Source organism: Molossus molossus, unplaced genomic scaffold (assembly GCF_014108415.1).
Source record: "Molossus molossus isolate mMolMol1 unplaced genomic scaffold, mMolMol1.p scaffold_m16_p_11, whole genome shotgun sequence".
Lineage (NCBI taxonomy): Eukaryota > Metazoa > Chordata > Mammalia > Chiroptera > Molossidae > Molossus > Molossus molossus.
In genome coordinates this window covers 692,711-753,658 of record NW_023425346.1, presented here as the reverse complement: position 1 = coordinate 753,658, position 60,948 = coordinate 692,711, and the positions used below count along the sequence as shown (strand labels likewise).

At 56.7% G+C, this 60,948-nt stretch overlaps 1 protein-coding gene across 1 annotated transcript; it reads right to left on the bottom strand.

Moving 5' to 3' along the window:
* Positions 1–22,285: 22,285 nt before the first annotated feature.
* Positions 22,286–55,483, bottom strand: HS6ST1 (heparan sulfate 6-O-sulfotransferase 1). Its single transcript, XM_036254514.1, has 2 exons — positions 54,957–55,483; positions 22,286–25,330 (listed from the first exon to the last, which is right to left on the bottom strand). Exons 1-2 carry the CDS (start codon positions 55,481–55,483, stop codon positions 24,622–24,624), a joined length of 1,236 nt encoding a protein of 411 aa, XP_036110407.1. The 3' UTR covers positions 22,286–24,621.
* Between the last annotated feature and the right edge of the window lie 5,465 nt (positions 55,484–60,948).

The window sequence follows — 60,948 nt, the reverse complement described above, 5'->3', positions numbered from 1 at the left end:
GGCTATTAGTAGAGGTCACCTGAAGACCCTTGGTTTTTGAGTTGCCTGAAAAAGTCCCTCAGGTGCTCAGTGTAAGAGTATTTCCTGAGGGTGGGGAAGCTGCTGGTTGTTAATGGGCCTCAATTAGCATTTCAATGGCCACCAGGTGGGGTTGAATCCCTGAGGGAGAGGCCAGAGCCTCTCCCCAGGGCCCTGGGAAGGATTACAATGACCACAGTCCTGCGTGGCTGCACTCAGTAAATGCTCTGAGCACCCTCCAAAACCCGAGTGTCTCCACACAGTTCCAGTCCAGTCTGCCTTCCCTCTGCCACTGCCCAAAGTGAGTGGCTGCTGCCAATTTAGCCTCTGTCTAGACTCTGCGTCGTGGAGCCACCTGGGACTTTTAACCTGAGGGCACTGCTTCCAGCCAAGTACGGCTACGGCTGTGGCACCAGCCGATGGTGTTGCACTCAGCAGAAGCCCCAGGACTAAGCCGTGGTAGCGGGACACTGCCGTGGTGGCAGCACCTTCCAGCAGAGTCCCCTGGTCCCAGCGAGTTTGTGCGGCACCAGCCAGTGGCTTAGCATGCAGAGTTCGCAGGACTCAGCTGGGGTTGCAGCCAAGGCAGCAGCAGCCAAGGCAGCAGCAGCGTCCCGCCAAGTCCCCTGGTCGTAGCCAGTCCATGCCAGTCCGTGTGGCACCAGCCGAGGGCTTAGCAGGCAGCAGAGTTCGCAGGACTCATGCGTGGTCACAGCCGAGGCGGTAGCAGCAACTTCCCGCTGCGTCCCCTGGTCCCTGCCCAGGCCTCTGTGGACCATGGGCTTCCGGCGCCCTCTCGTGTCCTCGCAAGCCTACCAGGATTGAGTCGGTGTCCCTGGTTATGTGGTCCTCCAAGGTGTCTTTTGGTTGCCCCTTCCTGATGATTTGCCTTTATTTTCGTTGTAAATCCAGTTTGGTCCTGGGAGATGGTCTGTGTAGCTCCATTCACTCCGCCACCATTTTTCCTCCAGGTCTTTGCTTGTCATTACTTTGAATACTTCATGCCATTCCCTTCTGTCCTGTAGTGTTTCTGTTGATAAATAATCTTACAGTCTAATGGGAGCTCCCTTTTACATAACTGTCTCTCTCTTGCTGCTTTTAAGATTCTTTCTTTGTCTTTAACTTTTGCCATTTTAATTATGATGTGTCTTGGTGTGGGTCCCTTTGGATTCATCTTGTTGGGGACTCTCTGTGCTCCCTGAACTTGTGTGATATTTTCCTTCATCAGGTTAGGGAAATTTTTTTCATTATTTCTTCAAACAGCTTGTCTGTCCCTTGCTCACTTTCTTCTCCCTCTGGTACCCTTATGATGTGGATGTTGTTACATTTCATATTGTACCAAAGTTTTATTCACTGTCCTTATACTTTATAATTATCTTTTTTTTTTTTGCTGCTTTGATTGAGTAATTTTTTTCTACCTTGTCTTCTAACTCACTGATTTGATTTTTTGCTTCATCTAACCTACTGTTTATTTCTTCCAGTGTATTCTTTATTTTAGATATGATAATCTTCACTTCGGACTAATTCTTATTCATTGTTTTTATGTTATTTTCATGCTTTTGAGCATTCTTAAAACTATCACTTTGAAATCTATTTCTAATAGATTGCTTGTCTCTATTTCATTTAGCTCTTTTCCTGGAGATTCCTCCTGTTTTTTCATCTGGGGTTTGTTTCTTTGGATTCTCTCTCTCTCTCTCTTTTTTTTTTTTTGCATGTGTTTGTTTCTATGTACTGGATATAACTGCTATGATTCCAGTCTTGGTGGAGTGGCCTAGTACAGTGGGTGTCCTGTGGGACCCAGTTGTGCAGTGTTCTTGATCTCCTGATCTGGGTGCTCTAAGAGTGTCCCCTGTGTGGGTTATGTGGGTCCTCCTGTTGTAATTGAGTCTTGATTGCTGTTGTCCTGCTCATGGGTGGGCTAGACCCTTGGGCTGCCTGGCTGTGAGGCTCAACCCCAACCATATCTTTCAAACTGTTGTACATGTTTGGATATGCCGACATTATAAAACAAGACAAAATAATACCAAAATGAAACCAACATAAAAAAAACACCCACCACCAACAAAAGAAAAAAACAATAGAAAGTTAGAAAAGAAAAAAATAAATAAACACAAAAATAGAAAAAAAGAAGAATAAAAGATGAGGAAAAGAGAATCAGAGAAGAACAAAGAAACAAAAAGAGAGAATATGAAAGAAAACAAGGAATAAAAAAGATAAAAAATAAATAAAAAAAGAAAAAGAAAATAATTTTTAAAGGTAGTAATAATAAAATAAAATGTAGACTAGCCCTAGCCTATGTGGTTCAGTGGTTAGAGCATCAGCCTGTGCACAGAAAGGTAGAGGGTTTGACTCCTGGTCAAGGTCACATACTTGGGTTATAGGTTCAATCCCTGGACCCAGTTGGGGGTCTTGTGGGAGGCGAACCACTGATTTGTCTCTCTTACATTGATATTTCTCTTTCCCTCCCTTTCTTCCCCCTTCCACTCTCTTCAAATCTATGGAAAAAATATCCTCATGTGAGGATTTAAAAAATAAATAAATAGAATATAAAATATAGAATAGAAAGAGAAACTTGGATAAAAAGAATAAAAAGAAAAGAAAAAATAGAATTAGAAAAGGAATGGGGAAAAAGGAGGTACAAAAGAGAAGAGAGAAAAAATGAAAGAGAAAGGAAAAAATAAAGAAAAAATTTTAGCCTTGGCCGGTTTGGCTCAACAGTTAGAGCATCGGCCCACGGTCCAGAGAGACCCCGGTTAGGTTCCCGCTGGGGGCGTGTACCTTGGTTGCGGTTTGTCCCTGGCCTTGGTGGTTGTGCGGGTGGCAGCCACGTGATGTGTTCCTTTTACGTCAATGTTTTTTTTGTTTCTCTCTCTCCCTCCCACTCTATCTGAACCAAAAATGGAAAAATGTCCTCAGGTGAGGATAAAAAAAAAAAATTTAAAAAGAGGTCCGTCCGCCTAGGTAGATTTTGTTGCCTACCGCAAATACCCTTTGGATATTCTGTTTTTGGAGATTGCTGTCTGGAGCTGGCCACTCTGTGTGCTGGTCCCAGCACTCCCGAGAGGTTCTGTGGTGCATGCCAATGTCAGCTGCTGCCCTACCTGGTCCTCAGCAGCCTGTCTGGAACTCAGCAGGCTGGAACCCCAAGTAGTCTGGCTTGCAAGGCCTCCAAAACCCAGAGGCTGGGTCTGCCTTTGTCTTGCACCTTGAATGTCCCCTCTCTGAGCTGTTCCACTTTTCCCCATGGAACTGTGTTCGCTGTGGGTACCTGGGACCTAGCTGCATTGATTTAAACAGATTTCAGTTGCAGGTGGTGCTCATAACCTGTAGGGTGGGGGCAGGCACTTTCTCTCCTTCCCAGGGCTGTGCATGCTGAACTCATTGGGGAGCCCAGATTTCTCCCCCATAATGCAGCCACAGCGCCAAACACAGACTCATGTGTCGGGGAGACACAGTCGTAATAACTCAGCTCCCTGGCACCCCCAGGCTGCTAAACCATGTAGGTGGGGATAAAAAAAAAATCAGCCGGGCTTGGCACTCCATCTCTCTGAGTGGGCCAGCCCCACATAGTGGGGTCTCTGCAGAGGCTCTGACCCTGCCAAATGACCACCTCCCCCCACGCCATCAACCTGAGCAGTACAGATGCAATTTTCCAGCCCAGAGCCGTCCCCCTCTGCCTCAGGACACAGCAGGACCAGGCAGAATCAACAGTTCAGCAGGTGCGGGAAGGGGTGGGTCAGATCATTCTTCTTTACCAAGCCACCAGCTCTCTGCCTAAAGCCCTTCCAGAGAATAGAGGGCCCCTTCACATCACTGCTGGGTGCACTAAGCAGACCTCTCCACTGGCCCTGAGAACGGCCAGGTGGTCCCTTCAGCGTCCCAGACTGGAATGAACTTCCCGGGCTGGTGCTTAATGAGATATTGCTCTTTGCCTAGGATGGTGGAGTCGGAGCCTCCCAGGAGGACTGAGTCCCCTCGGATTCCCACTGCCCAATGCTATGTGAGCTCCGGTTCCCTTCTCTATTGCTCTGGACTGGGGATACCTGCGTGGGGTTGAGGCCACACCTCCCCAGGGGGCGAGGGCTCCACTGCCGCAGTGTCCTTCCTACTTCCCAGCGGCTCACCTGTGCGAGGGGCTCACCTTTTCTGTGCCTCCTGTCTCTGCTCCACATGTCCTGTTGTCAGCATTTCGGATCAGTTACAGTACAGCTGGTTTTCCAGTCGATTGCCCTGCAGTTTAGCTGCAAGTCTGGTCTGGGGTTGGGAGCAAGCAGTCAAGCTTCCAGACACTCTGCAGCCACCTTGGACTCTCCTATTGATAATTGATTGACCACATCCATACGGGTCTGTGTCTGCGCTCTCTATCTTGTTCCATTTATCTGTGTGTCTACCTTCACACCATATCATACTGTGCTGAGTTCTGTGGCTTTCTGATGTCTCAACATCAATTAGATTTGGGGTATCTTAGGTCCTTTGCATGTCCATATACTTTTTAGCATCAATTTGTCAATGTCTACAGAAAAGATTGCTGTCATTTAATTAGGATTGCATTAATTTTTTTTTAATCCTCACCTGAGGACATTTTTTTATATTTCTGTTCAGATAGAGTGGGAGGGGGAGAGAGAGAGAGAAACATCGACGTGAAAGGGACATATCAAGTGGCTGCCACCCACACGACCCAACCAGGGCCTGGGACAAACTGCAACCAAGGCACGTTCCCTTAGCGGGAACCAAAGCCAGGTCTCTCCAGACTGCAGGCCAATGCTCCAACCACTGAGCCAAATTGGCCAGGGTAGGATTGCATTAATTTTTGATCAATGTGGAGAGAACTGACATCTTAATACTATCGAGACTTCCAATGCATGAATGCACGCTCTCTCTCCAATTATTTAGATCTTCTTTAATTTATCTCAGCGATGTTTTGTAGTTTATAGTGTATGAATCTCGCACATTTTTTGTCATATTGGTGGGTCTGGAGGCAAAGAAGAGCCAGGGCCAGAAAGCCAGGTGTGCCTCTCTAGTGTAACAGTTCAACCGCACAGCCAGGTGGCTGAAAGAATGACAGAATGAACAAATGAGAGTATTCCTGGGGCCAAAGGATACAGGTTTGCTCCTGACGATCCCTTTGGTTCAGACTGAGAATAACCCTGAGCCAGACTGCAGCCTGGACCCTCAGGTAGGTCTCAGTGTATCTGCATGGTGATTGCCAGTTAGGAGAGGGTTGTGAGCCTCACCTGCTGAGCTTGGTCAGATCACAGATCTTCCTCTGGCCTGATTCCCAGGCCTGGGGTCTGTGAACACAGCAGGGATGTCATCTTCCTAGGGCTCCAGACCAGCTCAGTGTGGCAGACATTGGTCTAAGCACCTTACAGATGTCAATTCATTTACTCTTCATGGCAAACCTCTTAGGAAGACACTATTTTTCTGCCCAATTTTGACAGAAGGGGAAACTGAGACATTAAAGAGCTTGTTCACAATTACTCAACTGGTAGGTGGCAGCTATTTTTTTTTTTAATCCTCACCCGAGGACATTTTTCTTTTTTTTTTTTTTTGGATATTTTGTTCAGATGGAGTGGGAGGGAGAGAGAGACAAAGAGAGAGAGAAACATTGATGTGAAAGGGACACATCGAGTGGTTGCCACCCACACAACCCAACCAGGGCCGGGGACAAACTGCAACCGAGGTACATGCCCTTAGAGGGAACCAGGGTCTCTCCAGACCATAGGCCAACGCTTTAACTACTGAGCCAAACCAGCCAGGGCAGTGGTGGCTATTTGACAGATGTTTGTCACACCTGGATATGAATGAAAACACGGACCAACACACCGAAAACGTGCCACGGTACACATCTGTGTGGTGTTTTACACGACATTCTTTTAGAAATTTAAAATATGCCTTATACAAAGAGGAGTGTATGAAATGCACCCGTTCAGTTTAAAGATTTATAATAAAACAACATAGCCTGCTGAGGTTGAGAAGGAGAATATTACAGGTGCGTTGGAAGTAACTGCCCTTCTGCTGCTCCCCTCTGGTCACAGACCCCTCTCTCCCAACTGAAGGTTATTGCATTTCTAAACTTTGTATTAATCTTACTCTCTTATTTTACAGTTTTCTTTCCTCCATATGTCATTTAAAGCGATATTTCCATGTGAAATTGTATATGGGCGATTTCATATGGTTTAACCTGTGCATTTTCTAGTGGTGGCTACATTGTCTCAAGGTGTGAGAATTGGTTCTTGGTTGAGGTGGGTAGGCAAAAAGCATGCACACAAAATACAAAACACACACACACACACACAACCCAACACCTGCCCTGGCCGGTTTGGCTCAGCAGTTAGAGCGTTGGCCCATGGACGAGAGAGTCCCAGGTTCAGTTCTCGCTAAGGGCATGTACCTCGGTTGCAGTTTGTCCCCGGCCCCGGTTGGGGTTGTGTGGGTGACAGCCACTCGATGTGTCTCTGTCACATCCATATTTCTCTCTCTTGCCCTCCTGCTCTACCTGAAGATAAATGCAAAAATGTCCTTGAGTGAGGATAAAAATAAAAAAACCCCAACACCTTAGACATCATAGTGGTTTATGGTGCCCCATTGAGCCACAAAATATGGACAGATATATGGTATACCTGTGAAATTAACATTTCATGGGAAGTTGGTATTTTAAGGGAAATAAAATATCTGAAAGTCTCCTTTGGGAGATGATAATGTTGAGATACTGGTTTATCCAAACGTTATTTAGTTTCACCTGTTTTTTGAACATTATATAAGTGGACTCCTATGCATGTGTCAGGTACATGGACATTATGTTTTGGGGTTCATGGCAGGTGTGCGCAGTCTTTTTCTTTTCCCTACTGTCTACTCACCACCATGGAAACATACCAGTCTGCTCACCCACTTTGTCTTCAGTGACGAATAGTTTGCTATTACAAACAACACTACTAAAAACATCTTTCCTGGTGCACATGTGCTTGCATTTCCACTTGTTTCATACCTGAAGGAGTGGAACCCAGACTGCGGGAGGCAGGCTTGCGAGACATCCACCTTCATTAGATGCCAAACGATGCCCCAAAGCGACGGTTCCACTTTATACCCCCGCTTCTAAGTCTTTTCTAACACTCCATGACGGAAATGTTGATTCTTGCTAATCTAGTATGAAATTGCATATCACTGTTTAATTTGTATTTTCTTGAAAACAAACAAAATTGGTGCCTTTCCAGACATTTACTGGCCCCAGGAAGCAGGAAGTTCTAGGTTGAGTAGTGTTTTTTCTCTTCTTGGTTCATAAACTTTTTTTTTCAATATGTTTTTATTGACTTTCTAGAGAGAGGGGAAGGGAGAGATAGAAACATCAATGTGAGAGAGAGACATTGATTGGCTGCCTCCTGCACACGCCCCTACTGGGGATCCAGCCCACATCCCAGGCATGTGCCCTGACCGGGAATTGAACTGGGACCTCTCGGTCCATGAGAGGACACTCAATCCACTGAATCACACTGCTGGCCCTTAGACTTAAAAAAAAAAAAAAAAAAAAATCCTCACCCAAGGACATTTTTCCATTGATTTTTAGATAGAGTGGAGGTGGCAAGGGTGGGGGGTGGGGAACATCATTGTGAGAGAGACACATGATTGGTTGCCTTCTGCTACCTGATAGGGACTGGGGTTTCCAACCTGCAACCAAGGTATGTGCCCTTGACCAGGGAATCGAACTCGAGACTTTTGATTCCCTGGTGGAGGCTCTTACCATTGAGCCCAACCTGTCAGGGCCATAGACTTGTTTTTATCTTTAAAACAAATGCCTTCTCCGTATGAATCAGTTTCCAAGTATATGTATTGTGAAGACAGTTTTCTAATTTGTTGCTCTCTTTTCATTTTCTTCATGGCTCTTTTAAAGACCAAATCTTGATTGATGTGAGAGTGACACATGGACTAATTGCCTTCTGTACAACCCCAATCAGGGCCGGGGACAAACCACAACCCAGGCACATGCCCTGTACCGGAATTGAACCCACAACTCATTGGTCCACAGGTCGACGCTCTAACTGCTGAGCCAAACTGGCCAGAGCAGGACTTAATAACCTTTTAGTATCACAAATTCACTCTTCTCTCTTTTTGCCAGATTTTTTTTTTTTTTTTTTTTTTTTTTTTAGAGAGAAAGAGAAGGGAGAGAGAGAAAGGGACAGAGGGAGGGACAAACCAACTTGCTGTTTTGCCCATTCATGCACTCATTGATTGCTTCTTATCTGTGCCCTCACAGGAGATCAAACCTGCAACCTTGACGTATGGGGATGGCGCTCTAGTGAACTGAGCTACCCAGCCAGGGCCAGAAATGTTTTTTGACCACCTACTACATACCTGATACTGTTCTAAATGATGCAAATATACTGACAAGAGCCTGTGTTTTCAAGAAATTCATAGCTGCGAGGAAAATTTTAAAACAGATAATTACGGTGTAGTGTTATAAATGTTTCGAAAGGGGGGAGAACATTTTATGGGAGCACACAATAAGGACCCAGCCTTGGAGGGTGAAATCAAGACTGATAGAAAAAAAAAAAGACCCAAACTAAATTTTAAGGCTATTTATTTATTTATTTGATTTTAGGGAGAGAGAGATAGAAACACGGATCAGAGAGAACATCAATTGGCCGCCTCCTGCATGCCCCCACTGGGGATGTGAGCCCGTATTTGCGCGCTTGTGCGTGCCGGGCAGGGGCAGGCGGCAGTCGGCAGGGGGCGCCCGCGTGTGTGTGAGCCCGTATGTGTGCGCATGTGCATGCCGGGCAGGGGCAGGAGGCAGGCGGCAGGGGGCGCCCGCGTGTGTGTGTGTGTGTGTGTGTGTGTGTGCCCGTATGTGTGCGCATGTGCGTGCGGGGCAGGCGGCAGTCGGCAGGGGGCGCCCGCGTGTGTGTGTGTGTGTGTGTGTGTGTGTGTGCGTGCCCGTATGTGTGCGCATGTGCGTGCCGGGCAGGGGCAGGCGGCAGTCGGCAGGGGGCGCCCGCGCGCGCGCGCGTGTGTGTGTGTGTGCGTGTGTGCGCGCCCGTATGTGTGCGCATGTGCATGCCGGGCAGGGGCAGGCGGCAGTCGGCAGGGGGCGCCCGCGCCCCGCGCTCCTGCGCACCGCCTCTCCCCTCCCCCAGCCCCTGCAGCTGCTTTGCGCCGCGTCATTTTGAACTCTGCCTCCGTGCTTAGGGTTTTCGTGACGGTCTCGGATTATCGAGTGGAAGCGAGAACAGGGAGGAGGGGCTGTTTGCTCCGAGCTGAGGTTCCGGTGGACACCCCGCCCGGCGCCGGCTCGGCTCGCACTCAGCGGAGGCGCAGGCACCGGGAGGCCTTTGCTGTGGTCTCCTTTCCAGACTGGGCCCTTTCAGATGGAGAGCAGTCGGGGCTTCGGGGTCAACCACTGCTCCAAGAAGTCAATGCTGCTGATTACCTAAACAGTCTACCATCTGAACGGTGCAGAAACACACGAAAAATCGCCTCTATTTTCACTTAAAGATAAATACTGGGTATAGTGTGTGTGTGATTCATCTTGCCGCCTTTCTGTGTAGTGGGTTCTTTTAAACGAGGGCACCTACTGTGTCCCCAGCCGCAGGCCAGTTGGGGCCCAGGCCTGGAGGGCTCCCTGGGGAGGCGGGGCCACGGCAGACCCGATGGGGCCCTGATGCGTGGGAACCGCAAAAAGAGCTTCGTCTGGTCTGGGTTTCTGCGTCAGATGGCTCAGGACAGGCTGCCCGCTGTCCCTGGTCTGTCAGGGGTGACAGCCGTGCCGGCGTCAGGGGACACTGCCATACACTGGGGTCCCGGGGCATGGGGCCCTACCACAGTAGGGGCGACCTGGGCCTGGCTGCAGTTGACACCCAGCCCAGGACTCTTCTGCTCGCGGATTCTTGGGGACCGGGTAGGTGGCGGGCGGAGGCGCTCCCAGGAGATACAGAGCCCTCTGTTGGACCCAGTGGTCGGGTTGGTCTGCACGCTAGAAGACAAGAGCCCTTTGGGGACCCTACCTTCTAAAGGTGGGTTTTAGTGCCCCGTGGACATCTCCTCGGGGCAGGTGAGTCCAGTCTGCAGTCTGAGGCATGTGCTGCTGGAGAACCCACATATCCAGTTAGGAATAATGGCAGTTAGTTAGGGATGAAATAAAATATGCCCCCTCAATTTATAGATATATGGCTTTCAAACAGCTACTAAGGATTAAATTCTTATTAAGTATTTTGGATCTAACTGCCCAATAAATGGACCCCTTAGGTATTTCTGAGATACCAAGGGCTCTATAGTCTGGGAGAATTTGGAAACCTCTGGTTTAGATGGTTCCACCTCTGAAATTAACATCTGCCCTCAGGAGGAGTGGACACAGGCCTGAGTGGATTGGCAGCTCCTTTTGGACAAGCAGGACACAGGCACGTGGCATGGGGGGTAGGGAGGCAGGAGTGGAAGCCCAAGCTGCCCTGGACCCTGTACCACCGACTGACAGTGTTTCTTCTCCGAAAGCAAAATTCTCCAAGGGAACCCTGGGTGTGATTTTCATTTACGTCTGCGGTGCCGACCAGCTGATGAAGTTTAGCCGAAAATAGTGGGAAGTGGACCAGTCTGAGGCTCATACAGAGCTGTTCTGAGCATGTGGAGGGCTGGAACATGCCGGTCTCCGGGCAGCTGGTGGCAGCCCTGCACCCTGTGTCCACAGTAAGAAAAATCTAAGGTCTTCCCAGGTTGGCTATGAGGCTGCCTGGAAAGCAGTTAGCAGCATCTGTTAAAACTAAAAATACATTTGCTTCCCAGCCCAGCAGTCACGCTGGGCCGTCGTTATAGAAACCAAGGATGGTGGTTGAAGCCGTGTGCACAGGCAAGGCACCGCTGCCCCGAAGTGGGAGCACAGAGACTGCTCACCTTCACGGAGGGCTGAGCAGGTCACAGCCATCCCCACCTGGAGCACTGGGCAGCCACAAAACACCCAGTGAACGTTTCAGCAGAAATTTCACAGGGAAGTCCACAAGATACCATTGAGTGAGAAAATCAAGATGCAGGAAAGTGCGAAATAGGGTCCTGCTGTGAAAAGCAAAGAATGTGAAACAAGATGTAGATGGGAGAGGAGTGGAAGGGGAGCAGAGCAAAGAAGGAAAAGAAAAAGAATTAAGACAAATTAAACCCGTTCTTACGGCATTGCTACACATGCATACGACATTTACACACACATGCATACAGACTTTTTATGTAACTTAAGGTGTGTTTGCTAGATGAACAAGGCAGAGTGGAATTACAAGCAATTCTGCTGCAAGTGTAGTGACAGAAAACGATCATATTATGCTCACATAAAAGTGTGGGTCGGGCACTTTCAGAAAAGCTCAATTGGGCACTTTCGTGTCTGATTCCAGTTGGGACCTCATCTGCAGGCTCAGGGCTGGAGACCCCCATTCCAAGGTAGGGCCCCCCTGCCTAGTACAGTGCTGGCTGTTGGCTGGGGCCTTCATGGCTTTCTAAGGGGGCCTCTCCCCGGCGCTACTTGAATATCTTCATGGCAACATCTCGGGTGGCCATGTACGAACCATTGTAGCAGGACAGCAGCCACAGATAGTTGTGTACAAACATGTGTTGTGTTCCAATAAACCACATTTACAAAAGCAGTCTGTGGGCTGCATATGCCCCGTGGGCCGTACTGTGGTGACCCTGGACATGCAGCTTTGTGGTCCATGCTTAATGCTTTGACTTTCCCCTGAGAGACATAAAGAGTCATTGGAGGATCCTGAGAAGAGAAACAATGGCTCCATTTGACACAGCCTCTCTGGCTGCTTATAGTCCAGAAAGAGGCCAGGCCCAGGGAGGAGGCTCTCGTCGTGATCGAGGACACCAGGGTGCTGGCAAGGAGGGTGAGAAGGCATTACCTGTGCTCTGAGGCTACACACAGTTTGGTTGATTGATCAGTTCCCTTAGGGAAAAAATACAAATCCAGACACCTCATTAGTACTCAGCCCTGTGTGGCTGTCCTGAACTCGGGCTGATGGCCAAAGCTCGGGGGGTAGTGTGTTGGCTACTCTTGACTGTGACACGGCAGCTGCTGCTGGAGATGGAGAGCACTTCCCCAAAGAGTGAAGGCCAGTCCACCCAAGGGGGAGCCGAGGGGTGTGAGGAGGGCCCTGGGCTGGCCTCCCAGGGAGCTGCTTTCAGCTGCGTGTGTGGGACTCTGTCAGGCTAGGAGGCAGGGTAGTTCCTCCTGCTGGGCTGGGCCGTAAAGCTCAAATGGGCTACGCTGGACAGATCCCTGACCCTTGGGCACTGCTCCATAAAAAGAAATATCAAAATATGTAAATAGAAATAAAACGGTGGGTTTTCCTGCAATTGTCTGTGTTATAGTTAAATAAAAACTGCAGATCTAGCATTTTTTGGCTCTTCTGGAATTTTTCTAATTTGCATAAAAGTTGAAAAATGAGATATACTAACACCCACAACTGAGATTCAACACATAGCTTTTGCTCTAATCAGGGCACACCTGAAGCTTCCTCTCATCCACTCTGGGGCATCCTCACTCCTCTGGCTGCCTTCGAGTCTCCAGAAGGTGTACATGATGTCTTTGCTCCATTGTAATACTCGCCTCCTTTGTCAAATATCAATTGAGCATAATGACGTGAGTTGATTTCTGGGTTCTCTACTCTGTTCTATTGATCTATATGCCTGTTCTTATGCCAGCACCAGGCTGTTTTGATTACAGTGGTTTTGTAGTATAACCTGATATCCGGTATTGTGATCCCTCCAACTTTGTTCTTTTTCAAGATTGCAGTGGCTATTCGGGTTTTCTTCTTCTTCTTTTTGGTTCCATATAAAACTTTGGAGTATTTTTTTCTGGGTCTATGAATTATGCCATTGGTATTTTAATAGAGATGGCATTGAATCTATAGATTGCTTTGGGTAGTATGGACATTTTAATGATATTAATTCTTCCAACCCATGAACATAGTATATGCTTCCACTTGTTTATATCTTCTATCTCTAGAGAGAGAGGGAGGGAGAGAGAGATCCCTTACTGGGAACTGAGCCTGCAGCCCAGACATGTGCTCCAACCAGGAATTGAACTGGGACCTCTCAGTCCATGAGACGACACTCAGTCCACAGAGCACACTGGCCGGGTGGCATTCCCACTTTTAGAAGCTCACTGGTGACTGTGATGGACAATGAGAACTAAGACCTGCTGACTTAGAGAAATTCTGAAAGTGAAGTGAAAACAGAAAGGTAATCAGGGATTTTCTAACTGATTTTTCTTTATCGATCAGTTATGGTTGGGTTCAGCTGTGAGGAACAGAGCACTAAAACGTAGAGGCTTAAACAAGATGGAAGTTGATTTCTGCCTCATAGAAAAGCAGTCTGGGAGTAGACCGTTTTAGGACCAGATGATGTCCTTGTGATGTTTCAGGTTCTTTCTATCTGTGGCTACCATTTCCAAGATCACCTCATTGTCTGAGATGGCTGCTGTTGTGCCAACCATTACATCTGTGTCCCAGGCAGCAGGGTAGAAAAATGAAGTGAAGTACGTGCCCTATCCTTTTGAGGAGGCTTCCTGGAAGTCTTCTAGAACATTTGTGCATTCATTGATGGATCTGAAAATACATTAAAAACACCACAGAACAAACAAAAATGAATAATTTAACCTGTATTAAAATTGAGAACTTTTCTTCATCAAAAGAGTTCTTTAAGAGTGTCAAGCCAAGGACCAGGAGAAGGTATTCAGAGGATACGCACTCGACAAAGGGCTCCTCTTAAGACTGTATAAAGAATTCCTACAAACTAATAAGAAAAAGACAAACAATCCAATTTTTAAAAAATTGACCAAAATACACATTTCACAACAGAAGATATCCAAACATAAGTATACCAAAGGTACTTAATCATGATTACTTACCTGAGTAATAAAAATAAAAAACCATAGGAGATCTAGGAAGACCTTGATGTCAATAGATTCTTGAAAACTGTGACTTTAAGCTAAACAATGTCTAATAAGACAAATTTCACCCAGGCTAATTGATATAAGTTAAGATCCTACGGTATGTTTTCGGTCACAAAAACCAAGCTTCTGAATAAAGACCCAAAACACTACTTATATTAAACAGCAAAATAAATGTATGCTAGACTGGCCAGTATGGCTCAGTGGTTGAATGTCGACCCATGCACCAAGAGGTCACCAGTTCAATTCCCAGTCAGGGCACATGCCCAGGTTATGGGCCAAATCCCCAGTGGGGGCATGCAGGAGGCAGCCAATCAATGTTCTCTCTCATTGATGTTTCTATCTTTCTCTTCCTCTTCCTTTTTCTCTCTTTTAAAAAAAATATAGCCCTGGCCGGTTTGGCTCAGTGGTTAGAGCATTGGCCTGCGGTCCAGAGAGAACCAGGTTCAGTTCCTGCTAAGGGCATGTACCTCGGTTGCAGTTTGTCCCCGGCCCTGGTTGGGTCATGCGGGTGGCAGCCACTCGATGTGTCCCTTTCACATCGATGTTTCTCTCTCTCTCTCTCTCTCTCTCTCTCTCTCTCTCTCTCTCTCTTTCTCTCTCTCTCTCCCACTCTGTCTGAACAAAAAATGGAAATATATCCTCGGGTGAGGATAAAAAATATATGTGTGTATGTGTGTGTGTGTGTGTGTGTATATGCTATACATACATTTATGTAAAAGGAATAAAGACAAGTAGGATAATGAAGTAGGATAATGATTTTTCAGTTTGGGGCTGAAGGTGGCAGGAACCTCTCCTGGTAGCTCAGGACACAAAGCAGGAGCCCAGCCTGTACTGGACACCTTCCCCTCCCAGGGCCACTCGCACACTCAGGCTCACTCGCCAGGACAGTGGAGGTGCATGAGTACACATCACACGCACATCCCTGGAGACACTGGGAGAATGTGCAAACTCCACACAGACAATGACCCTGGCCAAGAATCACTTTTTTCCCTCATCAATATTATAACGAATGAAGTGACATTACTTGGCGACCTGTGGTGCACCACCCACTCGGGATGGCTGAGACGGAGAGACTGGCCTCAGCTTGGGTAAGCAGGGATGGCAGCGATGGAAACACCAGCCGCTTCCGGGGGCAGTATTCAAATATTTTGAAAAACTGGAAGTTTGTTATAAAGTTAAAATGTACTTTTGTATGGCCCAGAAATTCTGCTCTTTGGTATTTACCAAAGAAAAATAAAAATAGATGTCCAGCCCTAGCCAGTTGGCTCAGCAGTTAGAGCATCAGCCTGTGGACTAATGAACAGCAGGTTTCACCTCAGTTGTGGTTTGTCCCAGGCCCTGGTGGGGTCAGGCACGAGGCAACCAGTCGATGTGGCTCTATCACATAGATGTTTCTCTCTGTCTCTCTCTCCCTCCCTCCCACTCTATCTGATGATAAGTGGAAAAATATTTTTAGGTGAGGAATTAAAAAAAAAGATGTCCACATAAATAATAGCAGCTATCGTCATAAATAGCTAAAGATTTGAAACAACCACAGGCGATGGACAAAGAAGTTATAACTCGTCAATATCACACAGGGTCGCTCACGCAGGCCGTGTGCTCTCCAGGCCAGCCAGGAGCGTGGGGTGGGGTCTTGGAGCTGCAGCTGCAGTGGGGAGTTGGGAGCTCAGACTGGAGAAGACAGCCTGCCGCAGCCACAGCACCTCCTCCTGGGAGACTGGACTCAGCCAACCAGTGTGTGTGAGGAGCTGCAGATACACACATGGTGTTTAACACGTATGGAATGGAACACATACATGTAGCACCGTGTAAAATAGGCACAGCATGTAATATATATAGCATGAACACACACGCAACATGCAATACACATAGTGTATAACATGCTACACACATGTATGACGTGTGATATACAGTGTGTAGTACACAGTGAATAATATTTTTTTTAATTAAAAAAAATTTTTTCCTTTATTGATTTGAGCAAAAGAGGAAGGGAGAGGGAGAGAGAGAAACATCAATGAGAGAAAACATCGATTGGCTACCTTCTGCATGTCCCCCACTGGGGATCAGACCCACAACCTGGGCATGTGCCACACCACAGTGAATAACATTACAGTATAATACCTACCCCATAATATGCATAGCCTATAACATATGTAGCATGCCATGCATAACATAATACACATAGCATTTACCACGTAGTAAAGTACATGCTCAGGTACACACAGCGTACAACATGCATAGCCTATAACATACACGTCAGTCATACACGTATGGGGTATAACATACAGAATCTAATATGTACATCTAATAGGTATAGCACATAGTATGCATGGTACATGCATGGTATATAACATGTATATATATAAAGCGTGAAGCGAGGAGCATGTAACACGTATAGTATGTGCACATACCCAGGATGCAATGCATGTGACATGTACCCATGGCTGTTGCTTGCCCTTCCACAAGGTGAGCCTTCCCTGGCTGGGCTGGCCTAAGGTGGAAACAGCGATTTCTAGGGTACGACTAGGTTTGTTTTACCCCCCCCTTCAGCCTCTGCCTTCATTTTCCTCACGGGGCCTGGTCTGTGTGAGCCCGGGTGAGGAAGGGGGATTTGGCAGCATGGCCACGAGCAGAGAGCAGTCCGAGGCTGTCTTCTGCAGTGGCCCCCTGGCTGAGTGTGGTTTCGTCCCTCAGTCCTGCTGTGAGAAGCTGCATGGGCCAGGACTTTCACCCCACAGCTTGGCACGAGCCCCAGACACAAGTCAGTAACAAGGAGCCCCTACTGCTGGTGATGAGAGGCAAATGTGAGACCTGGACTTCCACCCATACTTGGGGCTCTGGGGAAAAGGACCCACGAACATGTGGGGGAGGCTGGACCCACAATGGGAAATGGCAGGATTCTCTAGGGTTCAGCAAAATGATATGAACCCGATGCTCAAAGCCAAGCCCCTCAGCCCCACACCTCAGCCCTGGAGTTCTTGGTCTGGCTGTCTGGCTGGACCCCTCTGTTTCAGGAGCTGGAGGCCTGGGTTGCAGCTCGAGCTTCTACGGCCTCAAGAGCAGGCATTTTTAGTAATCACGTTATTTTGAGAAGCAGAACCATACACGACAAACCCCATGGACCCACAACCCAGAAGTGTCCACTGTTGTTCTTTTTTCTTTAATCCTTACCTGAGGGTATTTTTCCATTTATTTTCAGACCGGGGCGGGGGGGGGGGGGAGAAACATTAATGTGAGAGAGACACATTGATTGTCGCCTCCCGCACGACCCTGACCAGGGCCGGGGACCAAACTGCAACCGAGGTACGTGCCCTTGACCAGAATTGAACCTGAGACTCTTTGGTCTGCAGGCCGGTGCTCCAAGCAACGAGCCAAACCGGCCAGGGCCATTGATACTCTTTCATTTGCTTATTTTCTAACTAACTATAACACATAAAATGTTACCGACAAAGTTGAAATGTCCTTATTCCTCCAGCCTGAGTCCCACCCTCTCCCTGTTCTTCAAATCTTGAGAAAAACCAGTCATGAATTAGGCATTTATCTCCCACTTTGCTTTGTGTTTATGTTCAGCTATGTTTTGAATAGGTGATGTATTCACATGTTTCAAAACTCAAAAGGTAGCACAGGGCACACAGAGAGAAGCGCCCTTCCGCTTGGCAAGGTGACACACCCGGGGCACGAAGCCAGGAGCAGCAGGTGAGAGGTCTTGAAGCAGAGCCTCCCCAGCAGGGGCCCCTTCGCAGGAATTCCATTTTCAGTGGCTGTGCTGTGTGGCCCATCATGGTTTGGTTTAGCTTTAGGGGGAACTGACAGAAACCCCAACCAGCAGCTAAGTAACTAAGGTGCATGTTTACGTCTCTCTTACATGAATAAGGCTGGAGGGAGGCAGCCCAGAGCCGCAGGGTGGTTCCATAATCATCAGTGACCTATCCCTTTGCTCTGCCTTCAACACAAGGCTTCTTCCTCATGGTCCAACATAGCTGCGGATCTCCAGCCATCACATCCTCATTCCAGCTGTTAGGAAGGAGGATGAGAGGCAGAAGGGCCCACTGCTTCTTCAGGATTGCTTCCCAAAGCTGCAGGTGTGATCTCCTCTAGCCTCCTCTTGGCCAGAGCTTAGTGGTGAAGCCACATTTCACCGTGAGGGGCTGGGAAGTGTATGTCGTCTTAATGGACTGTCTGGCTGTGTTCCCACGGATATATGGAGGAAGGAGGGGGAGATAAGTATCAAGGGACAAGGAGCAGACTCTGCTGTGATGCCCGGGTTTTAAATCCCTTGAAGTGAAAACACTGCTTCCGGAATGGAGGGCGGCAGAGAAGGAGCAGCCTGGCCACACCCCACGCAGCGCCTGTCTGTTCTCCGGGCGCGCAAAGCCCAGCGGTGCTTCAAGCTGTTTCCTACAGAACAGTGTGAGTCATTCAGCTGGAAGCCTAATCCCCCTGGAAGCCCTTGCCGGAGCCCAGGCCCTTAGAGCCAGCACCCCGAGGGAGAGGCCTGCCCCTCTGTGCCAGCGCCAAGCTCCCGGGCTCAGTCCTGGAAACGACTGTTTGGAACCCCAGGGCCTGATCCAGCGCCCGGGCTCCTGGGGGAAGGCAGCCCGTCCAGAACAAAGCCTGCCCTTCCGGGAGAAGTTAGGCTCCCGTGAACCTCGCAGAGGCCTCCTCTCCAATGCCTGGCCTTTGTTTGAGAAACAAAAGTGTTTCCCACAGTCCCTGGGCTTCCTTTTACAGAGACCCCAGGGTTCCAATGAGCCGATGAGCCACAGATGGGGGCAGGAGGACGGGCAGTGAGGAGGGGCCGGGGGAGGGAGGAGGCTCTGTGGGGGCACTGGGGTGGGGGAGCCCTCGGGCAGATGGAAAGGCGGAGCCCTGGGACTCAGCACTGCACACCCATAGCTTTTGCCAGAGCCAGGCCTTGGAAACAGCATGGACCCAGAGAGGGACAACGTCCAGCCAGCTAGCTACAGGGGCAGGGAACCGGTCGGCTGGCAAATTACACAGAGAGCAGGCCTCCAGGGGCTGGTGGGTGCATGGTGGGTGGGGGACTTGTGGGGGAGGTTAGGGACCCCATGCAACGGGGTGGGGCAGAGGGGCCTGTGGAAGGGGGAGGGGCTGGAAGCCCAAGAGAGCTGAGGTGGGGACAGACCGGCCCCCTCAGAGGGATCTCTGGGTCTTACCCACGCCTTGGCGACAGAGTCCCAACTGCCCTGAGCCCTCCGCAGCGGAGTCGCTGAGACAAAGGCTGGCGGCCTATCCACAAGGTAGCGGGACGGCGGGGGCCACGTGTGAGCACCCTGCCAGCCACCGCTGGAGCACAGCAGTGTCCCTTGGGCTCCAATACCCCCTAGAGTACAGGGGGACTCCTAATACACTAGTTCTAACCAGGAGAGACTATTAAGTTGAACAAACAAATCAAGAAAAATCAGCTCCATTTCAGAGAAAATGGGAACAAAGTCCGGGTGTGAATAGTTTCTTTAAAAGGGCACATTTTCGGGGGGAGTCTGGGAAGTGCTGTATAACTTTAGACCCCTCTGCTGGGCCTGCCCGGGGACGGCCCTGAGCCTGAGGCCTGGTGGGAAGACCCCAGGCCCGTGTAGATTGGAGTGGGAGGCCCCGCGGGCATGAGACCAGAGGGTCCTCAGTCCTGTTTGACGGGGAAAATGCAGCGGGTATCATCTACCCTCACAGGATGGTACTGACCAATGGGGACGGAGGGGGCTGGTGGGCTGGGGACTTCGAAGGCTATCTCGGTTCTTTGAGGGGAACAAGAAAACAGTCCTTAGGTGTGCCCGCAGGAGGGCTGGACCCGCAGGAGGGCTGGGCCCGCAGGAGGGCTGGGGCCGCCGGAGGGGCGGGGCCGCAGGAGGGCTGGACCCACAGGAGGGCTGGGGCCCGCAGGAGGGGCGGGGCCCCGCAGGAGGCTGGACCCACAGGAGGGCTGGGGCCCGCAGGAGGGGCGGGGCCCCGCAGGAGGGCTGGACCCACAGGAGGGGCGGGGCCGCAGGAGGGCTGGACCCACAGGAGGGCTGGGGCCCGCAGGAGGGCTGGGCCCGCAGGAGGGGCGGGGGCCGCCGGAGGGGCGGGGCCCCGCAGGAGGGCTGGACCCCGCAGGAGGGCTGGACCCCGCAGGAGGGCTGGGGCCCGCAGGAGGGGCGGGGGCCGCCGGAGGGGTGAGGCCCAGGTCTTCGCTCTGCTGGTGGAAGAGGAGTGGGTGTGACTGGCTGGTCGTGGTCAGGACTCCACTCTAACGAGCCCCCTTCTGGCAGGCGTCTGGGTTCAGGGGTGGAGATGCAGTGCAAGGCGGCTCGAGGTACATCAGTGCCCAGGCCTGGATCTATTTCCAGAGCCGATGGGCCCACAGCAACCTTCCCATGTCACAGGGCAGGGCCAACAGGTCAGCGGTACTGCCGGACCCCAAACCCTGATTTGATAACAAAGCTGTACCCTGACATGTTCTCTGTGCTGAGGGACAGAGGGGGGCTGCGAGTTGGCTCCCAACAGCAATGGGTCTCCATGGACGTGTGAGAAGACCTCCAAGCCAGGCCCAGTCAAAGTGCCTACCCTGGTCCATGGGGGCAGGAGCTTGTGAGGAGGGCATCCCGTCAGCTAGAAAGGGTGCTGGGCAAAGGGTCCCCACATGGCTGCATCCAGTGCCCGCTTGGAGGTCCCCCAGACCAGGGGTGTGTCCTGGAGGGAACAGCAGGCTTCTCTCCGTCAAGGTTGGCCCAAGTCCCCAGGAAGCCCGAGTACTCCGGGCTGGGAGCATGGGGCACACTGTAAGCGGACCCCACACCCAAAGTCCCACTTCCAGTCCCCGGAGCTCCCTCACCTGGGAGAGACAGGGAGGCAGCTGAGGTCAGGACCACTTCCCTTGGGAGGAGCGAAGAGAGGGTGAATGCTCCCGGGGCCTTCGGAGACAAGGATCGGGGAAAGAATGTCGGCAGCAGGCCCCAACCCCAGGAAGCAGCAGCTGCTGATCACCCGAGGTGAAGAGTGGGCAGTTTGGAAAGCAGGGGTGGGGTCCATGGGGCTGGGTGGCGGCTGGCCACAGGGGAGGGAGAATCGTCCAAACCCAGAGGCCCAGGAGCCAGCAGGCTTGCCCAGCAGTGCCGGGGAGCAGAGGGACGTGGGGCGTGGGTGGGACCAACAGGCTGGGCCGGCAAAGGGGAGCTTGTGGAGGGCAGGGATGGTGAAAGGTCCGATGGGAACGGCAGCCTCCTGGGCCTCAGGCAGAAGCAGTCTCCCATCTAGCACAGGTAGGATGAACAACCCACCTCGGGTGTAGGTATTTTCTGGCTGATTTCACCTGTCTGATCACACTCTGGCCCAGTACAGCCGAAGGGAGCCCCCCAAGTGAAGGGCACTTCCATCATGTGTTCTTGAGGAAGGAGCAGGTGGGGCCCCAGATGAACTGTCCCCAGAGGGGTCTCTCCACACTGTGCTCTGACCTTGCAAGACTCTGCTGAGATCAAACAGGGACCAGGGAGTTCAGACCCCTCAAGAACAGGGTCTAAGGGGCAATCATTCCTGCCTCCATCTCCCCCCCCCCCCCCCGGCGAGAACGCTCTGGTGCCTGGAAACAGGACTTTGTGGGTGCTGGCTATCAGTCCTGGGCTTCAGTCCCCCTCCACCCATACATGGGCCCGCCCTTCCCCTCCAGGAGCAGCGGACACTCAGCCACCTGGCCCCTCCCCCAATTGTTTCCCACGTGTGGAAGGTCCAGATCTCAGATACAGATTCTGGGAAGCGGGAGGAGGAGACCCCTCAGGACTTGAGGTCTGAGCCACATACAGCCCAGGGAGAGGGGTCACCCAGGAGGCAAGCACATGGTGTCCACCTCATCCTGCCTTTCAGTTGGGCTGGTCCTTCACGTACTGTCATTAATGACGAATCAGTTACTCTGTGGTGACGATAATCCCATCTTTTATTTCCGCAGAGCATTAGGTAGTGAAACTGTGTGTTTAATAACTGGGCCCTGTCCAGCCGGTGTGGCTCAGTGGCTGAGCGGTGACCCCTGAACCAAGAGGTTGCAGGTTCGATTCCCAGTCAGGGCATAGGCCCAGGTTGTGGGTCCAATCCCCAGTGGCGGGCATGCAGGAGGTGGCCAATCAATGTTCTCTCTCCTCTCTCCCTTACTCTCTCTCTCCCTTACTCTCTCTCTCAAATCAATTTAAAAACAAAAACAAACAAACAAAAAAACCGGGGCCCTGCACCTGGGGAGAGAGAGGGGGTCCCTCTGCTCCGGCACCAAGGCCTGTGTCCTGGATGCTCGTCTTGGGAATCCGGCCAGAGGCCCTGCTCGCACACTGGCAGATGGCTGCCCACAGACCACGCACGCCCGAGGCTCTTTCCAGGGTTTATTTCATCGGCTAACATTCACTCCTGCCCTAAACACAACAATTAGGTGATTATGACTTGTTTTCCATCAACTTGTGTTCTGTAGGAATAACCAAAGATTTCTTCTCAACACTTTTTTTTAAAACAAGAAGTTATAAATAAATAAAGCTTTAAATGCTCCTGGGTTCAAGTTAACACGTCCAGTTCCTGAAAACGTTCTGAGTTGGACAGCTGTCATCCCGGGTGCACTCCCAGGAGAGGGCTGCAGGCTGTGTGTCTGCATGTGTCCGTCTGTCCTGCTGAGGACGAGCTCCCAGGTGGGGCCGCCCTGTGCCCTGGGCCCGGAGACACTGTAGACACCAGGAACCTCCCCCCAGCAGGCAGCCCCCATGTGAAGTGCCAGTCTGGGGACCGGAGGGGCTGAGGGAACTGCCAACTGGAACCACCTCTGGGCACCTCAGCCTGGACACTGGCCTGAGACGGGCCTGCTTTCCGGATGCAGTGAGTGTTTCCAGGTGGACTGGACAACAGGCTGAGGTTAACACACCCCGACACACAGAACGGATCCTAGGCCGGCTCGTACCCCAGCACCACTTCAAGGACAGCCATCTGGAGCCAGGCCTGGGGCAGAACACCCTGGAGTCACCCTCTCCCCCGCCCCCATGAACATGTCCACCTTCCCGCAGGGAGCATGCCGGACCCCAATGCTGAGCATCAGAGCAGACACTGCCCCCTTCCTTCCACGAGCCATTCATTACACTACCTGGGGGCATGCTCCTGAGCAAGACTGCCCTCCTGGGGATGGCCCTGGGCTGGGCTGGTGCAGGGCCCACCCCAACCCCCAGCCGCTCTGCCTCTGGACACAGAAGAGGTGGCCCGTGCAGGGGGCCAAAAGACTGACTGTTTCCTCTGGGCAGTCACCTCATCTGACACCCACTCAGCTGCTCCTGTGCTGTGAGGGCTCCCTGCTCCCCACTCCTTGCTCCCTGGCACGGCAGTTGGGGTGCCAGAGGGAACCTGGGACAGAGAGCACTGCTTGTGAGGCTGCTGCCCGTGCTGGCCCCTCGCCAGGTGGCCACGGCCCTCACTGCCCCCTCGAGGCGGGCCTGAGCTTCCTTTCCTGGAGAGAGGGGCACCCACCCATCTCCATGCGGGGCTCACACTCAACCCTAGAGCCCAAGTCCGGGGCCTTATTTCGGGAGGGCGAGCTCAGGGAAGACACTGGTTTGGCCTCAGAACATGGCTTTTCCGATCTGCAGGGCTGTGGGAACAGGCCTGACCAGCTTTTGGGGGTGGGGAAGCAGGAAAATGCAGGGAGAGTCTGGGGTGGGGACGGCCGTGAATGTGGGTATCGGGGAGCCACCTCGGGCCACTTCTCACCCCAGCGGAGACCCTGAAAGCCCGAGTTCCCTCCCCCGGCCATCCAGGACGCCATGGTCCTGAGGCACGGCCCTGGCGTGCTCCCCAATGGGGGTGGAGCTGGCCGTCCACACGTGGGGGCCGGCCAGCCCGCTGGCCAGTGCCAGGGGCCAGAAAGATCAGGGCAGAGCCTATGGTTACCATCCCCTCACGTCTGAGCTGGGCTGACTGGTGGTCACTTCAAAGGCCAGCTGGGACGCAGCCCCCACTCCTGGACCCGTCTCCACAGCCTCCTCTGTCCCACGACTTCGACTTCGGAAAAGGGGTAGGGAGCCAGGAGGTGTGCCCTGATCTCCTGACCCAAAACAGGAAGCAGAGCAGGGAGGGGCTCCCAGGGGCTGGGCTCCAGTCTTCCTGGCTTCAGCAGGGTGGCCCTGACAACACCCCAATGGGTGGCCCGTGTTCCTGAGGGGGGCTTCATGCAGGCCTGGGGCAGCAAGGCCACTGGGACGGCGGGAGCCCGGGGAACCCCTGCTGGCCGGTGAGAGGAGCCTGGGTGTGTGCAGTGGGCATGGACATGCCCTGGGCAGGCAGGCCACCCCCCACGCTCGGCTGCGGTCCTTCTCCTGTCTGCAAAGTTTAGCTGCTGTGAAGTGAGTGGGGCCTGGAGAGTGGGGACCACCGGCCCTGGTCTGTGCAGGCCTGACTGGGGCACCCTTCACGCACGCTCTCCTCTGAGCCAGGAGTGCACAGGCTGGTTTCCCAGACCCCGGGCCCGGGAGACACTAGAACCAGCCCCGTGGGCCAGCGTGGCCTGTCCCTGGTCTCTGTTCAGGACGCACCTCCCCTCGGGGGAGCGGCTGGGCCGCTCCCCACATCCGGGGCTGGACGGCGCCCCTGAGCCGCCCACTCCTCTGTCTGTCTGTCTGATGTCCCTGCCCTCCCTGCCCGCCCGAGGGCCTCCCCCGGGGCCGGGGCCGCCACTACCACTTCTCCACGATGTGGCTCATGTAGTCCTCGGTGGGCTCGCGGCCCGGCTCTTCGGCCGCCTCCCGCGGCAGCGCCTCTTTGGCTCGATGCAGCAGCCGCTCCTCGCGGCTCCGCAGGCGCTGCTCCCTGCGCTCCAGCTGCCGCTTGTACTGGTAGCGCTGCTGGAACAGGTCCTTGGCGTAGTCGTAGAGCTGCATGTCCAGGTCATTGAGCTCCTCGATCCGCTGCACGGTGTCCTCGTCCACCTCCACGCCGCCCGCCCGGGTGCTGTTGTACTGCATGAAGGGCCGGATGAACTTGAGGCTGAACGTCCGCTCGAACAGGTACTGCGTCTTGCGCTGGAACTCCGTCAGGCCAAAGAAGGCCATGCCCCGCAGGTTCTTCTTGGCGCTGTCCAGCAGCAGCTGCGCCCGCTTGCCCTCGGGGATGAAGGACAGGTTGTAGCAGCCCACCAGGCTCAGGTCGGCCAGCATGCGCACCTGCCGGTTGCTGGCCAGGTTGTAGGGGCAGTCCATGAACTCCTGCAGCGTGCAGCCGGACCAGTCCGTGCCCTCGTAGCAGGGCGGCAGCTCCTCGGGGGTGGGCGTGCGCCCGTCGCACATGTGCAGGGACGTCTTCCACGTGGCCCCGCGCTGCACGTGCCGCCACTCGCTCAGGTAGCGAGACACAGGGTCCCGGAGGAGGGTGATGTAGTAGAACTTCCTGCAGGGAGACAGGGGGTGAGGGCAGGGACCCGGGCTGGGACCCCACCCTGGGTCTCCAGAACTCTCCTTGGCCACAGACCACAACACTGAGGCCTCAGCACAGTCCCACGTGAGAAACCCGCCACCGGCAGGCGCAGCGGGACCGTCACACTGTCCTGCAGGCCCGGCCTGGGCGCCCTGCCAAAGGCCTAGGCTCTCTGGGCTTCCCCCCGGAGCAGGTGACCCGGAGCCCATGCCGCTCAGAACCAGTGGTTTAAAGAGCTGTTTACAGCGGCAGGCTTAGGGCCATCCAGCAGGAATCACCCATAGTTGGCTGCATGGGCAGGCCTGGGTCAGGGCCTCTCACCCAAACCCAGGCTCCCCAGAGGCCCCGCGGGGTGGCGGCACAGCAGACCCCAGCCCAGGTGCCTGGGGTGAGCGATCCTTCGGAACTCACGTGGTCCCCCGAGAACTGCTGCCATGCACGAAGCTGCCGTTCCTCAGGAAGCCACCTCCCGCTGTCCACAAGGAGTGTCCGCAGGACGACAGCAATGGCTCAAGGGAGGCTCTGCCCCCACCCTTCCCCCGTGACAGGTGTCAATCATGACTCACATCCCTCAGAATGTGCTGTGATTGGCCCCATGGCACCAAGACACCGTGAGCTGTGGGGCGGTCGCCAATGTCCCCGTGACGGCCCCGTGTGCGGGGCTTCACCAGCTGTGCCTGGAGGCCCTTCCTCCAGGGCTGGCAGGGCTGGCAGGGCTGGCAGACTGACGGCAAAGAGAACCAGGGCCCGGATGTGCACCCACACGCCTCCCTCCGCAGCAAGGCTCAACTCATCCAGTGCCCCTCATGCTGCTCAGGGAGCCTTGGGGCACAAGGCACCTTGCAGGGTCTGTGGGCACTGCCCTGAACTGACTGGGGGAAGGGCCCTGGGGGATGGGCATGGTAACCAAAAAGGACAAAGGTCACAGTGAGGTACCAATAGAGATAACCTCTTCTTGGCCCTCTCCCTGGCTCCTGGACACACCCCAGGGCCTTAGCATGGGCCGTTCTCTTCCCTCTCTACTTCATCTGCTGACCCTGGCCTCGTCTTCAGCCAGTGCCTCCTCCCAGGGCAGCCTAGTTCTGCAGACACGGCTCCCTCTGGGGCCTCTAACACAGCCGGGGCGTCACGGGCCCTGTGCTCATCCTGGGGCGGGGAGCGGACGCACAGGAGCTGGCTCCTGTGTGCACCAAGCAGGTGTATGCCTCTGCGGGGTGAGACAGGAGGGTGCCTGGGCCTCAGATGGACGGTGTCTCAGGGCAGTGGGCTCACACAGCACCGTCAGCCCCGAGCAGAGAACACCAAGCCCTGGGAGCTGAAGCAGCTGCCTAGACGTTCCCAGGGGTCATCACAGGTGGGGCGTGTGGCCAGTGAGAAAGTCCTCAGATGTGGCTGGGACCAGGGAGGTCAATTCACCCAAGGGCCAACCTCCTTAGAGACCAAGTGTGAGATCCTCACAAATCCCGACCAAGACAAGACAGGCAGGTGGGCAGAGAGCAGCAGGCAGGGCGCACAGAAACAGGCGTCCGCAAAACCCGCATGCAGGCTGCCGGTATACACCCTGTCCACCGCCAGACCTGCTCGGGCCCCAGGAGGCCGGGCTGCACAGAGCCCCACTGCACCCTGGACACAGAATACCACACGTTAGCTGACAGAGACCTTTGTCCCCAGCCAAGGCCACCCAGGCTCAACCTGGCTTAAGGATGACCTCTGAGGGCAAGGACATGGCATGCACAGAGGGGACCCCTGTGTGTGTCCCCCTGTGGTTCCTTCAGCCTGAGGTCCGGAGTCAGCACCGCCACTGCCCCAACATGAGGGGCGGGTGTGGAGGGCCAGCTGCCCCAGACCCTCACGGACCCCGTCGGAGGAGGACTGTTGACCAGCATGGTGCCTGAGCCCAGGGGCGGCCAGCTGGACCTCCCAGAGGCCCTGGTTCTGAGTCATTCCAGCCATCCAGATGTCAGCTCAGAGACAAAGGCCCCCGTGACCTCAGCTAGGACTAGAGAACCAGGAGAGGGGAGCCCTCCCCGCCTGAGGGGGCAGGCCACCTGTCTTCTAGGTTCCTCTCTCCGCAGCCCAGAGACGGCACGGGACTTGCCAGGGTCACACACCGAGTCGTGAGGAGGGTGGGAGGCCATGCCGGCTGGTGTAAAGCCCCATAGCAAAAGGCGCCCTGTGCCCGCTAGACAACCGAACGGATTCTGTCGGGGGTCTGGGTGTTGGAGGGCTTGGGCTCCATGGACGGAGTCGCTGGAGGGCCCCTGAAGGTGCCATCTGCTCGGTGGGTCTGGCAGGCTGCAGGAGAGGTGTGTGGGCTCTCTGGTGGAGACAGAGGTGGTGACTGAGTCCCTGGAGCCTCCCACTGACCCCACGGCTCCCCATGGACCACCTTGGTCCCTGCTGCACCCCTGGGTGCTGGCCTGGCTGGACGGAGTCGGGGCTGGCCCATGGCTGAGTGACTGGGGGGGATGTGCCGCCCCTTCTCTGCTCAGACATTGCCATGCTCTTGCCTGTGGGGGTGGATAAGGACCAGGTGGACTCTGGGACCTGCCTGTGGGGCTGCAGCCCTGGTCACTGCCTACTTCTCCTCCTGGCATGCGCGTGGGTGGTTGGGAGCCCATGTCGGGCAGGCAGCCTTGGACTCTGACGGCCTCCTCAGGAGCTCACACACCGGCCCCACCTCCACCTGCCTGTCCACCCCGCTGCCAAGACTGGCAGACAGCTCCGGCCACATCCTCTGCCCAAACCTGTTCCTGTCTCCCTTGCCCGGCTTTCTTGTCCATTAGATGCATTGCAGACACAACGGTTCCTGTCTGTCAAACGGGAAGGAAGGCATTGGCCAGCAGTGAGTGGTGGCGTGTTGTGATGTGGGAAAGAGACTCCCCTGGGCGGTTGACTCCCAGCATCCAGGCAGCTCCCTGCCCAGGATGAGACCCGATGTGCCTTCTCAGACGGGGCAGGGGCAGGGGCAGGGGCAGAGGGACCGTCTGCACATTCAAAGGTGTCCCAGCTGCAGCCACCAGGCTGACCTGACCCCACACTCAGGAAACCGCAGGGCCTCTACCGCAGGGCGAATTTCCTCCTACGGGACATCTGGGGTCCCCTGCTACAGAGGGGCTTTCCGCCTGACCCCCTCCACCAGGGTGTGTCCATCCAGGTAGTCCAATCATGTTCCAGGAGAGAGGGCTCAGCAGTGCCCACACAGGGGTGTGGCCAGAACCAGGGCTCAGAGGACCCGCAGCCTTGGGTGGGAAGGACAGACACAGAGGGCTGGGTGTCAGAGCGCGACCCGCCTTCTGGACAGTAGCCCCACATGCTGCGTGCCGAGGGGAGGACACAGCGTCCAGACCCTGCCAAGCTACTGACCACATGTGATGTCAGAGTCGGGGCACTTCCAGACACATCAGAAGGCTCAGGGAATGTTTCCCGTGAACCCTGCTTTGGGAGGACGCCGGAGGCAGTGTCTCATTTAGGGAACAACAAGAGGAGCGGGTGGGAGCCCAGGGCTGCCCCGCTGGGCCAGGGTGACGCGGGCGGGACAGACAGCCGCACACAGCAGTGTTCCTGGAAAGGAACGTGAGCTCAGGCTAATCCTTGGAATCACTTGAAAAAAATGAAGTATGAAGACAGAGAACAAAGCAAGTAAAACTAACAGGGTGGTCATGAATTCCAGGAAAAATAAACATTATACTAAAAAACTGAAGTACACTGGAGGCTTAGAAGTAAACACTGGTTCCAGAGACATTATAATGCAAAGTGATTATTGGCTGAGCAAACATTTGAGCTTTGCCCAGCCGGTGAGGCTCAGAGGCTGAGCATGTCCCATGGCCAGAGAGGTTCTGGTCGATTCCTGGTCAGGGCACGTGCCCGGGTGTGGGCCAGATCCCCAGTGGGGGGCGTGCAGGAGGCCAGTGTTTCTCTCTCTCATTGATGTTTCTACCTCTGTCTCCCTTTCTTTCTAAAACAGTAAATAAAAACATATTTGAAACAAACAAAAACCTTGAGCTCTAGCCCTGGCCGGTTTTGCTCAGCGGTTAGAGTGTCGGCCTGCAGACCAGAGTCCCGAGTTCGATTTCGGCCAAGGGCACGTACCTTGGCTGCAGTTTGTTCTTGGCACCAGCTTGGGTCATGCGGGTGGCAACCAATCCATGTGTTTCTCACATCGATGTTTCTCTCTCTCTCCCTGTCTGAAGATAGATGTTAAAAAAATCCTCAGGTGAGGATTAAAAAAAAAAAGTAATGTAGAAAAAAATTAAAAACAAAAACAAACCACAAACAAACCTTGAGCTTTACCTCTACTTGGCACGGAAACGGGGTGTGGAGAGGTGGCGTGAGGGCACTGGGAACGACCTTCAGACTTTAGCAGCTGACACCTCCGAGCAGGCGTGAGCCAGGGGCCGGGCTGGGGGCAGCCAGCGGCCCTCTGGGTGGGGCGGCCGCACAGGGATGCGTTTCCGGTACGCCTGCTGGAGCTGCTTCTTTGTCTTTAAGTAGTGTGTACATTATTTTAACTGAGGAAATTAAAAGTAAAGGAAAACAACAAGAAAACTGGCTAAAAGCATAGGGAGAGCTGCTCCGATTCCTCAGTCCCCGAGGATGCCGGTCCCCGGCGACGACCCTGCCCCTGGGGTGTCCCTCCGGACGCCGCCCCGAGAAGTGACGCCGCGTCCGGGCCGTCTGTGTGCTGGGTCCTGCCCAGACGGTCTGCACCCCGGTGGAGCACCGCTCCCAGATGTAGACAGAGCTTTGTGCTGGGTCCTCGGGAGGGTGGGGAGCAGCGGGTGAGAGCTGAGAGGGGGCTGAGCCGGGGGCTGGGCAGGTGCAGAGAGGGTGAGCCAGTGACCTCATCTCTCTGCCTCCGGCTCAGCGCCCTGTCCTGGGGGGCATGGTCTCCTGAGGCTGACTTCCTCCTTCCTGCTTCCCAGGCCGCTGGCTGTGCACAGGAAAGGGACAGACCCGCCCTCCTGCAGCTCTGGCCAGGAAACAGCCAGGTCAGTAAGTGCCAGGAGAAAAAGGTCATGACTAGGGGTCAGGGTCAGGCAGAGCCTCTGAGGGGTGACATGAGCTGAGACCTGAAGGAGAGGGGGAGCATTCCTGACACCCCAGGATGGAGAGGGGGAGGCACCAGACTGCACCTCATCCAAGTGAGAAGAAGATCGACATTCTAAGTTATGGCCCAGCACTGTGGCTCATGCACAGAGGTTGCTGGTCCGATTCCCGGTCAGGGCACATGCCCGAGCTGCAGGCCCATCTCCAGCAAGGGGCAGGACGCAGCCAACTGATGACTTTCGCTCACTCATCGAAGTTACTCTCCCCCTCTCTCTAAAAGTCAATTAAAAAATCTTTAAAAAAATGCCAACTTTTGAAAAAATATGAAGAAAAAGACGTTTTATCAGTTTAGGCTTAGGAACTAGCTCAACAATCCTTGTTCGTCTCCCCTGACAGTGTCTGTGGATCTGCGGCCAACACGACTCTTCCCTTGGTCTACAGACGAGTCTGCCAAGACTGGGAAACAGAGCGGCCAGTCGTCCCGCCCCGCCGCCCGGCTCCCTTACACAGACTCGGGCACCGCTTGGGCACAGCAGAGGCTCCCCAAGGCAGGGCCCCACTTTCCTCCCAGGGCAAGTGACCAGGAAGTGGGTCCCATGCCTGTGAGAAGTCCAAGGATTTTCCCCGAGTCCCCAGACCTTCATAGGACCCCACAGAGCCCCCAGGTGACCCCCGGGACAGGGGTGGTTGAACCATTAGGTCAACGTGCACTGTGGGTGCTACACAAGCCACAGCCCCGAAGACGCAGATGGGGGCAGAGCCCAGACCCTGGCTGGGTGCCTCCTGCCAGGCCCACCCTACCGGCTCCAGGCCCCGTGACAGTCACTCCCCACCCTGACCAGCGACGACCCTTTCCTGCATGGGTGCCTCAGTGGACACGCCCAGGACCGGTGTCCGGGATGCTCTGCCTGGGATGGCACAGGTGAGCTACCTTCCCCAGAGCTGCCCCCGCTGCTGCACCACAGGCGTCCTCTGCAGCTGTCCAGCCAGCAAAGCGCTGACGGCTTTCTAGGAACGTGCCTGCTGTCCTCAGACGTGGGGTCAGCGAAGGCCCTGGACTCCTGATCGACCCAGCATCAGGAGGGTGCTCTGCCCAGGACTCCAGAGCGGTTGAGAGAGAAGTACCTCCTCACAGGCCCTCCGCCCCCGATCCTGCCAAGCTCCTGCCAGTGGCTCTGGCACAGCCTAGGACACGGCCACGGTCCAGGACACAGCCACGGTCCAGGACACAGCCACGGCCTAGGATACGGCCACGGTCCAGGACACAGACACGGCCTAGGACACGGCCACGGTCCAGGACACAGACACGGCCTAGGACACGGACACAGCCCAGGACACAGACACAGCCCAGGACATGGTCCAGGACACAGACATGGCCCAGGACACGGTCCAGGACACACATGGCCTAGGACACGGACATGGCCTAGGACACAGACACGGCCTAGGACACGGACACGGTCCAGGACATGGACACAATAGGTCTTGGCCGCATGGCGCTACTCACCTGTGCACAATGGCTGCTAATTTATTCTTCACACCTGCCTGCCTGGCCCACTCTGGCCCGACACCTGGTAGGAGAGACTTCACTTCCATGTGAGCACACACTCCCACCTCAGGTAAGAGAAAGGGCTGTGCCCTGCGGCTGCCCTGGGCGGGGCCGTGTGCTTGTCCACTTGGTAAAGACCTACTTCCAGGGCCTTGGTGTCCTTGTGTCCTCGGCTTGAATCCTGGGCCCAGAGTGCTCAGGCTCACTCCTGCTTCCTGGCCAGGCCTTCACAGCCTGGAACTGCAGAGCCGCCATGGCCACCAGGGCCCAGGGAGGGCGGGGGGAGCCATGGCTGGACCTGCTCCTGTCGTCCCCTCACAAGCCAGCCTCTGGGTCTCTGCACTGGACGCAGCCCACAGCTGCAGGACTGAGAGCACGGAAGGGTCCGCAGCACAGCACAGCCTGGGGGACACCATCCCAGCCAGGTTACCAACAGCTTGGGGGTGAACGGAGCTCAGGGGCACATGACTTAAGACCTCGGCCCAGCCAGGACACAAGCCCTCTGCAGAGCTGTGCAAAGGCCCCGGAGCACACTGACGTGCGACAAGGAGCACAGCCCCACACGCAGCCGGTTCCGGAAGCGCGGGGCAGAACCAGAACACGAGCGATGCCTTCAGAGGGCTGGTCCCTGGGCCTGGAGCCCTGAGCCCCATTTTAATCTTTTTGTATTTTTCCGATTTTATACAACCAAGCATGTACCACGAAACACACGGACAAGGGCCTGATCTGATCTGGTTTTCTCAGAGGAGGTGCGGGGTCAAAGCCTGGGGGACCCCCTCAGAGACGGCTCAAATGTCTCCAAAGTCACAGGACCACCTGTTATTTGCTTTTCCAGGGTGTGAAGAGGGTCTGGCCTGAGGACCCCGGGGGCGTCCCTGGTACCCCCCACAGCTGGTAGCTGCCTCCACACCCCCAACACCCCTCTTCCCAGGGTCCCCCTGGCTCTCTCCCACACGACCCCATGAGCTGGCAGAGGAGGGACCGGCGCCCGCCCCTTCCCAGGCACAGGCAGCAGCTGGCACAGCAGAGGGGAGCGACGTGCCCTTTGCACAGAAACCTCTTCTGCGGACAGAGAAGCAGACGAACAGCCCACGTCACACAGAAGCCACTCGAGGCCCAAATGAACGGCGATGTCCTCCCACCTTCTGCCCTGTGGACCTGGCTGACCAAGCTCAGCTCTCCCAGGGGACCGATGAGCTAGGCCCGCTGGCCCCTCGGCACTGACCCCTGGTCCTGGGGGCTGGAAAAAGCAGACCATTCCAGAACCAGGGACCCCCAGGCCGTGCTGGGGGGTCCCTCCATCAAGCGCTTTTGTGGTCAGTGGGTGAGAGAAGGGCTCAGCCTTGACGGGGGCTGGGCCCTGCAGACACTCACTGGTTCTCCCTGACACCCCTGAGGGGCACCACCACTGTTAGCCTCTGCCGACTAGCAAACCAGGGCACAGAAGATCCCTCCTGGGCCGAAAGGTCCCGTCATTGGGGCATTCGGGCCAGTGTTCACCCGCCAGACACAGGTCTCCGGGAGGGGACTCAGCCTCTGCTGCTGGCACCGGGGCAAGGCCCCAAGCTGCCTGGCTCTGTCCCTGCGCAAACACGTGGCCCTGTCGGGCCGAGGACGGCTCTCGCTTGTTTCCTCCTGGAGCCCCCGACACAGCACCCACACAGGCATCCAGGGCCCACCAGCAATGGGGGGGGAGGAAGGCCACCCGAGAGAAGCAACAGCCACAGACTCACCTTGGGTAGGGGAGCCAGGAGAACATTCACGCGCAGAGAGAGACAGACAGACAGACAGACAGGGAGGGGAGGGAGGGCAGGAGGGAGAGAGAGAAGCCATCAAACAGGAAAATATCAGTGGCCCTCTAACATTAGAAAGAAGCCACAGGAAGTGGTTAATCATCTTCCCACAAGTGTGCAGTGCTGTGCAAGTGTGCAGCCGGCTCCAGCTGCCACGGCGGGCAAGGCTTCAGGACACGCACGTGCCAGACGGACAGGTCCGCGGAGCGCGAGCCGGCCCTGGGCACCGGCTCCGACGTGCACAGCTCAGCACTCAGCGCGTCTAGGCGGCAGGTGTGAGGTTTAAAAAAAACCTGTTGGGGTGACAGTGGTTCACAGGATCATGCAGGTTTCAAGTGCACATCTGTATGATATGCAATCTGTCTGTGGCCACCACCCAAACTCATACTTCTGTCACCTAAGGTCTTACTATTCCAACTGCTTTGTGTGTTTGACATTTAAAGAAGTGTGTGTGGCCCGGCTGGTGTGGCTCAGCGGTTGAGGGTGGACCCTGCACCAAGAGGTCACCGGTTTGATTCCCAGTCAGGGCACATGCCCAGGTTGTGGGCCTGACCCCCAGTGGGGGGCAGGCAGGAGGCAGCCAATCAATGTTCTCTCTCATCGATGTTTTTCTCTCTCTCTCCCTCTCCCTTCCTCTCTCTCTAAAAAAGATCAATAAAAAATATAATTAGCCCTGGCCAGTTTGGCTCAGCGGTTGGAGCGTTGGCCTGCGGTCCGGAGAGATCCGGGTTTGGTTCCTGCTAAGGGCACGTACCTCGGTTGCAGTTTGTCTTCAGTCCTGGTTGGTCGTGTGGGTGGCAGCCACTCGATGTGTCCCTTTCAGGTCGATGTTTCTCTCTCCCACTCTATCTGAACAAAATATAAAAAAATGTCCTCAAGTGAGGACTAAAAAAATATATATATATAAAAGAAAGTGTGTGTGTGTGTGTGTGTATTTCTACAAAGAAAATGCCAGGCTATTTCTACCAAATTTTAAAAGAACAAATTATCCAAGTTTTTGCAAACTCTTCTAGACAAGAGTAAAGAGATACCCTTCCCCCAACTCGTTCCATGAGGCCAGCGTCAGCCCAGCACAGATGAGACGGGCACATGAGGGAGGTCAGGTTACCCAGGTGAGAAAACGTAGCTGGTGATTCTCCACATCTCGATAAAGGTTTCCCAAGTGACCCAGAACCCACACCGCCCACACACGGGAGAGTGGGCGCATCTGCTCTGCGTAGGAGCCAGGCTTGTCCGGGACCGAGAGTTGGGTGGGGTGCTGGCTGGCATTGTGAGGGGAATGGATGGGCAGGAAGGGCAGTGGCAGGTGGCAGCCCCCCGCCCCGCACACTGTCACAGGGCCCCGCGGGGGGTGGGGTGGGATGTGGAGTCAGAGCCTGGCAGGACGCCAGCTCGGGCAGGACCTTGAGATGGCAGTTGGGTCGAAGGCTCTTGCCCATCTCTCCGCCACTCACCCAGGCACCCAGGCCGCGTGCAGAGGAGGAAGCGGTGGCCCAGCCCCATGTCAGAGGACAAGGAACAGCGGTGCTCAAGCCTTGTACCAGAGGGAAAGTGTGCTCTGTCCCAGGGGTTCAGGGACCTCGCCTCTCAGGAGAAGCAGGACGTGTCCTTCAGCAGGGCTTGCCAGGCAGAGGGGTGTTGCAGGGCAGGTGGTGTAGGATCTGGGTCCACCCCCTGCTCTGGGGGCACTGAGTGTCCTGGGGAACTGCGGCAGCACAGTGGGCCAGAGCTCTCTGGGCTGGGGGCACCCAGCAGGGGATGGGGCTGGCACTTGGGTGGGGACAGCGGTGCCCGGAGCTGAGGGAACACCGCCTGGGGATGCAGCAGGGCCCGGCCAGGGTGCGAGTGCTGCAGGCCAGGGCCTGAGTAGGAGAGAGAGGCAGTGACTCAGAACACACCGGGGGAGGGCAGCTTGGGGGGAGGATAGGGTGCCATCAGCTGACAGGCTTCAGATGGAAAAGAGGGCTTGACTCACAGAGGAGGGTGCTGAGACGCAGGAGGCTCGGAAAGGCAGTAGAGGCAACGGGGCTGTGGCCAGGTCTCTGCCTGCCCACGCCCATGCCCTGGTCACCAGGCTCCTTCTCTGCCCGAGGACACACCGCAGCAGGACCGGCTGCCCTCTCTCTGGCGCGGAGGTGGGCTGTGCGAAGCCTCAGGGAGGAGGTTGGGAGCCTGGGCCCAGAGAGCAGGGCGCATGGTCCTGGCTGTGCACCTCAGGATGCCCAGGGTGGCCCTCTGCAGAGGATGCCCCCGTTATCCCCTCCCCATCACCCAGTCGTGTCCAGATTCCCACCCAGACAGGTCTGCATGCCCAAGCTCCAGGTGGCAACGCCCATGGCCAAGGCCAGCCTTGTCTCCTGCGGCTCCGGCCGCTGCTGGGAGCTCAGGGCGGGTCCCTATTTTGGTGACCCCTCCCCCTGGCAGAGCTGGAACCGGGGCAGCCCCAGCCCAGTCCCCCAACACTTCTGAGAGGCTCGGAGGGGAAGTCTTGCTAGTTATCTGAAGATACAAGACCCTTTCAAGACCACAGGCAGCCACAGCCCCCCTCATGCCTCAGGAACAAGGCTGACCGATGGAGCAAACCTGCACCCTGCCATGGGCGCAGCATGGTGCCGCCGCATGCCAGGTCCCAGGGAGGGGGCGCTCCGCACAGCTCGAGTCCAGGCTGGCCCTGGGCTGTCCACCCCTCCCAGCTCGTCCCCACTCCTCATGCCCACGGGCCCTGGAGACACCCTGGTGCCTGCAGGCCCTTCGACTGCGCACAGCCTGTGGGTTTCTGTCCCTGTGGATCCTGGGGGTGGTCTGGGCACTGCTGTCCCCTCCCCCCCCTTCCCTGCTGACAGGCAGCCCAGTGCCCACCCACACGCTTGGCCTGCTGTCCAGGCTGCCTGCTCCCCGGCCCTGTTTCAGGTGATCTCCCTGTCCTTCCTCTTGGGCCAGCCTCCCACTCGGCTCATCCCGAGCCCCCGCCACCGTGGCGCAGGCTGAGCAAGGGCTGAGCGCAGCTAAGGCTTCGAGGCTGCGGTGGGCTGACCAAGGAGCAGCGTTCGCTCCATGGAGCGAGCAGCCAGGGGGGGACCCCAGGGACCATCACCACCGACTGGGGACTCCCTCTCAGAGCCAGGGAGGGCTCCAAGCCCCTGCGAGGGCCTCTCCAGGCTGTAGGAGTGGCGGCAGCAGCCCACAGGCCCCGAGGGATCTGGGGAAGGACCCTCCCTGCTCACCAAGCCCATAGGTTTCAACAAACAGTACAGACTGGGGACCGTCTAGAGTAATGAGATGGCCTGGCTGCCCTCGCCGGCTCCACTGACCTCAAACTTGTGACATGAGGGTGGACAGGGCAGACGGTGGAAGTGCTCTTCCCGCCAGGACCCTGCCCTGGGCACCAGGCGCTCCAGCAGGACAACTTCCCACCCCAGGTGAGTGGAGAGACCCATACCAGCCCCGTTTGACAGAGGAGGAAACTGAGGCACAAAGGTCAGCTCTGCCCAAGGTCACACGGCTGAGGAGCACAGTGGGTCCTGAGCTGGACCCTGTCTCTGCAGATCATGACCTCTTCAGCTGAGTTAGGACCTGCGGGGGGATCACGGTGGCCCTCAGGGCAGGGCTGATGGAAAGGTGTCACCCTCGCCCACTCCCGGCTGGCACCCACTGCCCACCCCAGGCAGAGGCTGGAGGCTCCGAGGTCGGCAGCGGCACAAACACCACACCCGAGAGACCCCCAGGCCCGGTCCAGCCTGCGCTGGCTGTGGGGCCCTGCCTAGCCACCAGGCACAGGCCTCCAGCTCCCTCCTTCCACAACTGCAAGACTGTGGGCAGGGAGGGCGGGGGAATCCAGATCTTGACCCAGAGGTCCCCGCAGCCAGAATCCCAGCCTGCCTCTAACACCTGGTATGGGCTGAGGGCAGGACGGGCACAGGCCAAGCGATACTACGTCTCCTGGGGAGGGCGGGCTTGGGGGCCGGTCACTGAGCAGCCGCAGCAGCTCTTCAAGTTGCTCAGCTTCCTGAGTGGCAGCTGGGTCTACCCAACAAAGGTGGCCGCCAGGAATGCCTGCAGCTCCTCCCAGCCCACCACCCCTCGGCCACCACCCCGTCAACCTCACCCGGTGCTGCTCCCAGGAGGGCTGGCATCCAAGGGGTGCCTGTCCACTTGCCCTTGCTTCTCTGGCCTGTCTGAGGGGCCCGTGTGTGTGTTGTCGACCCGAGAATGTAAACACCTGCCTAGGATTCCCTGTGGTTACCTGGGATGAGGTGAGACACCAGATTTTTGAACCAGACGCCTCTGCCTATCAGGGAAAACTACAGACTGAGCTGGCCCTTATAAGAAAGCTTCTGGGATTGGAATTTGACCAATGGGCTGTCCCGTGCCATGAAATGTGTGCAGCGGTATCTTCCTACTTACACCTCAGCTGACCAATCAGATGGCATGAAGCCCACCCATCAGGGCAGTGCCAATTGGACCAATCAAACAGTGTGAGTGTGGATTCCTCGCTTGCATGAAATGGACCAACAGGATCTGGGTGAGAACCCCTCTCTGTGCAGCGCCCCTGTCTGTGGCATGTTCCTGGCCCGAGCTCTGACCTGTGCACTGTGCCCCTGGGCCTGCAGGCCTGGCTGTCTGCTGCCCAGCTGAACTGTTCACTGAACAAGTCTCCCCTTCACTGCACCTCAAACTGGGGGCTCCTGTTAGTGCTGAAATGGCTGGGTGTGTGCCTTTGGTTGAGTGTGTGTGCCTACTTGGGGGTGTTTTGAGTGACCTGGGGGCTGTCTGTGGCGGTGGGGTGTGTCTGTCAGGTGCTCACTGGGAGGGTCTCCGCTGCCGAATGGCTCCAGAGGAAGAAGGTCTCACCCCTCTCCCAGGCCTGTCCTCATGACCCCTCCCCCGTGGGAAAGGAGCCTCCAGACCCCACAATCTGTAGTGGTCCATTTGTAACTAGTTTCTTCCAGCCTGAAAACCCAGGGGAGGGCGGGAGCACACAGGCCACAGCCTCATGCCCCCTCCAGGCTGCCTGGGCCCCTCCGGCAGGTGTCTACACAGCACTCTGAGGCCACGCTAGGAGGAGCCTGGGCAGCCCCGAGGACTAGCTCACTCCCCAGAGCAGCTCGGGTCCTCCTTCCTGCGGGGGACCACCCCCACGACCCAGTGTGGTGCGGACAGACAGACGCAGACACAGGGAGCACCTATCACAGCCTCCTGCCAGGCCTGCTTCAGAAACGAGAGCTATTTCCTGTCGTCATCAGCCAGGTCCCTTCTCCTGGGGGGGGGGGGGGAGGCCCAAGGTCCAGCTGTCTGGAGTCTGGTGTTTCAACCCTGTGGGGGCCCCTACAAAGCCCAGCACTGGCGCCCACCTTCTGTGTGGATGGGGAACCCCAGGGTCCATAGGCTGGCTGCAGGCTACCCCTGCCCTGATTCTGCAGTAACAGAAAATCGTCCTGAAAAATGCCTTTTTCTCATAACCTGGCTGGTCATGAGGGGCAGAGACGGAGGGGAGGCCCGTCCACAGAATGGGGTCTGGCTCAGTTCTCAGGGGATAATGAGAAGGAGTTTCAAATGGGAGGAATGTTCTAGAGTGCCAACTACTTGTAAGGAAAACAGGTCATCACTGGCTCCACGGTGCAAGCTGCTGAGAGAGTGTGCGAGTGCGTGTGTGAGCATGCGTGTGAGTGTACGTGCGAGTGTGACCATGAGCGTGCATGTGCGAGCATGTGTGTGTGTGTGCATGAGTATAAGCATGTGTGAGTGTGCGAGACTGGTTAGCCTGCAAAGCCCCCAGCCCCTCACCCTGCGGGAGAAAGGGCCAGTGTTCCTAAGGTCTACTCTTAGGCCGAGGCCCCGCTCTGTGCTGGCCTGTGCTTGGTGACAGGGAGCACAGATCACAAACTGGACACGGGTCTGTGCCACACGGTCAGCCCAGGAGCACCTTTTTAATGTGTTGAACTCCCCCAGCGGCAGTTGCCTGCTCCCTCCTACGCAGGTGGTGTGCAGGCTCGTAGGGGACGGGAGGGGGCTGGGAGCCTGGAGGAGGCCCACAGGTCAGATCTGTGCACAGGATGGAGATGGGAGTGCTTGTCTGAATCTTGGGGACACTCTGTGCGGGTCTGAACCCTATGGCTCTCCCCACTGGAGCCTGGCCCCATGGGATCCCTAATACCTGGGGAAATCATGACTGAGTTCATCCTCAGGGCTGGCCCACTCGCCTGCCCCTCCACCAGCCCACTTGGTGTGGAGCCATGAACAGCCGGAGGCAGCACGCTGTCCTGTGTGGCCCTGCCAGAACCACTCAGAGGGGCTCGTGCAGCGAGAGGGCCAGAGGGCCAAGTTTTCCATGGTCCCCACCAGGTCCCTATCTATCGGAAAACATTCCTGCATGAGCACCAAGCTGACCTGTCCCTCGGGGCACCTGCCAGCACCTGGAGACCAGCTGGGTGTCAGGAACACCCAAGGGCTGCCACCTGCCTGGCCCCTTACACGCAGTGTGGCCACAGGCCTCAGGAAGGTGCAGCAAGGGGAGGGGTCTGGTCCCAGGCCCCAGGACTCCCCGGCTGGCTCCTGAGCTATAGCAGGTGTTATTACAGGACGAACGGAAGATAAATATTAAAACAACAGTGCTTGGATCTAGCCCTGAATGGTCCATGGCCCTGAACTCCCCCTTTGCCACATGTGGGACAGACAGGGTTGGCTCTGGTGACCCCTCACATGGCCCAGGATGCTGGCTGCTTGCTGGTGACAGGACCAGGGGCCCATCGAGCACTGCACAGCCAGGGGTCTGAGACAGGAGAGTGGTGCAGCCCCCTCACAGTGAAGGCCAGGTCCCTGCAGCCCAGGGCTGAGTCCTCGCTAGAGGCCAGCTGAGTGAGTAGGGGTTCGGGGTGCGTCCAGATCGATGCTAGAGCTTAATGTGTGTGAAGGGGCTCTGACCTGTTGTCACTTGGAGAAACCCAGGCGGATGGACGGCGGAAATGCCACTGGAGGTACCCAGGCCCTCACAGTGCCCCTGTGAGCTCCAGGGAGCCACAGCACAACCCTAGGAGTTGCCAAGACCCCTGAGCCCTCCCAAAGCCGAGCTGCCCATCAGACACAGCGGGGGGCCCTGGCTGGGAGGGTGGGGCAGGATCCCATGGTAGTGTCCCTCTCAGGACTGCACAGAGTGAGAACTCGGTGAAAACCTGTTAAACAAATTAAAAAGACACAAAGGCCCTGGGACAGAGCCCAGGCTGCTATTCCCATTATCTCAGCAGCCCTCAGAGTCACGACCCCGTCCCGTGGCAGCTGACTGTGTGGCCTGGCCAGGGTTCCACGCTGGCTGGGTTGGGGGAGGCCAGGGACCAGTGCCTACACACAGATGCAGGCCATGATCCCCAGGCTCGGGTGACCCGCTGACCTCCCAAAGGGCATTTCCTCTGGAAATGACCTGAGACACTCACACGACTGGCTGAACAGACAGGGGCTCTGGCCAGCAGGAGGTGCTGGGCAGGAACACCAGCCACCTGCCTCCACATCTGGGGCACTCTGAGACCTGCAGTGCTGGGACTATCCCCATCCCCACACCCACGCTAAGCACTACCTCAGGCCACCTCTTGTCTGGCCTGCATACGGTCACAGTGGCCAGATGATAGGGCTCAGGCCGGAGGTTGGGAAGTGGGCAAGGGGGACCAGCGGGGCCTACTCAGCCCTGCTGTGTCAAGCCAGGCCCACCTCCCAGCCAGCGGGGTCTTTGGTCACCAGGAGCCCGTGCCAACTCAAAACTACTGCAACGCAGAAGAGGCCTTGTGGGAAGTGCCGGCCCTCTAGGGGGCGCTGTGGTGTGTGAGGGACCAAGGCTCTGGCCGCTGGCCTGACTCTCAGGTGCTGCGCATCACACAGGCAAAGTGAGGGCTGCATGAGGCTGAGGGGGGTGTGTGGACAGGGCTGGAAGATGCCTCGGGCCCGGCCAGAGTGGCTCAGTGGTTGAGCGTCGACCCTGTACCAAGAGGTCAGGGCACATGCCCAGGTTGTGGGCCTGATCCCCAGTGTGGGGCATGCAGGAGGTGGCCAATCGATGTTTTCTCTCATCCATGTTTCTATCTCTGTCCTCCCTTCCTCTCTCTCTAAAATCAATACAGAAAAAAAGTTGTTTTTAAAAAAAAGAAAGATGCCTCAGGCTGCCAGAGCCTCCTAAGCATTTACATTTTGGGAGTTCGCTGGCCCGATGCGCGTTCTCTGAGCCCAGCCTCGCACCCTTTCAACCCTACTGCTGGTGGAGGGGGTCCGCTGCTGCCCCGAACAGCCCGCACCAATCCCCTCACCCGCCTTTCACCCCCTTGGCTGCGACCTGACTGCTGGTGAAACGGTCTTATCCGCTCAGCCCGGCTCCCAGGAAAGCAAAGGAAAACCAGTCCTCAGAGCTGGGCCCTGACGGCCGGGGCCTGCTGGTGCTCAAGCAGGACGAGGTAGACCTCCGGTCCTCAAGGGGCTCAGACATGGTGTCTGGACTTGTGTGAGCAGAACAAAGGGCCCGTCCTGCCTGCCCACCAGCAGGGAACAGAGGGGCCTGTACCTGGAGCCAGGTCCTCTGGTAGGGACGAGGGGCCCTGGGAGGGAAGAAGGCAGACAGCGAGGGCTTGAGGCGGGACCAGTGGGGCCTGGACTCTCACCTGCAGCCCACCTGCTCCTCACAGGTGACCTCAGAAGCCTCCGAACCCCAGGGAGACCACGAGCTCTGCCTCCCCTCCCATCTGCATCTTCTTAGGGGAGCAACACTTGGACCTAATGCCTTGGCTGTGCCCGGCCAGTGACAATTCATTAGCTGGGCCCCAGAGAGGGAAGGTGGTGAGCACATGGGGGCCCCTTGGGCCCCTGTGCCATTCTGAGCCCCTGGGAAAGCTCATCATTGAAACAGCCCTACTGCCCTCCTCCGCACAGGCAGGCAGGGGGCCAGGTGGGCACCTGGCTCTCCCCTCCTAGGTAAGGACCCCACCTGCTCCTTGTTGCTGGAGAGGGGCCAACAGGAAACCCTAGGGCCATGGGCCTGGGTGCGAGTCCCAGCTCTGTGACACAGGACCTTGGCTGACCAGTTATTTAGGCTCTTGGAACCTCAGTTTCTCACATGCAATGTGGGGCCTCTAACAGTGAGTCAAGAACAAGGGAGGCCAGTCTGGCTGGTGTGGTTCAGTGGCTGAGCATCAACCCTGCACCAAGAGGTCACCGGTTTGATTCCCAGTCAGGACACATGCCCAGGTTGTAGGCCTGATCCCCAGTGGGGGGCATGCAGGAGGCGGCCAATCGATGTTTTCTCTCATCCATGTTTCTCTCTCTCCCTCTAAAATCAATAAAGGAAAAAAAAAAAGAACAAGGAAGGCCCGAGAGTGAGTGGGCGGCTGTCGCTCCAGCTCCTCTTTGCTCCCAGACGCTGTCCCCAGGCCAAGCACGGGCTCCCCCACTGCCCTCCCCCCACAGCACTGTCCCTCTCCCCTCCCCCCACTCAGCTGTGCTCTGGCCCCAGGCCTGCTTCCTGCTGTTGCCAAGTTGTCCCCCATGAGAACGTGACCCGGGGTTCCAGAGAAAATGCCAGACTACACCCCAGACCCTGGCTGCCCTGCTCCAGATGACTGCCCGTCCGGCCTCTCGCTGTGGTGAGGAGCTGAGAAACCTCCGTGGTGCAGGCCTTCGGTTCCTGAGACACGACGTCCGCAGAGGTAGATGCAGGCGGCCCCGGTTACTGCAGGTGATCAGTTCCAGACTCCACTGCCATCAATGAATTTCCACGAAGTAGGATTTTTTATTTATAAATCGAATATTTTGCCGTTAGAGCATAGAAAACCTGTTTATGACCTCTAAGTATGTTTTTAAACATTGTTAGAGCCCTCTAGACATGAAATAACAAACTTTAGTCACCATTACACTCATATTACCCAATATATTAGACAAAATAAGAGAAAATAAGACACAGACATTACAGATATATTATAATCGTACATTTAACTACACACACACACACACACACAGTTCTCACACCCCACCACTAACCTATGAAAACAGTGCAACCTGCTCGGTGATGAAGTGATGAAGATGGAGGTGTCCTGCACAGCAAAGAGGAGCAAGGTCACTGCTCCTCTGCAGGCACGACCTCAGTGGAGAGTCTTCAGGTGGTGCAGTGTCTTCAGCAGGTGCGTCGTCGTCTTCCTCCCTGAAGGAGCACTAGGAATAGGCAGTGGGTGTCTGGGTGTGCGGCTGAAGAACATCGTGATAGGCAGTTGCTGGTGCTGTTTTCTCATATGCGTGAGGAGGTTCTGTAGGGTTCTGTCGCTCCATCAGATGCATTCGGAACCACAATGCACGCATCATTTGTGGGTCCCATTCACCAATCATGTCCTGTGCTACCTTAATAGTTCTCACGCCTTGAGAGGGACACTCAAGTGTAAGGCCAACTTCCTCCTCCTGACCCCCAGGAACCTCTGGCTGCTCTTCCTCCTCCTCACTCACAGACTCAGTCATCTCCACCAAATCCCTCCGGAACGTGTTGTTCACATAGTCCTCTGCTGCAGGCTGGTCAGCACAGGCAGCTTCTCCATGGAGAACGACACTCCAGATGATACCTCTTCTGGAACTTCTTGAACCAACCCTTGCTCGCTGTGAGATCCATGAACATTGCAGAAGAGGGTCCTGGTTGAGGTCTGTCCGCCGTAAAGCGCTGATAGAGCTGTCTCGTCTTCTCCCAGATGACCTGCGAATCCATCGGAATGTTTTCCTTGCGGCTGCCGCTAATCCAAACGGCTAGGGCAGACTCCGTTTTCACTATGAACTTATTACAACTTGTCACAACGCGCTTTGCTTCCTTGTTGAAAGAGACAGTAGTCGTTGCACAGATGTTCTTTTCATCTTTATGGATGGAGTGAACGGTAGATTCATTCAAGTCTAACGGTGGGCAACCTCCACGATTTTCTTGCCACCTTTGATCATATCCAAGAGTTCCACCTTCTCCTGGATGGTAAGCATCTTCCTCCAGCACTTAAGTTTCATCGTCAGAAGGCTTAGAAGAAGCAGCACATTTAGGAGCCATCGTGGGGCTTAGATAAAAGTTCTCAGAAATTGCAAGCACTTACAAGAGCAAAGCTGCTTCCGATCGATGCATAGCGACGTAGAAGCGTGTATGAGAGAAACGAACTTTCGTGAGGCTGAGCCAATCAGTGGCCAGATTGGAAGAGGACAGGATAGCCAATGAGTGAACAGTATGCTCTGATTGGCTTGATTTCACAACACCCGATTTTTTGGAAAAAAGTTATTGCCCACACACAAGGAGTGGCTGAGGGTTGCACTGGCATTGAAGGAGGTGCAGTGGTGCTCGAGTACATAGGCCTGCTGTCCACACACTCGGTAATTTTAATTGCAATTGTAAAACAGGGTGTATAATTGACTCAGACAACTGAGCGTGCACTGTATCATTTTCACTGTCTCGATCAACTTTTTAATAAATATATTTGAAGCAAACGTGACAGAGTGAAGCCGCGCAAGCCGAAGCGCAAAGTGGCGGGGACGACTGTATTTACATGAGCTTCTGGAGCTCCGACTCGGGGTGATGCTCGCCTGTCACCCCCAGGCTGCAAACACGGCCCACACTGGTTCTGGGGCTCTACGGACAGTGATTTCTAGGACACCATTCCCAGGCCAGCGGGGGGGGGGAGCAAATGCTGCTGGAGCTAGGTGGGGTGCCTTCCAAGGCTGCAGGATGATGAGGGAGCCCTGCCCTCATGCTTCTCCAGGGAGGAGCATGAAGCTCTGCCCACAGAGGAAGGCCACTGGGGCAGCCCCGGGGTGTGGCCGTGGAGACGGAGATGGGGACTGGGCACCAGGCTGGAAGCACAGGGACCCGGGCAGCCTCACTCTGTGCAAGTCCCGCCCAGAGCTCCACCAGGCCGGAAGGAAGGTCTGTGACTTCAGAGCGGTGGGCTCCAGGCTCTGGTTTTGGCTGCGGGTCCTTTGTGTCCAACCAGTCTCACAGGGACGCCCCCAAACTAGGGCTGACAGATGGCAGAGGCCAGGGAGGAGGCCTACCCACTGGTGTGGCCTTCGGGGCTGGGCTCTGGTGGCAGCCCCCTGGGCGCTACTGAGGGCTTCCGAGGAAGGCCCTGGGGATCCCTGCTGCAGGGAGGTGTCGGGTCAGGCAGCCATCTGTCCACCGGATCAGCTTCCCAGGCCTCTGGCTGAGTCCCTGCTCCATGGGGTTCCCATGAGAGTTCAGGGGTCAGCAGGTCCACTCCTCTCATTTGCTGCAGTGCGCTTGGTGACCGTGGCTCGAGGGCAGGGTGTGCGGGCCCCCTCCCTACAGGGCAGACCCTCTGACCCATGTGTGGAAGGACAGTCGGGAAGCGTCTGGCAGTGCATCACTGCAGGACCAGTGTTAGGACACGGGGGACCAACCACCCCTCAGGAGACACAGCAGCAGCCAGTAAGCAAACAGGACGCCCAGCTTGGTTTCCTCCTGGTGGGAAAAATGTGCTAAGAACATGGCTACTGGCCTGGCAAAAGTTCAACGCCTGACGGTCCCAAGGGCTGAGGAGCCAGCCTGGAGAGCACTGGTCCGTCCAGTAGGCTGCGGAAGGGCCACCCACTGTCTGAGAGACACTCCTCCCGCCGGCTCTCAAAACAAAGCAGAGAAAACAAGAGACGTGTCTAGACACCCTCCGTGCGAAGCCAGAAGCCTGTGCGTTCGGTGTGCACGTCACGGACCAGCGTGGAAGGTCAGGGACAGTCTGAGGCGTGAGACTAAAACGCAGCGCAGGTGGTGTGGGTGGGGGGAGCCCCGGTGATCCCCACGTGAAAACACACCCGCCACCTCACAGCTGTCCCCGGCGGTAGTTTAGGAAGGGGAAGAACGACCATGTCCCTAGGTTTCGACGAGGCCTTGGGACTCAGCCGGGCAGGCCCCTCGTGTACAGCCAGAGTCACCCCCATTTTCTCCTCTCTCTCCCCTCTCCATGGAGCTCCCCCTGGCTGGGTCTTGAGGCGCGTCAGAGACACTGGAGGGAGAGGAGCAAGCTGCTGCTAACACAGGCCAGACACCAGGGTGACTGGTACAGCCCCACAGGCCACGATTACAGGGCCTTGTCATCTGGGCCGCCGGCCGGGGATGGGGCTCTCCGCAGATCTCGGCGCAAACATGAGAGCCCTTTTGTTGAGTGCGTATGGACAGGAAGGAACCGAGCAGTCCAGATGCTACAGCTGCGGGGAGCAGGGGACCCCATCACTGAAGCATGAACATCCCAGGTCGTCATGCTGGAAGGCCGGGGTGATGGTAGGCACTGCAGATAACGGTGCCCCAGCTGCTGGGCTCCAGCTGCAATACGAGGAGTACCTGCCCTGCCGGCCCTCGAGCTGACCAGCCCGGAGTGGGGTCAGGAGCCGGTCCTAACAGGCTACGAAGGACCCTTTCCTCCCCAGAGAAGGACTTTGCAGCCTCTTATAAAAAGAGTCCTCAGCACCAGGCACAATTTCAAATACCGGAGGTAGGCACTATCAGGATGCCCATTTCACAGATGGGAAACTGAGGCACAAGATAGGTCACAGAGCTTGTGAGTGGCAGAAGCAGAATCCCACCCCACTGGTGTGGCTTGAAGCTTGGCCCCCGTCCTTGCTCTGCTGACCCCCTCCAGGCTTCTGGGTTCCAAGGAAGGCCCTCGCTCGCCCACCTGCCGTGGGCTTTTTCTCCCCACTGGCTTCCGCACTGCTAGGCTGGCCCTGGATCACCTCTGTCCTTCCTGCAGAGGGTGGGCAGACGTTCCAGGAGCGAACACCATCCACACCGAGTCCTCCCAGGCTGGCCCTCAGACAGGCTGTGCTGAGCCATCAGAGACCCACCTCACACCGGCACCTCATGCACGAGGCAGGCAAGGGACACACGGGAGAGGAGCTTGACCAGGTGCAGAGCTGGGCCAGGGCTGCAGGACGGCTCTGACCCAGAGCTCATGTTCAAATGTCGGCCTGGGCACCCGGCCACTGTGCTGTCCAGGCGCACCTGGGCTGCAGCGATGGGTGGTCTCCCGAGAAATTGGGGTCCTCAGCTCCTGCTGTGACTAATGGGGGTGGGTCTGCACAGCTACTGACCCCCTTGAATTCTACAGGTTCATAAACAGTTAAGTCTGGAGTTTTAATCTCTCACTATCGGCATTCCAGACAATTACTGATTTGCTGGTGCCCACGGGCTGGTCAGTCTCCACATACACACACTGAGGCAGGTGTGTGTACTCGTCTGGTCTCAGACAGGCTGCGCTCAGGCGTCAGCCAGCCACCCGCCTCTCCTGGAGGGTCCTTGGGCACCAGGCCCGCCCCTCCCCCGTGGGAAGCCTCCGATGCAGGCGGGCCCTGGGCACCACTCAGGGCAGCAAGACCTGGGCTCCACCCGGCTGCAGCATTCTCAGGGACCACAGGTGGCCATTGCTCCCACAAGACATGGACACAGCTGGGGCCAGAGGGGCTGTGAACACAGAGGCTCCTCTACTGAGCAAATGACAGATGCCACAGCCCCCCGGAGAGATGGGGACGGAGGCTCACAGACACGGTCTCCATGTGCCCATGAGACCTCTGATGCAGACACATGGTGACAGAGGCTGACCCAGGGATCCCCCTCTTCCGGTCCCCGCTAGGCTGATGGAGCCCCATCTGCTGAGAAGCTCAAGAACCTGAAGGGGTTTTTAGTGAAATTCAGGGCGTCTGTCCCCACAGGCAGCCCTTGGGGAGCTGGGGCCTCGGACCCAGGGTGCTTGGCTGAGAAGACACACACCAACAGCCAGGAGTGGGGGGCTGCCGAGGGGCCACCAGGCAGTGCTGCAGGCCGCCAAGGGGCGGGAAGGCTGCCCAGCTAGGCTTTTACCCTTCCGTCAGGGAAGCAGGCCCCTGGCCCAGGCAGAGGTTGGGACGGGGTGTGTGGGCCCTAGCAGTTGGACAGTCCCCTCCTTTCTCCCACGTGGCCGACCCTGATGTCACCTTTGTGTCCAGGTCAGGCTGTCTGTGGATATGTGTATCCCACATGATCCCTGCAAGCTGGGGACCGGGGACAGTGTCGCACCAGAAGGGGAAACTGTTACCCAGGGGGAGCATAAATCAGGCTGCATATCCCAGAGCCAGAAAGTGACGGGCCTGCATCCAGGGGCCTCTGCCTGCCTGTGGGGACCCCTTCTTTGCCTGCCCCTCTGGGGGCCCCTTCTCTGCCCACTTGTTCCTGTCTGTCCTTATGACTGGCTGTGTGTCAGAGGACGGGTCCTGAAACCTAACAACGGTTCCAGAACACCACTTCCTACATACACTTCTATTCATCCCGCAAAACCCCGTGTGGGGGCAGCTTCCACAAGCCCCTGAGACGCTCCAGGGCACACCTCCTGCTGTCCCCACTCACACGCTGGCCTATCTTTGGGGCTGGGGCAGCATCTCATCCCCTGTGGCCCCAGCCAAGCTTGCCACTTTTTTTCTGAATAAGACCTGCCCCACCCGGTAAAGAAAAACACAGACAGACAGCAAAACTTAACAGGAAGAGAAGGAGCCAACTGACTTCTGGAAAAGGCAGGAATGAGAATCTCAAAAAAGGACAACCTTCTTTTCAACATGACCTCTCACCTGTGAGGGCTGGCAAGTGGCTAAGGCCCGGCCGGGGAAGGAGAGCAGGTGCCGTGGGCCACGTGAGTCAGGGAGGCTCGGAGAGCGCGCAGGAGGGCAGAGCCCAGCCGGCTGCGGGTGTGCTTACGGACCAGCTGAATCATGTCGGGGCCTGAGCTACGCAAGGCTCCCCACAGGGCCAGGCGGCAGGGGCAGGAGGCACCGGGCTGCTGGAGGAAGCCCCGCACAGAGTCTAAGCTGCCGGCAGGGCAGCCATCATCAGAAAACCTTGCCCAGATCCCTGCCTGAGCCAAGAGGACGGGGCCGGATCAGGATCTCGCCGCTACTCCAGTGCAGGCTGCCAGGTCCTCTCCAGTCACCGAAAGACACAGCCTGCCTGCGAATTTCCCGTTTGCCCAAGATCCTGGAAGCCCACACGTGCTGAGCCTGGCTGGCCCGCCCCAGTGCTGGCTGCTCCCCCCCCCAGCTCTCCCAGCGGCAGCTGAGTGCTGGGCTGCAGGGCTCTCCAGGACGAGGGACTCTGCAGCCCCCCAACTTTCCTGGGCCCTGCCTTTCGTGCGTGGAAAATGGGGACAACGGTCACATCCCTGCCGTGTGGGGGTGGGGACCCACTCCAAGCACCTCCTGAGGGTGCAGGGGACAAGGGCCAGCCAGCCTCCCATAACAATGTCCAGCCCCACAGAGGATGCCGCTGAGACAGACACTCAACTACCACAGACACAGACCTGCTGAAAAGCCATTTAACGTTTATACAGACAGCACTTAACACTCAGGCTGCTCAACTCAGGACTCCCACTCCTAGGAATTTCCACAGGAAACTGGAGCCATGCAAAGCGTTTACCCACAAGGATGCCCACGGTAGCACCGCCCCAGGGGCCAGAGGCGGCATCCACATCGATGGGAGAACCAGTGACGGGCACCGAGGGGGACGCCAAACAACACTGACGGGGAACTTACATCATGGTTCCAATAGTAGGAAAAAAGTACATGGGGAAAAGGATGACTTTTCTTTTTTAATCCTCACCTGAGGATATTTTTCTATTTATCCTCAGATAGAGTGAGAGGGAGGGAGGGAGAGAAGCATCAATGTGAGAGGGACACATCGACTGGCTGCCTCCCACACGACCTGACCAGGGCTGAGGACAAACTGCAACTGAGGTACACGCCCTTGGCCAGAATCGAACCTGTGACTCTCTGGTCCGTGGACCGATGCTCTAACTGCTGAGCCAAAGTGGCTAGGGCAAGATGACTTTTCTTTAATACCTTACTCCCATCTATCACAATCATTATATTACAATAACAAAAAGGAGGGATATTAAAGAAACACCTGGAGCCCCTTCAGGACCACAGATGCCTCTACCCACCGCCTGCCACTCCCCAAGTGTACCCACACCTTCAGATCTTCCACCAGGAAAGAAACTATGGAAAGGGCTTCTCGGGTCCCTGGCCCCGGGCTGGGAGCTGTGCCCACCAGGCAAGGTGTTCTGACCCAGGAGCAGACAAGGGCCCAGCCCAGAGCCAGCGCCGCAGCACAGGGTCCCCCACACTCTGCAGGGCCCCACGTCTCACCGACAGAGTACCTCCGAGGGCAGCGCTTTAGGACAACACGGGCCGGAGCCCGACGACTGCACCAGCCCGGCACCGCCTGGAAGGACCTCGCGAGTGTCTGGAAGTCTGCGCAGAAAGCAAGCTCTCGTGCATTTGCTCGAAGGGAAAAGGTTTTTCTTTTCTTTTTAGTAAGAAAAAAATTTAATTCTGAACATTTTGACCTCAGATTCCTTCTGTCTCAACCCAAGTCCTCTCCAGGTGATTGAGGCCACGGTGACACCCCAACCAGGTCCAGTAGGTGGCAGGGCCCTGCTCACCGGTCCCAGCCCTGTGCTCGAGTGCCATCGGCCCCACTGCAGGAAAGAAGTGCAGGTCTGGTCCCTAGATAGCACAGATAAGAAGACAGTGAGGGCAAGATGGGAGCTGCCGTGAGCCGCAGGCCCGGCAGGAAGCACTCCAGGCTCAGTGTGCCCAACCTGGCCGACCCTGCAGAGCCCCGAGGTTCTCTGGGACCGGCACTGCACTCAAGGCCAACTTCTTGAATTTGACTCATCTGGGTGAAGCCAGCTGAACACAGCTCCTGGAGAGGCTTCCAGGACCAGAACACGCGGGCAGCACCCGCTCGGCATCCGGCCAGTGCCGGCATTCTACGCACATGATGGGGTGCAGGGCGGCCAAGGGCACCCAGGGCCACAGAGCACCGCTGGGGGCTTCTCGGAGTGAGAGGCAGCGGAGCTGTGGCTGCAGGGAGGGGTGCTGCCGGCAGAGGGGGGAGGAGAGGAGGGCAAGCTGGGAAGAGGGCAGCACAAGCATATTTCTGGAACCAGAGAGGACTTCGGGATGGTGGCGGGGCTGCATGATCAGAGATGAGGCTGCGGAGCCGAGAGGGCACAGTCCACTGACGCCAGCTCCCTGGCTCTGTGCCTCCCGCAAGGAAACGTCTCTGCAGAGCAACATTGAGGCTGGGAACTCCCAGGGGCTCCCAGGGGCCCTGCCACAGAGAGAACGAGGCCAAACCCAGGATCCCATGAGGGGGCCCAGAAGCCACATTAGGTCCCCAATGAAACCCACATGCTTTCAGGGGCATTTCCAGGGCAATCCAGGCAAGGCCCCATGAGCGTCTTCTCTCACATTCAGGCAGCTGGAATGAGGAAGGAGGGTTCTGGCCCTTAGGGGTACCACCTCAACCAAGAAGACACAGAGTGTGGGACATGGAGACACTCTAACCAAGGTCAGCCACCTGCCTGCTGCCCATGGGTAGGCACACCTGTCCAAGGTCAGTGCTTCCTGAGGGGCCTTACGAGCACTCCTGGCTGACGGACACAGGACGAGGGGACCTGCCCGTGCTTCACTCACACCCCTGTCATTCTCGTCCAAGTCAGGAAGCACTGAGTCGCCAGAAGTCCTCAAGCATAGTCCAGGAAGGCACTGAGGACCTGCCCATCTCCTGGTCACCTCACACAGGCCCACTCAGAACCACCCAGGCTGACCCTGAGATGGAAGGCAGCTGTGAACTCTCGTTTCCTGAACAAGGACCACCTCTCCTAGGCCTCAGAACACCGAAGACGCTGTCACCAGGAGCGTGGAGAAGCTTGGCAGAGAGGTTCTAGAAGTGACCCCTCCTGACAGAAAGGCATTTGTCCAAGTCCTGCAATATGCCTGGCCCTGAGAGGAGAAAGAAAGGGTCCTCACTCTGGTCCCAGACCCCAAAGGGCCCTGTCAGGGCAGCACCACTCCTCAGACACCAGCTGGGGGTTGCTCCAACACCCACAGGGAGAGTGGGTCCTGGCCCTACTGGGAGGGTGAAAGTGACATCTTAGATTCATGAAACCAGTCACCACCAATCTCGGGCACCCCGCCGAGGCCAGGCACAGCACCCGTCTCCTGAGAGGTGCTGGGTCCCTGAGAAGAACGGGTGAATTGCACCTGACCTCCACAGACTAGGGGAGCACTTGGCAGGTGACCCTCAGGGCAGGCGGGAGATTACCTCGGCCTCTCAGGAAGCTCATTAAAAGTGCAATCTATCTAGAGCCTGGAACAGAAATGAGAAGAGAGGAGAGTGAAGACGAAGCTGTCACCTGCCAGGTGGTGTGATGGTCTCCGGAGTGGACAACAGAGCAAGGGCCTCAGAACACCCCGGAGGCTCCTCCTCCCCAAGGCCTGCTGCTGAACTCAGCACCTTTCAGCCTGGAAGAGGTGGCCAGCAGCATCTAGCTGACCAGGCAGCACAGAGCATTTACTTCCTGTGCTTGTCACACACCCACCCTGGGGTGGGGCACTGGGGACCCCTGGTGCAGCAATCAGCTCCACAGGATCCTCCCACTTCTGTCTGTGAGGGAGGCTGCTCTCGTGGACAAACTCCAGAACAAAGAGGCCAGGGGCCCTGCACCCTGGTGACCCAAAGGGAACGTCCACCTCAAGAGGTGGGGCTGTAGGAAGAATGTCATGGTTGCAAACCGGGGCCAAAGCCACGTCCACTGGGCAGCTTGATGCAGGCCTCATGGCAGCGACCAGAGCAGACTCTGCACACTTTCCCTAAAGGGGCTCTCTGGAGCCAACTCCCCTTGGCAGAAAGGATGTTCTGTCCCCATTCCCCGCTCCTGTAGGCAGGGAGGTGCCCACCTAGGCCTATTTGGGTTGGGCAGTGCCCAGTTCCAGGGGCCTACAGCTTGCTGGGAAGGAGGCAGCAAGTCCCCAGGCCAAGCTCAGTCTAGCACAGGGGGGCTGAACCATGGGGGCTGGGTATCATGTCAGGAAAGTGCATCTGTGCAGAACAGGCCAAGTGAGGGCCAGAAGCAATGCCTCAGGGGCCCTGGATAGCCAGATCTGTAAGCACTGCGGCTTTTGGAGGCTGGGAATATCATCTCTCAGGCTGAGAGCTGTTTTTTTTCTGGGGGGAGGCAACACACAGCCAAGGGAAAGTGGGAGGATACCCCTGCCCCCCAAGTCATGTCAGCTCTAGGCTCCAAATTCCTGACCATCTGGGAAAGACCGCAGGAAAAGGACCAAGGGGCTGAGCAGGGAAAGCAACGTGTGGACACGCTCAGCTCCGGACCGGTCCGCTACCCAACTTTCATCCCCAGGATGCCCAGAGACCTTGCACCTTCCTGACACAGTGCGGACAAACATGGCCCCAGCGGCCCAGCTCCCACCCTGGCTGGTTTGGGAATGCAGTCCTAAGGCACAAATGGAAGGTGCACCGAAGGCAGGCAGACTGCACTCCTGGGCCTTCCCAGCCCAGACACTGGAAAGACGGTCCCACAGAGCACCAACACCAATGGGAGGAAAAGAAGCCCCATTTTAACCATCCAAAACCCAGCCCCGGGTTTCTGGCTACAAAGTGATTCCCAGGAGAGTGGCCCCCCACGCAGGTCAGACCTGTGTCTCCAAACTCCACATAAATGGAAGGCCCGGGAAGGTGTCTGGCTGCACCTGCCCCAGACCAGCTCAGCTCCCCCGAAGCTGGCTGTTGGCCCACTTTTGTTCCTTTTAGAGCAAACTCACACCTGGTTCTGGCCCAACTCAGAGAGCAAGCAGCACCGCCTCCTCCCCGCCCCCAGCCCCAGGTCACACTCGGGCCTTTGTTCTACCTGCACAAACGAGAAGGCAGAGCCAACCCCCTTCCCGGGCAGGGCCTCCCCAGCCCCCTCAGGACAGCACGGGGGCCCCCAGGTGCAGGGGGAGAGACACTCCACTTTTCACTTCCGCTTTAGGTAAAAATAGCTGACGAGAGCGGTACAGGGAAGCGAAGACACCAGGTGGGCTACACCCACACAGGAACCCACTTTCCTGCCCCAAAGACGAAAGGGCGGCCTGGATTTATAACCGGGGCGGGTACCATTGCACGCCGGCCCGCGATGACCCGGCGGAAGCCCAGGCACTGCACAATCCGGTGGGCGAAGGGGAAGAGTGGAGACCAGAGGAGGAAAGGAGAGCCTGGTTGGATGGCTAGGAGCCTGGTTGGATGGCCAGGGGCCTGGCCCGGCGGAGCTGTGGCGAGTGGGCTTCCCAGGGGGCAGGGAGGGAGAGCGGGCCCAGGCAGCACGGGGCAGGGTGCGCAGCGGGCGGGCCTCACCTGGGCGTGCGCAGCGCGGCGGGGTCGCGGCGGTCCAGCACGCCGGGCACGCAGTTGGTGAGCTCCGTCCAGTCGGCGTGCAGCCCGCAGCTCCAGCCGGTGGAGAAGCGGGAGAAGAGCCAGGTCTCGCGGCGGTTGGGCCGGTAGCAGGTGCACTTCTTCTGGCCCGGCCGGCAGTCGCAGGGCACCTCGAGACGCACGTTCTGCACGAGGTGGCGGCCGAAGGTGGTGCCGCCCGTCTTCTGGATGTGCAGGAAGACGATCACGTCGTCGCCTTTCATGTCGAAGCGCAGCTCGCGCTCCAGCTCGCGCACCGGAAAGTAGTACTTCTTCTCGTAGTGCGGGTCGGGCGTGGGGAAGAGGTCCAGGTCGTCGGGCGGCGCGCGGCCGCCGGGCGCGCCCAGGCTCAGCCCCGGGCCTGCGTACTGGTACAGAATGAGCATGAAGCACGCCGAGCCCGCCACCACCAGCACGAACTTGCTGGCGCGTTCAACCATGGTCCTGCCGCCGGCGCGCCGCCGCCGCATGTGTCACCATCGCCGGCGGCCGGGGCGCGGGGCCTGCGAGGGCAGGGGGCGCGGCCGCAGCTACCTCCGCCGCCGCCGGCTCCGGCCCGGCCTTGCTACTCGGCACTCAGAATGCCCGCGGAGGCCTGCGCCCCGGCCCTGCGAGGCGCCATGACTGCTCTCCACGCGTCCCGGGCCCCCAGCCCCCGGCCGATCCCGGGCTCGGCTCCGGCTCGGCTCCTGCCGGGCCTCAGCCCGTACCCCAGGGGCCTCACGCCACCGCGCCGCGCCGAGAGGACTGCGCAGCCCCGCGCGCCGCCGCGTCCCCGCAGTCCCCCCGCCCCGCCCTCGGCCCGCCCCCGTGGCGCCTCTTGACGTTACCGCCCGCGCCGGTCCGCGGCTCCGCCCTCAGAGCGCGCGGGGCAGCAGGCCCAGGCGCGGCGCTGGGGCGCTCTGCGGCCTTGGGGAGACCTCTCCAGGCAGGGCGCCGCCGACTTCGAACCGATTCTCGTGCGCAGAGGCCTGGGGGGACGTGGAGCCGGGAAGCAGCGCTCTTCTAGGAGGGAGGGCGCCTCTGGGCCTGGGTTCTCCCCCGCCCCGCCGCGGGTCTCGGCTGCGGGTGGAAGCGCTTCTTCCCCACTTCTCGGGAGGTGAGAGGCCTTGACCTTGCACGCTGGATGCTCCAAAGTTCCAAACGCCCAAAGGCTGGTTGCACTTGGAGGGACCTGGGGACAGTGAGGGTCCTAGCTGAGAGGCGGGCAAGGGCCCGAGAGGAGGGGGAGGATTGGACTCCGGCCGCGATGTGACCCCCTCACTCCCCACCCCGTGGCTTTGGGTCACTGAGCCTGAGCCTCTTGTGGACAGATGCTGAAGTGTCCGCAGAGACCCTTTTGCCAGCTTAATGCAGTTCCTCCTTTGCAGTGTGCATTTTTTCTTCTATGATTATTATAACCCCAATGAAAAAGTTGTAAAAAGTTGAGCCAATATTTAAAAATTGTGAGAGTCCACAAAAACATTCCCGATGGGACCCTGTGCTGGGCTTCTCAGATGCCTCCTGTACAGGCAACTAGAGTGGGCTGTGCCCATATTCACATTGGTAGCACCTCCACTGAGGAGGAGGGGGGCTGGAGTGTAAAGTGTCCTGCGTGTAATGTCAGCATGGGTCAGCAGGGATGGTCCTAGTGTTTTGACTGAGGCCAAAATGGCCTGCAGGAAGGAGTCCAGCTGCCAGGCCTGGGTTCAAATGCTCACACCATCCCCTGCCAGGGGGCCCTTGGTTTCCTTCTGTTGGGGTTCCTGAAAGCAAGGGGGGGGGTGTTTGTAAGGGTTTATTGTGTCAATTATATGTCAGTAAAACTGTTAAAAACATTTTAAGTCACACCACAAAGTCCTAGAATAAAGCCAGAGAACTGGAAAAATCACTCCCGACACCCCAAAACTCGTGAAGATGGGAGCAATTAATTGTCAAAGGGTGATGAAGGAACAGCCCTCGGGGCAGAAGGATGCGGGGTGCGGTGTCCTGAACACCACCGAGAAGGACTTAGAGCTACCGGGGGTGAGGAGTTAGGGAGTCCTGGTGTGACCTGGTCCCAAAGTCCCAGTCCACCCTTAGCTGCTTTAAAACTGCCCTGGCCCAGGGAAGCTTGGGTTGGCCTCATCAGACTTCCTTGTAATGATTCCTTCCTGCTAGGAGTGGGGTTGGCACAGGTGGGGCTGGCACAGGTGTGCTAGGAGATGCCCACCATTACCTGCAGTCATTTGACCCCTTTTTAGACTGAGTCCTGGGGAGTCTTCCTTCATGGGCTGGAGGCTGAAGCCCAGGCCTGGAGGGCAGAGCTGCCCTGGGCCAGCCATGAAGCATCCTTACCCAGATGGCAATCCTCTCCCAAGTGGTAAATTAGAGTTGAGGCTCCTCTCCATTCAGAACGACTGTATGCATCATTCTTAACCCCTCAGCAAGCCTGTGGAATATACTGACACGCATTTTGCAGAAAAGAAAACTGAAGCTCAGATGGAGGGAAGACCCTAGGTAAGGTCACATGGCTGGCTGGTGGTCTCTTCCCTCTGACCTGGGAGGACAAGGTGGATAAATCCTCAACAAAGCCCACCCCTGCCCTTAGCCCTGGTGTTGGGCCCAGCATGGAGCCCACAGGTGTCCTCCAGGGTGGGCCAAGGTCCTGTTTTGTGAGAGTCACAGAGCCGAGATTCTGATCTTGGGCTGTCTGGCTCCAGAGCCCAGCCCTTACCCACCCAGCACTCACGGCAGCTCCCCATGCCTGGGGCCAAGTCGGGGGTGTCGGTCTGTGAGAGGATTTAGAGGGGCCACTCCTCAGCTTCCTGACCACCTTCTCTGCCTTCAGATAGGAAGGTGGGTCCAGAGTGCTCAGCAGAGAGCTGGAGTGTCATCTAAAAGCCATCAAAACCATCTGTGCTTGGCCTGTGACAGTCTCACTGTCCCAATGGGGAAACTGGGGAAGAAAGGCCTAACACGGTCCCCAGTGGCTGGCTGCTCCTCCCATGAGCTTTGATGGAAGCTGGAGCAGCCTGACCCACAGATAAACAGCTCCTTCAAGGAAGCTGTTTAATCCAGCTTCATACCTGCTGGGATGGCGGAGGAAACCCCCTATATAGCCAGAGAGCTCTTTCTACAGTTTTCCTAGGAGGAAGAAAGTCTTCCTCTTTGGCTGTGGGATTTCACTCCGTTTCCCCCTTTGATCTAAGCTCTGCACAGCACCGAGCTCCCAAGGCTGCACGTGAGGCTCTCCCATCTCAAAGTCAAATCAGATGTGTCACTAATCCTGAATCAAGCTTCTTCCATCTGTCAAAGTCTGGAAACGGAGGGAATGCAGACTGCTTCATGGGCTGGCCGGGAGGCGTTCAGCAGGCTCCGCGGTGTTGGACCTTCAGGGTCGTGGCTGGAAAACGAGGAACCATGCACATTATAGGGCAGCTGTGAGTTTGCATTGAGGTGGCAGAGCACAGTCAACCCCCCACACTCCGTGGGTCCTCTCCACCTGCTCTCTCCTTCCCTGATCTGCTGGGCAGCAAAGGTTCCCCTTAGTCCTAAGGTTGTGCATGAGAACAGGAGCTCTAATGGTTTACTGGAGGCAGCGTACAGCTCCGAATGTTTTCAGGCAAACGCAGTGGCAGCTGTTCTGCTCTGGGAATGTCCTTTGTCTCCTGAATACCCCACTTCATACATTCTTCAATGTATGATCTTTAACTTCATGTCCAAAAAAGGAAAAGGAGCGCCGCTAGTGGTAGGAAGTCACCATCAAATAAAAACAAGTCCTTGGCCCTGCTGGTGTGGCTCAGTGGTTGAGCCACGACCCATGCACCAAGAGGTTACCAGTTTGATTCCTGTGGGCCAAATCCCCGGTGGAGGGCATGCAGGAGGTGGCCAACTGATGTTCTCTCTCATCCATGTTTCTATCTCTCTCCCCCTCTCCATTCGTCTCTAAATTAAAAAAAAAACAAAAAACAAAAAACAAATAAAAAAACAAGTCCTTGAACTTCTCCGGAAAAGCTCAAGCCGCGATAAAATTCCTGATTTAGGAATGGAAGGTAATTTGCTTTAAAGGTGAAATAGCCTCAGAACCCAAATGCAAGCTCCCCCCACCCCTACCCACCATGCTCCTCAAAGTCTGAGAACCAGGAGATCACCCAGCAGGCCTGTCCTGGGAGGCAGGCCCAGCCGACTCGCGCGCCCACTCCGCAGCGAGGCGGTTTTCCCACTGCGCTTCCCTCCTCCCCTCCTGGTCTGTTTCCCGCGGTTTCCGAAGGGGAGGTTGGTGGCTAAGTCTGTGTTCACAGCCTTCCCCGAGGGTGACCCTGCTTCTCCCGCGGGGCGAAAGAAGGGGTTGATTTCGGGACAAACTTTTCAAGGGGAGTCTGGATGCGTCGCCTGCGATGAGACCCACCTTCGGGCGGGTCCTGGAGCGGCGAGCGCTGGCCCGGATCCGGGGGCGGCCCAGCAGGACCGGGAAGGTGGGGAGCGGGAGCGGGGGCGGGGCGGGCGACTCGTGGCCACTCTGGTTTCAACCAGGAGGCACCTCTCCTGGGTCTCCGCGTTCGCCTTGTGCTCCTCCAGCCAGTGCCTCCACTGCCCCCCCCCCCCGCCCCGACCCCTTCCCCCCCCCCGCCCCGACCCCGTCCCGACCCCGTCCCCGTGTCCTGGAGAGGCTTGCCCACCCGTGTCAGGTCTCCTCCGGGAGCTCTGCCACCTGCCGCCCCCCCCCCCCCCCGCCGCCGCGCTGTCCCGGTGCCCAGGTGCCCCTGCAGCAGGATACTCAGGATTTGGGCTGCAGCCTTCCTGCCCAGCCCCGCGCAGAGGCCTGCCCAGTGTCTCCCCGGGGCGGCCGCTGTGTGGGTTGAAGGTCTCAGGCTTAAAGAGGCCAAGGGGACCACCTCTACCTGCCCCACCTCTACCCAGACTTTGAGGGGCCCTCATGCCAGACATGGGGGAGGGGTGATCAGAGCATCGCTCTCCAGTTCTCTCGTGTGTCCTGACCGCGAGTGGAGCGTGACTGTGGCTGGAGGGTCCCCTGAGCAGCACGCTGCCCACGCCTTTCTGAGCAGGCGGGGCCTCTTTTTCATTTTCTTCTCTTCCTCACTTTTCTTTGTGTTCTCTCCTGCTGGATTGGAAGGCTTCCTGAAATCCTTTTGGGAAGAAGGTGGGAGTATAAATAATAAGGATCAGAGCTATTCAGGTGGAAACAACATGGCCTGGATCTTCCGCCTGTGCCCCAGAGCTGAGGTTGGTGACCTAGTTGTGGCCCACGCGGGAAACTGGTGTGGCCCTTCCACCGCTGTTGCCCTGCAAAGCCTAGATGACTGTCCACCTTGGCTGACCACGGACACCTGGGAGCTTGGCCCTGCCCTTTCTGTAGATGGTCAGGAAGGGACCCGCTTGCCTTGTTGCCTGGCTTGGACTCCTTGTTCTGGGTCTCTCTCCCTCCCCACCTGGACCGTGTGTGTGTGTGTGTGTGTGTGTACACGCGCGCGCAGCGGGGCCACCCTACGCTGTGAGTGTCCCTGCTGGTGGAGTTGTTGACAGGGCAGGTTCTCCCAGCTTGGGGAGGCGTGGACGGGTTTAATGTTATCCCAAGGGCATTGTCCTCTTTCTTACACTTGGAACCTCTCCTAAAGGGACACACCTTCAGAAATTCCAGGGCAAAGTCAGGCTCACAAAGCATGTGTGCTAGGTGAATTGAGAGGTGAGAGGTGAGAGGGGTGGTGCGGGGCGTCATCTCCCAGTACCATATCATCTCAGATTTATATCCCTGTTTTTTCTTCCCAGAAAGGGCCCCAACCCAGCTGAGGTGGGGAGAGACACCAGGGAAGGCTGTGAGGCACTTTGGAAATATATACTAATGGGAATATTCCCTGGGGGGGAGCAGTGACCCTTTTAAGGGTTCAATGGAATAGACTGAGATGAGTCACCAGGCCCGTGGTACTGCTGCCACTGTCCCCCAACCCCGCTCCAC

Coding starts and splice junctions, on each gene's coding strand:
- HS6ST1 (XM_036254514.1), bottom strand. CDS start 55,483: ATGCGGCGGCGGCGCGCCGGCGGCAGGACCATGGTTGAACGCGCCAGC. Junction 25,331..54,956: donor GCCGCGCTGCGCACGCCCAG/GTGAGGCCCGCC, acceptor GTCTCCCTGCAG/GAAGTTCTACTACATCACCC.